At 34.0% G+C, this 67,717-nt stretch overlaps 5 protein-coding genes across 6 annotated transcripts; 2 read left to right on the top strand and 3 right to left on the bottom strand.

The window, feature by feature from the left end:
• Nucleotides 1-5,885: 5,885 nt before the first annotated feature.
• Nucleotides 5,886-6,251, bottom strand: LOC126965534 (40S ribosomal protein S24-like). The gene has a single exon (XM_050809199.1). The coding sequence runs from the start codon at nt 6,249-6,251 to the stop codon at nt 5,886-5,888; it is 366 nt and encodes a 121-aa protein (XP_050665156.1).
• A 1,137-nt stretch (nt 6,252-7,388) lies between these two features.
• Nucleotides 7,389-22,347, top strand: LOC126965523 (uncharacterized). Its single transcript, XM_050809186.1, has 2 exons — nt 7,389-7,496; nt 20,576-22,347. Exon 2 carries the CDS (start codon nt 20,585-20,587, stop codon nt 21,695-21,697), a length of 1,113 nt encoding a protein of 370 aa, XP_050665143.1. The 5' UTR covers nt 7,389-7,496; nt 20,576-20,584; the 3' UTR covers nt 21,698-22,347.
• A 7,504-nt stretch (nt 22,348-29,851) lies between these two features.
• Nucleotides 29,852-59,663, top strand: LOC126965530 (muscle-specific protein 20-like). The gene is made up of 4 exons (XM_050809195.1): nt 29,852-30,023; nt 55,632-55,843; nt 57,120-57,240; nt 58,964-59,663. Exons 1-4 carry the CDS (start codon nt 30,000-30,002, stop codon nt 59,153-59,155), a joined length of 549 nt encoding a protein of 182 aa, XP_050665152.1. The 5' UTR covers nt 29,852-29,999; the 3' UTR covers nt 59,156-59,663.
• On the bottom strand, nt 32,799-38,225 carry LOC126965527 (circadian clock-controlled protein daywake-like). Of its 2 annotated transcripts, XM_050809190.1 has the most exons (6): nt 38,106-38,225; nt 37,676-37,768; nt 37,004-37,151; nt 36,662-36,795; nt 36,438-36,587; nt 32,799-33,350 (listed from the first exon to the last, which is right to left on the bottom strand). In XM_050809190.1, exons 1-6 carry the CDS (start codon nt 38,173-38,175, stop codon nt 33,190-33,192), a joined length of 756 nt encoding a protein of 251 aa, XP_050665147.1. In that variant the 5' UTR covers nt 38,176-38,225; the 3' UTR covers nt 32,799-33,189. The 2 variants fall into 2 exon arrangements, with proteins under 2 accessions (XP_050665147.1, XP_050665148.1); XM_050809191.1 differs by lacking the exons at nt 37,676-37,768; nt 38,106-38,225 and having other exon boundaries at nt 36,919-37,128.
• Nucleotides 50,885-52,817, bottom strand: LOC126965531 (myophilin). Its single transcript, XM_050809197.1, has 4 exons — nt 52,652-52,817; nt 52,054-52,253; nt 51,630-51,750; nt 50,885-51,561 (listed from the first exon to the last, which is right to left on the bottom strand). Exons 1-4 carry the CDS (start codon nt 52,655-52,657, stop codon nt 51,379-51,381), a joined length of 510 nt encoding a protein of 169 aa, XP_050665154.1. The 5' UTR covers nt 52,658-52,817; the 3' UTR covers nt 50,885-51,378.
• Nucleotides 59,664-67,717: the final 8,054 nt, after the last annotated feature.

Here is a 67,717-nt window from a genome sequence, read left to right on the forward strand (position 1 = left end):
TGATAATCTAATACCCAAAAAATTATTTGCAAATAACATGGGTCAAATATATGCCTATAATGGAACAATATTCATTTGTACATTATTGTAAATAGTATGTTTCTTTTTAGATATCGTATTATTACGTGAATTTATAATGAATTTTCATGAGATTCAGCGTAATATGGCAACTTTGTTGATGAGGAAATTTATTCTTGAGAAAAAATATATAATATGACAACTAAAGACCGATGTTCAATGTTTGCTGTTTTCAATTAGATATATATTGGTTTTTGCCCGCGTGTTCTACTACGTAGACTTTGGATTTATTATACTGACAAAGTATTTGAAAAATTCGTGAAAAACAATAAGACGGTGCGGAGTTTAAAATTCTTGTCTGTGAATAATAATATTTGAAATGCAAGCATAAAAGCTTATTTCACCACAACCTTAAAATGATCAATTTAACACTAAAATTTAATAATAAATCTTTATTGATCTTCCTTAATGGTAGGCAACGCTCCTGTGATTCCTCTGGTGTTGCAAGAGGGTGGCGCTGATCACTTAACACCAGGTGACCCGTACGCTCGTTTGTCCTCCTTTTCCATAAAATAATTGATCTTGAATACAAGACCAAACATAAAACAAATATAAATTTGAAGGCATGTCCATGTTATTCTTACATCCCATATTTTTATACGGTTCGAGGTGTTTTTAAAAGGCATAGCATATCATTGGCTGATTAATGATTGTACAAAGCCTAAAAATATTATGCAATGTTTAAGAAAAATACAATTACATCATACTGTAGCTTTTCCACATAGGAAAATTATCAATAATAATTATCATAGAGCAATATTGTACCAGAATATGGTATAAATGGCAAATAATTTAAATATATAGACAAGACCATAATATTGGGATTGCTTTTAACTAATTCTAACATGTGTTATGTATACACTTTTATAATAAAGTCCTAGCCACTGTGCAGGCATTATCTATAAATAAATTTAAATGTTTTATTAAAAATGGCTCTGTCGTAAATAAGTGATCGGACACCCTGGGACTAGATTATGATTATTTTATAGCAATAGCAATGACAGTACAATATTGTATATCTTATTAAAAACAGCGCAAGAAAAGAATGCTGGGAGAGTTTCTTAGGCCGCTTCTTCTCTCTCAGAGCGCCAATTGTTTCCGAAGCGGTAGTAGTATATTAGAAATGACATCAAAAAGAATTCTAAAGGAATCAATTTAGAGAATAAATGCACTTATTTTTTTTTTTTGTGGTTCAACAACTGGGGCTCGCTGCTTTATTTACTTGTGTATCATCAGCCTAATAAATAATTTATTTAATTGTAATCTAAAGGATGCTATGTTGGGCTTACGTTGCACAAATTAAAATAACTTAATTCAATTAACATTCGAGTGCCTGTTTTGTATAAAATCCAAAAGTACGTGGTGCACACTACCAAAAGAATAAAATAGATTTGAAAAATAATTATTTTAACTAATATATTTATTTAAACTTTTGTTAAAAATAACACAATCCTGAAATGGAAGAGCGGAGACACCTGGTACAGGCATTATTTGAGTAAAAGGTGACTACGGCCACCAGCTGCTGTAAACCTATGTTTATAAGAGAAATAAATTATTATTATTGTTGTTACACCATAGGGTCAAACAATAACATAACATATTGCATTAACACTTGGTTAGCTTCATGAAGCTGTCCATTTCCTAAAGAGGCTTTTACATGGGAAGAAGAACAGATTAGATACTTTCAGCCCATCATTTAAATCATATAACAACTTAGCCTACTTAAAATAATATTATGCAATTTAAGAGGGCCTGCGCAGAACCAGACAAGAATCATGCATCATTATTCTCTATATAATCTACTATATTATAAGCAAGCCTTCCTTTTCAAAGAAGCTTTAATATATTACTTAAATTTGTACTGAGTGAGTCCTAGTATACTGCGATCATTATGCTTTACGTGATGATTTCGTGACGTTTATAAGCACTCCTCTTGTGACTAACATGTCCAATGTAACCCGAAGGGTCACCAATTCGAATCCTGTTGTGTAAATTCATTGAATTTGGCGTTATTTTGTGGCAATCAATTGTTATATAAGTTCTTCACTGAAATTTGTTTATATAAAAAAATTTAACAAAATAACAACCGACTTCAAATCACTATTTAAAAACAATAGATATAATAAACACTAAAAAGTATAAAAATAATTGCGTATTTTTATACAATATAATTAATTAATTTGATTCTAGTTACGATTATTGTCATTTTTGGAATCGGTGTCCTTCCGCCGCGACTCGCTACTACTACTACACTAACTAACAATTTGTCTAAATATGTGTAGATATACTAAATTTTTCAATGCAGCAATGAACGTAAGCACTTCGCAATTTGATTACAGACAGTAAGAAATTCTGCCACACATCGCACTCTTACTGAAAGTCGTTAAGGAGTCCCATTGATCATCATATTCGACTACGACAATTACTTGGCCATAACTATGTTATGGCAGATGACTTAAATATCTGGATACCATAGAAAAGATTCGGCCGAATTTCGGTAATTTGCTCCTAAGAATTGGAGTCATCATCAGGATTGTCATGGATTCCGTAATCAGAACCTAATCAAACTCTCACCAAACTATCTTTGCAGTATATCCTTTAAAATTAAAAAAGAACCATCGAAATCGGTTGGCGCGATATTGAGTTATTCGTAAATTTATAATACACTTTGCTGTACGTGCTTATGGCAAATTTAAGACTTTTATGGTTTTCTCGTGGATGCCATTGTTAGATCTGGAGCAAATTACAATGGGACCACACTGGGAAGCACTAGCTTTCAAATAAAAAAAGAATTATCAAAATTGGTTCACCCAGTCGAAAGTTTTGAGGTAACAAACATAAAAAAAAATACCAACGAAATGAGAACCTCTTCCTTTTTTGAAGTCGGTTAATAATAAGAAACGAGACGAGCAGGACGTTTAGCTGATGGTAATTGATACGCCTTGCCCATTTCAATGCAGTGCCGCTCAACATTCAACAACGATAAAAACCCAAAAATTCTGGGCGGCTCTACAATTGCGCTCGTCACCTTGAGACATAAGATGTTAAGTCTCATTTGCCCAGTAATTTCACTAGCTACGGAGCCCTTCAGACCGAAACACAGTAATATTTACACACTACTGCTTCACGGTAGAAATCGGCGCCGTAATAAGGCCGTAGTCCATTATCTAGCGGGTATCCTGTGCAAAGGAGCCTCCCACTGGTAAGCTAGTTAGCTAGCTACAATAAATTTTAAGTCTTCATTCAGAATACACCGGTCCACAGTCAAGGTTATATCCTCCACCGAAGAAACGACCTACGCTGAACCTCCGTCCGAACGACCGGGTTAATCGGCAACGTAAAACTGCTTCGATCAAATTGACACGAATTTCACCTCTACACGAGGCATCCTCCGGAGATGCTGAGTCGCCGAACTCTGGCTCGAGATTCAAGGACGCGTATAACCCTTAACTCTAAGCCGTGCGGTTGAACTGTAGGTGCATTCTGCATGTAGAGTAACTAATCTTAGGGGAATTATCAATTAAGATATAACATTTAGACGATTTACAGTGGCTCCGTTTTCGGTCCATCCAGCTGTCATTGGGCTGTATCACATAAACCGAAATGGTTAGCTGAAAATGAAAATTTTACAGATTGTGATACTAATGTTTTTCTATATACAATGTGTTTATGCTGAATTCGCATAGCAGAGGCCGTTTATTAGAATCGAATGGTGTATGATTTTTTTAATAATATTTTTGCCTTTCTTATATTTCATACAAAATGATTTAAATAATTGTCAAATATCAATGTGACACAGCTTTACGAGAAAATTGGCAACGCTGCATACTATGAGCTTCAAATTATGAATGATTGTTTTTACCTATCAATGAAAAATATGTCACTATCTTAATTTCATTGATTATTATGTTCTTTGATTAACTATGTACTTTTCTTTTTCTTTTTAGCTATATATCATAAACCCAAAGTAATGGGAATTAAATATAAACACGTTGTATAAGAGTGGGCAAACGTGAAAGAGGCTCACATGGTAGAAAGTAAGGCAACCGCCCATTGACATGCGCAACACCAGGATATAAAGGATGGGAGTATGCTTTAAACTTAGACGTCCGAAGACATATCGGTTTGAAAAAACTGCAGCCGGTAAAGTAGCTGTGCGAGGCAAGAAATTTTTCGCAAAACAGGACATTGTAGAACGACGTCAACATGATGCGAGTGGAATTTCGCGTTTTGACGTTATGTCCGGTGGATGAATTTGACGGAGGTATGAACCTGAACAATACCTCTGAGCACTCGCTGCGATAAATGCGGTAGATGATGGACAGAGAACCCACACGTAGTAACGCAACTCCAAAGAATAAAGCTGATCGAAGATGACTTGATTGTCGAATATTCGAGCCGCTATTCATTGAATGTGGTCAAATGGAGGATGCTGGTACTAAGGAGCGCTGTACAAGTAGAAAACAAGTGGTGACATCCAAAAACTCAAATTTAAACATTCTTATTCAAAATATGATATAAAAATCACTTATTGAATGTTGAAAACTAACAATTATTCGAAAAATTTTGCCTCAGACCTGAGAAGAACGCGCGCAAGTAAGCGGCAGCGGAATTCTTTTTCTTTATAAAATGTCCTTACAATAAAATTTATCATTTAAAAGCGTGAGGGCGGTCGCTCCATTCTTAATCTGTGGTATCTAAGAAAGGCAAGTAACCTTTACCACCCTACCGAACGTCTTTGAACAATTTTTTTGAGTTTCGTAAAATATTTGTTTCAAAACATTCCTGGGATGATGTTGTAAAAGATGCCCAACAAGACTTAGGTACTTACCTTAAACTCTAACCGAGTAGTAGGCATTATTAACAAGTTTATGTTTGTTCCTTAGGGTTCTCTTTTGTTTTTTGTACAAAATTATTTAAAAAGTATAAAGTGTTAGTGTTGTATAATGGTACGGTACCCGTTGTATGCAAGTCCAACTTTCACTAATCCGCTTTTTAGACCCATTGTTCCACCTTAAAAATACCATCCAAGATATTTCTATCCACTTTACTAACTAGAAGCTGCTGGTTCTACATCAGGTCTTGGCATGAAGAAAGATTATACTGTGCACCAAATTTTTTTTTATAGAAGGAGAACAAACGAGCGTATGGGTCACCTGTTAAGTGATCACCGTCGCCCATATTTTCCTGCAACACCAGAGAAATCACAGGAGCGTTGCCGGCCTATAAGGAAGGTGTACGTGCTTTTTTAAGGTTCCTATGTCGTATCGTCCCAGAAACAAGGAAGCTCATTCCACAGCTTTGTTGTACGTGGAAGAAAGTTCCTTGAAAACAGCACTGTGTAGAAACGCCACACATCCAGATGGTGGGGATGATATCCTAATTTGTGGAGTGTCGTGTGAAGGTGGAATTCAGCGGAATTCAGGAATCAGGTGAAACAGCTCCTCGAAACACTCCCCACGAAAAATGCGGTACAAGAATAGTATTTTGTTTTGAAATTGCCTGAAGTCTAGAAGTTTGTTGTGATAGTCACTGAACTTTATTGTTATGCGTCTAAACTGGAATCTAACTATTTCATGGCTTTCCATGTCAGCTATACTTGGATGTATCAGTAATAATGATGTTACTCTTCTGTTGTTAAGAAAAATTTATTTTTTATTATTCTCAATATCTACAATATCATCATTTTCATCAGCCGGAAGACGTCCACTGTTGGACAAAGGACTGCCCCAAAAATCTCCACGAGAATCGGTCCTGAGCTGCCCTCATCCAACGTTATATTTTTATCTTACTCCTATACCATCACATTACTTCTTGGCGGCAACACCTACTTCAGATTTCTTGGTACCACGCACCTTCTTCATCCTGTTCCAGCGTTCTTTGCACTGTTTACGTGTAGATCGTTTCTTTTCACACAATCCATGGCACGCTAACCTGTGCTTGGGCTCGAATTCTTGGCGTAGATTTTCGAATTCAGTCGATTTTCCATCTTTGAAATCTGTCTGAAAACCGAACACGAATATTACATCTGGTGTTACTTTGTACATTTTCGCCAGCTTTAAATGGATTTCTGTTTTGGTGACTGTCGGTTTGCCGGGATGAAAATCTTCGTTAACCATTTTCTTGCGGGTCATGAATTGACGAGTTCGAATAGTTGCTGTCTCTTCACTCATTTTGAATTATTTTAGAGTTTTCGGCTCACTAATGTTTCTCTAACAACTCCTTAAAGGAAAAATAATTGAAGTATTGACGACGATCTTGATCAAATGGAAAAGCTCGCAGGGAAATACAAAAATAATTATACAATATTATAAATTCATCGATATTGAAGTTATTTACTTATAATATACAACTATGACAACTCTGTCGTCAATCAATTGTCTAGTAAGTTGACTGGATCAATATGAGTTACCAGCTCATGAGTATTCGGGTATTAGCCGGCCAAGTTGAATGTGCCGTTTTTATTACGTTTTCTAGCATTCGCGTAACGTTTTAAACTCAGACGTGTTGCAGTTAATTTTCTCGCTTCAGTTTCTCAGACTAAGCGTTTTCGAGGATGTAGGCGTGTTTCAAACAAAACACGCCTACTGGGTAGGCGTGGCTTAAGAAATATAACATTTTATATAGCATAACCATATTTAATATGATAGTTTAATGAATTACCCAAATGTATTGAATTTAGTTTTACTACAACATTCAGAAAGTCTGAATTTATTTTTCATAAAATAATATGCATAAATAAAATCCTATTTACAGATTTTTTTTTATATAATTACGTGTAAATATTAATTCACTAATGGTTTGATTTATAAACCCTTTTGTGTCCAGTCCAGTGAATTGCCATAGAAGTATATTTTACAATGTAAAACAAAGCTTTCGTATATCATAAATAGTTACCTTAATGGCTTTACAATTTAATTCATTTTGATTAAAAGCGTCTAATTATTTCTTAAATTTAACCGTAAGTATCTTCTATCTACAATAACAATCACCAGTAGTTTTATTCTACAGCCACACGTATTTGTTTCTAGACATGTCCGTAGTTTTTCAATTATTTGTGTTTAAAGGCGGGACATAGTCTGAATCCACGCGAACTTTCCCGAACTTATACACTGAAAGGAAAAACATAATACCATTGTATTCAAAGATAGAATGAGAATCTGTGCGCACGCATTCTATCTCTATCGAACTTGCGATGTAGTTTATTGGAGTGAAAGAGAGCTCTGCAGAGCTCTGGTTTATAGCGGAAAATGTAATCGGAATGGATCAAGGAATATTGCAGGACCCGTTACGTAACACCAGTTGTGTTTCAGCACCAGTGACGGGCGCACGTCCTTAGTGTTTCAGAAGGCTTCAATAAACAACAACAACTTGTTTACGCGTAAACAAAGTTACGTCGAGTTAAGTTCAACTTGCAGGTTAGTGCCTTTAAGTTTTATTATTAATATAATAATTTTATTATGTTTGGGCGTTAATTATTTATAATGATAGTATATTTTTCTTGATTTAGATTTATTAGTAACAATATTTATTTACTAAATTTGTAATTATTCATACCACAATTTAATTATTATGTTTTGTATTAATTACCTAAATTTAATTAACGTTACAAAATATACAATAAATTATTCTTTGCTAATAATTCATTAAGGTGATTATTTATTACGCTGTATAAAGGAGACAATTAAATTATTTTATTTCATTTACATTAATTACCTTAATTGAAGTAACGTTATGAAATGTACAATCATTGATTCTTTGCTAATAATTCGTTAACATGATTATTTATAACACAATTTTTATTTACCACTCTGTAAGAAGGACACAAATAAATTATTTTATTTTATATTAATTACCTAAACTGGTGGTAATTATTTCTAAACAAACGTTCCGGAATTTACAATCAATATTCTACCTTTCAGCCTTTCTCATTTCCTTATGTTAGCGTTCTTAAACAACATATATACAGTTATGAACAAGACTAAAATTTTGTTTTTAAATACTAAAAATGTTTAACTATTGTTGACTTTTTGAAAACAAATTTAAATAAAATCATAAATGTAGTGTTTTGATAGATTTTAGCAGAATATTGTATTTAAACATATTTGTATAAACACTTTTTTATTATTTTTAACTTTTAGGTTGAAATATTTTGTTGCTAATTACATAAATAGAAACATATATTTATTGCTATATCTCTTCTATAGCAAACACCTTGCCGAATTTTTAAATGATTTAAATTAGCTTGATCTGTATGTATACAGAATGTAATCGTTTAGTGTGACCAGGCATATATTCAGTAAATATTACAGATATTAGAAAACTTTATAAAACTTACCTAATTAGTAAAATGACATCAATAACTTTATGAAAATCAAAAAAGAAGTATCCAAAATTTTAATATTCATAACACTGGGAGTGTTTAGTAAGAGATAAGTAGAAAGGTTTAAGTTGCCTTTTTTTAAAGGGTTATTTTATCATGATATTTAAGGTTACTGTAACAAAGTAATAAAGCTATCTTTTAACTGAATAATTTTATTTCTTAGCAAATATAAAATTTTGTATTCAAAGCAGATGTTCGAAGTGACGACCTTGTTGTGCGATACAATGACCTTTACTGATCACATACTACTGATCATAAACATTTTGATTGTAAAGTTCACAACTAAATGTACGGGAGTGTTTAATATGTATCTATTCATCTATGCAACGGAATCTTTCTACATAATTTTCATCACCTCATAGACGTTTTTCTTTTATTTACTTATAAATATCAACACATACACAAACACACAGACATCCTGTTCGTATGATAATTCTTATTTGTTATATTATTTTTTTATAGACTTAATTTGTGATCCCTAGTTTTTGGTACTGTTAATTTTAATTGATATGGAAGAACGTGGCCTTCTTGCACAGGTGTTCCTCACTTAATAGAAGGTCACATCCACTATTATGTTTATACCATTTTTATTACTGAAATAAATATTTTTTTTCATTACTTTGACCTGATACCCCAACCGGAATTACCAGGGTTGGTAAAAATATTGGTAGAAGTCAATGTTTATTTCTAAAAATAGAATACTTTCTAATAATTCATACTTACCTACTTAAACTAATTTAAATTTTTGAAATAGTTTGGGCGTTGTAAATCATTGTTAGCAATGTATAAACAAAAGTTTTAAAAGTTTATACGAAGACTATTTAGTATAATTTTAATAAAAGTAAGCCCGCACGCTTTTGACTACATAGCTATCTAGATACATTGTATTTCGTATTTTTCTTCTAGATGAAATAGTAACTGATACTTGTGCCCGTTCTTCTCAAATCTGAGACTATAAAATATTCTGATTGAGGAAACATTTTAACTTTTATTCCGTTACTATTACAGAAATAAAAAAACCTTTAAACTGATACCGAAATTACTTTATCTAATCAATAAAATGGCGTCAATAACTTTTTAAAAATCAAACGAGATGAGCACTCCTATACCTTAAGTATGTGATCGGGTGCTAGTTTTTGACTTTCAATAGGTGATATTATATCCTATTTTGATTTTAAATATTTAATTTAGATTTTATTATAGCCTGTATATTCAAATGGGTGGTAGATTTTGTCGTTCATTAAGTTTTGAATATAGAACAATAACATTCAAATAATTTTACTGTTCTAATACTCATAAAATAATAACATTCACTCATTTATTTGTAATATCAGCCGAGTGTCTAGTAAGTAAGTTGCTCACTAGTTTCATACGCACTTTTTTTACACACTAACGCGAGGAAAATACTTTACTACTGGAACATGATTATACAATACAAATATAAAAGAAATTCATGGGAAATGGCGCGCAAGTTTTTTTTTTTTGCACGCGCCAAATGTATGATTACATATATATATATACAGCCTAGTTTAAAAATATAATTTTAGTGATTAAATGCTGATATTTTATAACAAATTATTGTGAATTATAAATAATTTGAATCATTGATATTTCAAAATGCTTTGTTTTCTCTCATATAATTATTAGTTAGGTGCTAACTTGGTGCACTATTGTGTAATATTATTATGCACGTGTCTGTTATAGTTCGCTTTATGGCCCTAATAACGATGTTATAAGGCTCACTTTACGAGCAAGTGTGTTGAAAAATGTATTGTTTTCCACTATTCCATAAATACAAACAAAAAATACTAGATACTACTTGTTTACTTTATAATATAACTGTTACTGAAAATTTATATTCTTCATACATTGTATCGATTAAACTAATAATTGTTTATTGTACTGAAGAGGCACCCTTGTTTATTTCTCCCCTCTGTTTACAAATTTCTCCCCCTGTCTCCCCCTATCACCCCTGCATTGATGCAGCTCTAAATGTTACACTTACATCAAGATTGTATCTCGCAAAACACAATTTGTTGATGCCCAAATTAGTCGCATTCATAATATTACGCTAAAAATTCATAATATTATTATAAAATATCATTTATCTACAGTTAAGTACAATTAATGTAACAGAAAGGTAACTTTAGTTAAAATGCATTTGTAATTTTAGAAATATCCAAAAATAAATATTTTCTATTCCATTTTATGATTCAGAATAATTATATTTGCGTTTTTAACAAGTAATGATTACTCATGAAAGCAAATTTTTGAAACCATTGACAGAATTCCCTTTTCCCATATTTAAAAATTAGTGTGGACTTCTACTTAATATGGAATATTTTATTCCGTGGTTTATCAAATTCAAATTCCATTATTTTTATTCAAAATATGATTTAAAATCACTTATGGAACGTCAAAAACTACCACCCATTCGAAAAAGTATGACTCAGACCTGAGTTGAACGGACTGAGTGGAACGCAAGTAATTAAGCGGGCTTTTATTAAATAAATTATTATTACAATGTATCGCCGAACAACAGACTTACACTTTGACATATCGACATTGTGATTATCACAATTTCTAGCGAATTCGCCAATATGCTTATGGTATGCTTATTACATTATCAAGAATATATTTAGATGCAAATGTAAAATGTTTGTTTCTTTAAAATTTTCTTTAAATTCTTCAGGACCTAGATTATAAATAGCGCGAATAGCCCTTTTCTGTGCAGATGGTATTGAGATTGGCCGCACTGCCCCATAACAATGTACTATATGGAAATAATTAAAGAAAACTAGTTGCGCTAATCCAATTTTGAACTCGGATGGGTAGAAAATTTGCCATAAACTTTAATTAATTGCTTTAAATTGTATTGAATCGTGTCTTAATTAATTGAATGAAACTGAAAAAATTGTGAGCTACTTAAAACTTACTCAAACAGACTTATGAGTCGATATGCTAAGTGATCACCACCGCCCACAGTCTGGCAACACAGAATGAAACATAAGAACGTTGCTTCAAATAATAAAACAAGTATTAATATGAGCATCATCCTGTTTTGATGTTTTCGAGTCTCGAAAGCGGATTCTTTTTTTATGACAATATAGGACAAGACGAGCAGGACTTTTAGTTGATGGTAATTGATACACCCTGCCCATCACAATGCAGTGCCGCTCAGAATTTTTGAATACCTAAAAATTCTGAGCGGCACTATAATTGCACTCGTCATCTTGAGACATATGATGTTAAGTCTCGTTTGCACAGTAATTTCACTAGCTACAGCGCCCTTCAGACCGACAATAATGCTTCCACAAGACTGCTTCACGGTTGAAAAAGGGGCCGTTGTGTTACACACTGCTGTTATAAATGTTTACCAACATTAACGCTAAGGATGGGTTGCATCATATTAGCTGTTGTAGTTAAGGTTTAAGTTAAATTTAACTTTAACATTTACTATGACTATAACATAGACTGCGGAATGTGTTGCACCATCGTATTCCTTGCCATAGTTAAAGTTAAAAAGTTAAATATCATAGTACATGATCTCACTGCTCCATTCTGCAAGTATGTGTTTTTTTGATAAAACTAATCTTAAATGAATGTTCAGGGAGTATGCAAAGTATTAGCGATAGGTTGCCCATAAAATACGTATTAATTCCGCCAATATTTGTCTTTAAAGAAATCGACACGTGTTTCGCCTCTACACGAGGCATACTCAGGACGTGTTGTCTCGCTTTGAACAATTTATAATAACAATAGCTTTAACCGGTGAACGGCGATTAACAGTTAAAGTTATGACGTAATCTAAAAAATATCAAATGGATCAACACATCTTTTGGCTTAACCGGTACTGTTTGTATTTGTTAACCGACTTCTTAAAGTAGGAGGTTCTCAATTCGATTGGTATTTTTCTTTTTTGTTGATGATGTCCCATAAAAATTTGACATAGTTTGGCCCAGTAGTTTTCACATTATGAGAATTTTTGTTTACGTGGATGATGTTATTATACTTTGCGTACTGCTTTTTTAGGAGTTTTTATGTAGTTTTTTTTATATATTATTATTATTAACCCGTTTGCCGATACGTGGGTCTTAGGTTATAAAGTTATTTAATTATAATGAAATAACGGGTTTTATATAAGCACTATGTGTTCAGTCATAATTTTATGTACGCAGACGAAGTCGCGGGTAATCAGCTAGTATTAAATAAAACTTTTAGCAGTGGGTCTCACATGAGGACATATTGTTTTATTCGTCGAACTACATAAAGAGTTCATAAAAAAACCTGACTGACATTCATATCCCTATTTTTATGAATTATCCAAACTAGAAGATTTTTCAACGAGTGCACAAAACGAACCATTTTTATCCGAGACTTTTAGCATGATAGTAATGTCGAGGATAAGAAGGTTTTGTGGACGAGTTATAAACTCTGCTTTTCATTTGGATTGCGAGGAAATAAAACAGTAGTATAACATGACATTTTTAACAAGTTTAGCAAATTTGAAGAAATTAATAAACGCACGAAAAAACAAGATCTGTTTCCCGCCGCTTTATTTTTTAATCTTACGATATTGATATTAGGCTTGGGCTCCAGACCTATACAGCCTACTATTGAATTAATTTGGTAATATATATGTATAAATTTTTAATAAATTAAATAACCTACCGTATTTTAATTAAAATTTTAATATCTTTTGTCTTAAAAAACATATGAGACAAATAAATTAAAGTAAATATTAAAAAATAACAAATTCTATCTCTGAACTTTTTATTGTGTTTTGGCTGTATGGCTCACTTTCTTTGCCTTAATATAGATACATTTATGAGTAGGTCCTTTTGTGCACTTGTGCACAAAAATCGATTTTGTACAGCCTATATCGTGCACAAATAAGCAATTTCAGAGCATGAGAAGTGAATTTTTTTTTTAGTTTTTATAAAGCTCAGCAAGTGATTTTTTATATTTTAAGACCTATATGCCCAAGCGAACACACGCACTTCTGAAGTAATGGTGTTCCCACACTGCTGTTATTAAAATACTTACAAACATTTTCTAACCAACATTTGATCACAATGTTATAAAATGTTTTCATGTTAGGTAATGTTTAGTAAGAGAATCTAAGCAAAATCGTTAATTTACAACTTGTAACAAAGAAAACATTTGTTGGTAAACATGATATACGAGAGTGAGGGACCCGTTCTGACGTGCTGAACGCCGTGCGGTGTCATGATGGCATGTTTTCATTTGTTATTTATTTTTATTTATTTATTTATAGGACAACCAGTAGTTGTTACATTCTAATATGCTTAAAATATATCAAATATTAACAAATAATGAGTTGAATGTACAACAAATTAAGGTGTCACAACATGCACAGTCTTTGCTTCCGTGACACCAAGAAAACAATTATATTAAATAAAGCAAAAATTATAAAATCAAGATACGAATTTGAAAAGAAGAAAAAAAAGAAGAAGAAGAATATTAATCATATTTTGGCGCCTAACAATCTCGTAATGTTTTTTTTAAAAGCAGGTAAAGAATCTTTAAAAATATCTACTTCACCACAGATGGAGTTATAAGTTCTTGATAGACGTGGTATGGGAGAAAATTACTTAAGGTTAGTTTTGGTAAATGGCTGATGGAACAGGCCAGCTCCGACCTGCGCACGCCTTGGTACTCGGCGGGGAACTCGTAAGCTGATGGAGTGCACGAGTGATGGACTGTCGAGCTGATTTCTAATTATTTTGTATAAAAATAATAGATCTAGCATTTGTCGTCGAACAGAAAGACTTTTCAAGTTAAAGTGTCTCAACTTATCGCAGTACGATGGCAATTGCTTATGTACCCCACAAGAAAAAGCAAGGTGCCATAAGAACCGTTTTTGAATGCGTTCAACTCTTAATTGATGAATATTGTATTGAGGAGACCAAACAATACTACAGTATACTAGATTACTGCGCACATAAGCATTATACAGGGTTATTTTAGTTGTTGCATTGCGGAATTGTTTACAGTTACGGATGATGAAGCCTAGCATTTTTGAAGATTTATTAATAACATTATCAATATAAGGCAGAAACGTTAATTTGTTATCAAAAAAAAACCCTAAGTCTATAATCTAAATATTCATGATATAATATGTAGTTGCCGACATACTCCAGCGCTTTATTTTCATCTTAAACACATTAATAAAGACGCTTACAATATCACTTATTCTTTTTGGGCATGGAAATAGAATTACTGTGCGTTTTTCTGTCGTTTCATTGGGAATGATAATTTATTCGCCTGTATATATGGTTTAAGTGTAACATAGTTACGTAACGGCCAAAAAAACTTCTTTCAGATCTTTCTAACGTTTTGAGACTTCAAATTATTATTCCCAAGAGCTTGTCAGGCCTTATTCTTACATAATACTTCTAGAGTAAATTACACTACGTATTATTACATATATTAGAAAAGGAAAGTGAATTTATTGTTAATCTAACCGATATTTATTGGCAAGTCGTATACACTCAACCACGCTTGGAATTAGCTCCTTAGTATATCAAACATTACGTACCACAAGGGTCTATTCTTGGACCGTTCCTTTTCCTTATCTATATAAATGATCTTCCTAATCTTATAGAGAAAAAACATAAAGTAGTATTGTTTGCGGACGACACTTCACTGATTTTCAAAGTGAAAAGAAACCAAGCTATGTATGACGAAGTGAACGATATTCTATCTGACATCGTGTACTTGTTTAGCGCTTATAACCTATTGTTAAATACCAAGCAAACTAAATATATTAAGGGAGGATGGCGAGAATGGACCCACATAATTTTAAAATTAAGAAAGCATCGTACAAGTACAAGTTTACATTAATTATAAACAATAATACAAAAATAATTGAGGCGCTAAGATATGGGAGTCAAAAGTAAAAAAATAGTCATCTTGCACTAAGGGAAGGCGTTTTGCGCAATTGATTATTGACATCTACATTTTTTTGACATGACAGTCATTTATCTACGGATGTTCTGACACCATCAAACTATCTATACCTACTTAAATCAGTAATTCAGTAGTAATTCACGATAAGATTCAATAAGATTATTATCGATTTTTGATACTAAAATCAGTAGGTATAAGTATATTTAAAAGATTCGATAAGTACCTTCTTGAAAAAGAATGAATTGTGAATACTCAATTATTAGCTGCTGGCCAATCTTCCACATTAATATAATATTATCTTTAGCAGACAGTAATTAGGCATAGACATAAGATACAAATTATTGATTGAACAATAGATATTGATTAGTAATTTTAGGTTATATTTTACTTTTAGGTATATCTTTTTCTCCCACTTTTTTAGACTTACTTACGATTTACTTTTTTCTTAGTTCTGTAACGTTCTACAATTCTTTATAAGTTTCCATGATGTACGCCACTTCTTTCAGTGGGTCCTAAAATTTCTTCATTCTCGCCATCCTCCTTTACCGTACCAAATTTCTAAAATGCAAGTGTTTTGTTAAGCGGAGAGGTGATAAAACCGGTGGAATCAGCTATATTTCTTGACATAATTCTAGATTCCAAATGACAATGGGGCCCCCATATTGGAGGATTAGAAGAGAGGAGGAACAGACTTAGTTTTGCAGTATACGCCGTTAAAAAGATTAGAGAATTAACTGACATAGTTACGGCGCGACTGGTATACATCAGTTATTTCCATAGTATTTTGTCCTATGGTATGTTGCTATGGGGCAACGCTGCCGATATTAATACAATATTTGTGCTGCAGAAGAGGGCTATTCGCGCTATTTATAACCTAGGTCCTAAATAATCATTAAGAGCAAAATTCAAAGAAATTAACATCTTGACTGTTGCTTCTCAATATATTCTTGATAATGTAATGTATGTTCATAGGCACATAAGTGAATTTGCTACAAACTGTCATAACCATAATGTTAATACCAGGAACAGACATATACTTATAATGCCTATTACTCGGCTAAGTCGAGTTAGTAAGTCTTTTGCAGGGCGATGTATATGCTTTTACAACAAGATCCCAGAAAATGTTCAAAACATTACGTTATTCAAAAGAATTGTTAAAAAACGTTTGTGTGGTAAAGGTTTCTATAACATAAATGACTTTATTAATGATACCACAGATTGGGAATCTAGTGACCGCGATTGGGAATCTAGTGACCGCCCTCAGGCCATTGAATAATTAGTTTAATTGTACAATATTACTTTGCAAACATATTTTTTCGATGAAAAAAAAAGCCCGCTGAGTTTGTTGCACCCATTCGTCTCATGTCTGAGGTATTCGTTTTGAAATGGGTGTTAGTTTTTGACTTTCAATAAGTGATGTCACATCATATTTTGAATAGAAATATTTGAATTTGAATTAAACTAACTACTTAACTAACATAAGAATCATCCCTACAAAGCTAAGTTAGTACCTGGCAGCACATTATATCTGAGTAAACTAGCAATTTCTATTTAACCGAGTACATACAGTTTGTTTTTTGTAACAAAAAAGAGGTTTGAAGCCGCTGAAATTTCATTTACATTTTTGGAATAAATAAATGTATCTCTAATTAAGACGAAAAAACATTAAATATTATTATAAAACTATTTATAATTCACGATAATTTGTTATAAAAAAATATGGATTTAATCATTAAAATCATAATTTTGAAATATGCTGTATAGCTATATGAAATCAATCACCTTACATTTGGCGCGTGCAAAGAAAAACTTGCGCGCCCTTTTCCCATTATTTTCATAATTTGTTGGGACGATACATGTTTGTTTTTTCCTCGCAAGTGTTGAAAAAGTGTGTGTGTGTCGTATGAAACTCGTGACCAACGTACTCACAAGACACTTGTCTGATTTACGCCCTCGGCTACGGCTCGGGCTACAAGCCACAGCCTCGGGTATTATGAGCAACTTAGTTTATAATATAATATACTTATAAAGCATTTAATCATTTTAAATCTGCATGATTAATTCATTACACCTTAGTCAATGGTAATTATGAAATGAATATGAAATATAAAATATTCACCGTAAAACATAACTAATTAAAGAAAAGCTGATTTAAATATTTGATTGGCTCTGTCAGAGGGTAATAAGCTAACCGCGTCTCAGATTAATAATTCACAGATTTAAACAATTGAATCTGAACGCGATACCTGTATTAAACATGCAAATTAGTTATTTATTCAAGCCGCACTGTATCTTACAAAAGGGGACCTCTTTATGAAAGTTTTGAGTTCAGCTATTGATGTGATACTCTTGTCTCTCATATAATCATGAATTAACACTGATTGAATTATTAAATAGGGAAAATTCTATATCAATTAAATAAAAATAGAACAAAAAATTGGCATTTGTAGAGTGTATAAGTGAAAACTTAGAACTTTTAGAATTAATATTTGAAATTTCATAATGTTTAAAAACAATTAAGTTATATGTTTCAACTTTTCACTAAATCTATTAAAATTGAATGGATTTAGTGAAAAGTACATTTGTAGAGAGTATAAGTGAAAACTTAGAACTTTTAGAATTAATATTTGAAATTTCATAATGTTTAAAAACAATTAAGTTATATATTTCAACTTTTCACTAAATCTATTAAAATTGAATGGATTTAGTGAAAAGTTCTTCACTTATAAGATATAGCACTAATGTTCCACAATACGTCAGATATACTGCTATTTAAGCATTTCAGTGATAAACTGACGAGATTTCACCCATCCAAAAAGTGTCTATTTATAATTTATATATATTGTTTTTTGTCTTTATATATTATGTATATTTTTTTAATTATTTATTTATCGCGTGCGCCAGTCATGAAGTCGCCAGCGAACCAAGATCGAGAGAAGACCAAATTAACCCCTTAAAAGCTGGTGTACTCAGTTAGGCAAGTCAGTACTTCATTTAAAGCCACAAACCGCCGGCTGCAACTATATAAGGCGCAAATTCGGCCTCACATGGAGTACTGTTCTCAATTCGAGACAGTTACTCCCAAGTACCAACTTCTTTCATTCACTTGACTTGATTTTTTGGCGTTGCGTAGAGATGTGGGTTCTCTCTTCATGTTTTACTACATATATCACAAGGGGTGCTTACAGGAATTTTGCAGGTTGATACCAACAGCCGATTCTCATCACCGGAAATTCCATCCACATCACGTTGACGTCTGGCATTCTACGACCACCTTTTCTGACAAACTTCTTACCGCGCACAGCCACTTTGTGGAATCAATTATAGGCTACAGTTTTCCCGCATCGATATGACTGAGAGACCTTAAAGCCAGAAAACATTCAAAATCCTACCAACTTAAAGGCCGACAACGTATCTCGAGACCCCTGGTTGATGTCCATGGGCGTGAGCTTTTTGCCCCCTCTAACAAAATGTTACTATAGTAGACTTTTATTAAATTTAATAAAACTAAAGAAAAAATATTAATTAATTAAATAAGATTAGGTAGTCATTGAATTCTTCACTGCTACAAACACAATAACCGTAATTTTACGTAAGCAATTGGCGCTGTTCAGTCGATACTTCCTCAACTCATCAAAATTATTAATTGAAGAATATTTAAACAAAAGCAAGATACCAAGGAGGATCTCCCTAGAGGGACGTTTAATTTAGATTATTTATAATTTTGCGGCCGGCAGACAAGATTGCTACAAGCTAATTTCAAAAATAAATATTAGCTCAATCAAACCATTGCGAATGGCTTGTAATATTATAGTCATTGTTTTTACTCGCAGATAACTTATAATAAAACCCTCCCTCATGCCAATACATTTTATTCTGTACCAATTTAACTTAACCGCTGTTTATAAAGCCGTTACTTTTAATGAGTTAATAATCTAGAATTTAATGTTATGTTTATCTTACCGCCGGTTGAAAATAGTTTTAGCTTATACAAAATTAGGAATTATTTAAGGATTGAACATGATATTATAACAAAATAATGTTAATTCATGACAACTCTACAGAGAAAATTTAAGTATTTTACAATAATCAAGATATTTTTCTTTAACCTATATACATTTATAACAACCCAAAGAGTCTTTTTGTGATCTATCTATAATTGTTGATTTTTTTTAACTGACCAGTTTATAAGTAAGTAATTAAGAGAGGTTAATTAGACAAATTCCGATTGCTATACAAATTAATTCATATTTATGTAAGTATTAACGAAAACTATATACTTTAAGTCCTTAAAGTCAAAGAGAAAGGTGTTTCTCTCAAGAGTTAAGAGTATAAACAAAAATAGTTGACAATCAAGAATTTGACTATGATGTGTCAAGCGATTTCACCCGCTTAAAAAAATATGGTGATAAAAATCTATTGTGATTTTTGTATATTGTATAAGCAATAGTACTCTTACATATTTTCAATTGTAAGAGCAATATTTTTATATTTCATGAATATCTTTAAGATTTTTAATTCCAACTGAGAAGTGACTTGCGAAGACTAGTAGAAATCTGGCAAAAGTCTTGCCGGTGCTTGAGATCCTCTAGTTCAGGAAGTCTCTTAAAAGGGCGAAGAAGGCTTAAAATATATTATCTACGGATAGTGATAGAGCCGTGAATAGAGCTAGGGTAGAGTGTTTCAAAACAAGACGTATTGTTTTCAATAAATTAAGCGAAGTAGAAGGTCCAGCGCGGCGGTGTTCGCGCGCACAAACACCCGCCGGCCTCAGTCAACACAATTATTATACTCGGACAGCCACCCTTGTTTATAAACATACTCTAAATAAATTATCCCAGCTCTGATGTTCTTACTATCTATTTAGTTATGTTGAGTTGTTTTAGGAAGGTCATTTAAATACATCAATTATATACAATACTGGCTGTTGATTGGATGTAGTTCAATCATCTGTCTTCTTATTATTATATTCAATTTCGGATTATACTAGGCATAAAATCTTAATATAGCTATCATTTTCTTCATATTAGTATCAAACTTAATTATAATTGACTGCTTAACTACTTGATTCTTATATTAATAACTCCTATGCTTCATATATCTTGTAGTAGTCCTTGTATCTTTAGACTATAAGCATTAGAAAATATGTATATACTAAAAATATCATACCTTTCTTTTCAGATTATTAAAATGGGCACACCGCCGACACAAGTTGGCATTCGGCCAAAGAAACAGAATCATGCGAACATTCCATGTCCCATAGAAGATTGTGCAAGATTTACGTATGGTAAACTTCCAGACCACCTCACTAAAATTCACGGCCTCATCGGCGCTGAAAGAGACGCATTAAATGAACAACAGAGGAAGAGATTCTTCAACGGAGAACTGTGCCAAGTACGCTACTTGAAGGAATCTGCTATTAGAGACCTATGGGGAATAGATTACGATGATCCTCGTATCCGGGCCAAGATTCACCAAAGTTATGCACTCGTCAAAATAAGGATCATTCCTCTGGCAGCTACACAACGATGTCGACCACTCACAGAACAAGATGCTAACGTTCTCACTGCATACAATGCCAGGACTGCACCTCGACCTGCACGAGTTCAGCGGAATAGAACGAGAGCTAGACCTTACCCCATTCCAGAAACAAGTCCTGCAGAAAGAGTTTCAAGTGAGTCAAGCGAGGGTGAGGAAATTACTCGTAATTCTTTGCCACTTTCTCCACCACCATCCTCGCCCTCTTTGCCTCCGTCACCTGCTCCTTATGAGCTGCAACCAGTCGAAACCCGGCTCAGAGATATCTTCGATTCGAAAGTCGACGCAGGATACAAAGCTATCATCGACGATATGAAGAAATCAATGACGATGGGCCGAACGCTTGGTACCAGAAAACGCAAGGCATACAGAATGTATCGCCGCTATGCCAAACGGCTTATTGCTTTTCTGCATCGACAGCATTCTCCTCTCGCTTATGATGTGGATGTTTTATTATGCGGAGAAAGACAAGTGTGTGCATTTCTGGACCGGATTAGCAATGAGCATAAAACCAAAACATTAAGGAACTATATTGTAGCCGCGATAAAATTATTGGACTCCCGTTTAATGGCGATAGAAAGGGATAATTCTTGCAAAGAAAAAGTTGTATCAATGACCAGAGTATATGAAGTACTGTTGGGTAGACTCCATAATTGCGATGGATTACTTACTCAGAAGGATGTATTAAGCGAAAAAGACATTACATTTGATAGCGATGCCATGGAACAGGAATTTAACGAAAGTTTTCACGACGATCTTGAATAAAGTTTTACTTACCCTTTGGATAAATTAAGGTGTAAATATATTGAATTTTTATAATTTATTCCACAAACACATATTTATTTCAAATCTATTTAGTATAATCTAGTCTGTACAAGTCGTTTTCTAGTCATGTAATGTACAATAATCACAATGTACCTATTGTGTTAAATCGCTGTTTATAAAATTGCGTTGTATTTTTTTCTAATTATAGCACTATTTGTGTTGTTGTGTAATATAAATTGACTAATGATACGTGTTCCAAGCAATAATTTGTAATGTAACTAAAAACTATATAGATATAAATATTTAACTTAACGCTACTGTAAAAATGTCACGTTATTCGATAATAATTAAAAATAATTTAATTTTGATCTTGTGCGGCAGGAATATGTTAATCTGAAAAATATGTCGTTATTTCAAATGTGGTAAATAGTTTCTTTAAGACTTATTTTTTATACTTTAATTCAATTTGAAGTCATTGATGGTATGAGTTTATTTACCCCAATTTATCCTTCTTTATCCAAAGTAAGACAGAATTTATCTGCCACGTGGCTTTTAATCAAGCACTTTTCTTCTATAATTATGTAAATAATATTATTATAAATCCTCTTTTTTAAAGTTTCAAGCACTTTATAATACTAATTTTGTTTCGATTCGGTCTAGTCTTATAATATGTAAATTAATATTTTTATCTAGTTTTAACATTAGTATCAGTATTATTACAATGTCTTAGACACTCAAATATATTGTTTTATTTACCTTTACTTTTCCCAAGCCCACGCTCTTGGAAACTCTCTGCCGTTGCAAAACAACAGAATATTAACAAATTGATCAATAATTACATCCAAGATCATTTACTCGTCACGCCATAATTATAGTAGAACCTCTGTAAGACGAAATTCTAGAGAGAAGAAAATAAATTGTATTATAGTACTTAAACTTGTGAAGAGTTTTGACCTGAGCAGATTTTTAAGGTAAGTATTCGACATTCAGAAATTTTGATTAAATTTAATTATTTTGAGTGAGAGTCTAATAATATAATTTTTGAAGTTAAAACAAAATCGATATATTTTGTGGTGTGTAGTTTTTAAAATTCAGGAGGTTCTACTGTATACACTACAATTATTACTTATTATTGTATTAGGCTTTTTTGGAGAGGAGGAAAATTCATTTACGTATTCAAGACCCCGAAACGGGGGCCCTGTTATGTATATGTCGGACTCGGGTCCTACCGAATAAAAACCTCCCAGTATGCTGTCAGCCCTGAAGGCTTTTACAGCGGCATAGGACGTGGGCCGTGGAGGCTGCAAAGACTACGCAACAACAGTCGCGGGGCGTCTCCTAAGGAGACTCGAACCTCGGACCGGCTGTGTGCTTGTGGGAAGGAGAATTTATATTTTATCAGGCATTACTTATTTGTTTATGTTATGGGCGCATATGCTGATCTTATAAAAAAACAGTGCGTGCTTAAGTTAAGATTTAAAAATAATATTTCTTAGTCTAACACAGCCGAAACAATCAGTGCGATAACTTCAGCTCCGACTAAAATGTCTGAGTAAAAACTCAAATATCAAGCTTTCGTTCTAGTCAATTTGATGCTCCAAAACAAGCTGCACCATTCATAAAAAAGTCATTAAATTTAGGACACTGACTACAAACACCATTTAAAATCAAATAAATTTTTTCCAAATAAGATAATATCATATCACTTATTGAAAGTCAAAAACAACTACCAATTTGTAAATGATTATCTCAGGACCTGAGAAGAATGGTGAAACAAACTCAGTGGGCTTTTTTAAAGTAATTTTTAATTTTATTCTTCACGGCACCTGGTCAGGACCAGTGGAGACCTATGTACCAGATAAAAGAGAAAAGTTCCCAGGTCAAGTGCACCAGGAGATCAGCACTAACAGAACTTGTACGAAAAACTTGATGCTAATGGAAGAACCCTGGCAGTTACTTAGATACCACTGTTAGCGCCATAGAAAATAAAGGTCAGTTTGTCTACTGCTTGGATGAAAATTTTGTTGGTACAACTGACAACTAGTGGAAAATGTGAGTTTCATCAATTTAATGCTAGGGTCGTCTATCGAATACTATACTATTGCATTAACCAAGAACTAAAACATTATGCGTCTTATATCAATTCAACTGCATGAAATTACATTCTTTTTTATTTATTTATTTATTTATTTATTACAGCTTAAATAAAATAATGGTCCCATAAAACCATCTTGATGGTTTGTCTGTGGAATCTGAGCAAACGTAATTATAACATTTAGTTACTTAAATAGATGTAAAGTTATGGAGTTTTATTTATAAACGTGGAGGTGAAATTTTTTACACATTATTACTTAACATTACTAAGGACTCTTATTATTTAAATGTTGATATATAATGTTTAACTTTATTTTATTAGGTTCGTGTTTTATTCCTGCTGGTAAAGTATTTAATATAGATGGGATTCTCTTTTTTAATGTTCTATCTCCGTTATAATTATTAACTCTAGGTACTTCATATTTACCATCAGAGGTAGATCTTATCTGGTGCACATGACATTATCTATTACCTAGCTGTAAGTAGGTAATCCTAGCTGCAAGTATATATAGTGTTGAATACACTTGTAGGTATTATTTCAATTTGAAGGGCAAACACGACGCCTTAGATAATTTATACGTCTAGATAGAGTCTATTGCTGCTAGACAACCGATGAAAACAGGACAGGAATATTAGTTGTGTGCGTGACAAGTGTCTTACGTTTTCACAGCTGTCATAGTCTATACATATACATACCTAGGCGCGATATTCTATCTTTGATTCTCAGATAAAAGTGATTTAAGATGCATGTTATGTTACATATTCTATAGACAAATTAATGTGTATTCAAAAGGGTACTTAAACTTTTCATTACTAGTGTTACTAGTAAGCTCTATGAAATTATTGCAGAACAATGAAGAACTTGAAATGTTTAACAAATAAAGAATTAAGTGAACGTGGCTGTGGCGCAATCGGAGGTATTTATTGCAAAAGCGTAATCTATTGGAAGTAGCTAGAGTTAAATGAACCTCAGAAGAGATTTGAACAATGAAGCAAGGCCAATGTTGCATATTATAAGATATAACAGATCTTTTGCGAAAAAATGAACTAAACTAACAATCATAAAAATAAGTATATCAATCATAGACTTACAATTTATTCCAAGTATATATTATTATATTCAATCCTTCAAACAATCGCACGATACCCAGATCCAGATATTATTAGGTGTTTATTTTAATTAATCAATTATTTTTGCTTAAAAGAGCCATCTAGTGCGGCACTATAGAAATATAAAAGTGATAATTGATCTAGTTGCACTACTCGATACTAGATGGTAGTATTCAGCAAAATTATCCGCTGACGTATTTCGTAGCATCAGTCTTCAGAAAGGTTATGTTACCCTGGTACACGGCGATCGTATCTGACTGCTCTAGATTCCCCGCGAGTGGTCGCCAGCGTTCCGATCGTTCCAAACATGTTTGTTACGGAGCTACGGCACTACGCAATCTGCATTGCAACCAGGAAAGTCATGCAAGTCGAGAATTCGTATTTGTACTAGTGAACGAGAATAAATTATTATCAATTTGGATTCGTTCCGTTATGTATTTCTTCTAGTTAATGCCCAAAAATTTGCGCCCTCTGGTGGGTGATCTTATTCCCAATGTATCCTCCTTGCTTCTTTTTCATCGTTACCTTCGAACGATCGGTAGCGGTCCGGATTATGTTACAAACCTAACCTTTCGGGAAATGATAAGCAGAATTATTCAACGTAGGTCATAATTATTAATAATTTAGTTTTTCTGTGTTCAGCGTAGATTTCATGACTAGTATAGAAGACTGAAATTTAGTATTTAGACTACAAATCGAATTAATAAGAGAAAAATTAAAAGATTTCCCGGTTTTGGGATGCATAGATAATGTTACTAGCTTTAAACATCTAACGGCAAAGCCATTTTTTAGTTTTTTGAGTTTATAGGGACAGTGCTATTTCAAGACAGGGTGATTATTTGCTTAGTGTCGTTATAAATAAGAACATATTATGATTATGCCATTCAAATTAGACTTCAAGGGTTGTCACTACGAAAATCCTCATAACTTATCATGAAATTAATATGGAGTTTTTTGCATCAACTTTACATGAAATGTTTATGGTGAGATTTTAGTTCTATTGAGCACGTGTCCAAGACTTTTATATTTTTCTTTTTTAGCAGTTATTTGTTTGTAACTGACTACATTTCACTCTATTTTTTCGCCAATAAACGATTAAACAGTGATTCTGAGTTGATTAATCAATTATATTTATACAAATAGCATTCAACACGTTATATCAGCGAAACAAAGACGTAAAGGTAAATCTATTTACAGAGTTACAATCACTATTCTATTCCAGGTCTGCGAATATTATTGAATGTGGAAACAAAGCACTTTCGAAACAAGAATACTCGCTAATAACTCATCGTTGGCAGATTTACTACATTAGCTCGTGATTCATTGAACTTTATTTTTTGTGTACAAGATAATCGGCATGCGTCAATTTGAAAACCTATTTATAACTATTGTTTTGTCAATGTGCTAATGAGTGTATCGCTTTATTATTACCAAGTTAATATTAATAATGTTTTCATCGCTGTTAAATTTAAATAATAAACAATAGTAACCACCAAATATTAAAATACGTTCCCCCCCGAATGTAATTTGATAAGAATAGCTTGTATTTAAAAAATTTCAAAGAGCTAGCTTGATACCTATTTCGGGTATAAAATGAAAAATAAATCAGAGATAAAAATTATTACCTCGCAGATATGATTCCAGCTTTCGTTCATTATCTGTTCCATTGCTAGACCAATTAATAGGGTAGGTACATGGTTTTTCGATGTGGTGGTAAGTTACAGAACATAAAGAGATACATAAGTATAATTTTTATACAATAGTGCGTGATCCATTTTGATTTATCGATGTGTGTGTTAGCTAGTTTTATATTCTAATGACCTAATGTAAAGTGTGGCTGAGTTTTCAATCAATATCGTTCACAGTAAAAATAGATTCGCTAACCTTTTCTATAGTAATATGTAATTCGCAGGTAGTGTAATTTTAATCTAGAAGTATCCTCCAGGAATTAGGCCTGACAGGCTCTTGGGAATAATAGTTTGAAATCTCAAAATGTTAGAATGATTATTTTGGCCAATACGAGATTATACCTTTTTTATCAGATTTTATTTTTGGTCGTTATGAAACTATGCTATGCCTAATCCAATTAATATACAGGCAAATAAATTTCGTTTCCCTATAAAACGTTATCAAATCGCACAATAATACTATGTGATTCTGTGAGTGATGTTCAGACACAAACAATAAGAGATAGAGCGGACATGATAAAAATTTTGTATGAATAACTTTCCAATGACGGCTCTATGTATTTATATCACATTGTCCAAGCGCATTTCAAACTTATGCGCATATAAATATGTATCAGTGAATATTATAATTAATTTGATGATAATAATTTGAGAAATCTTTTTATTTGAACTTATTATTTAAACACAATAAAAGCTTGTCTAAGGTGTGTCTGACGGATAGATCATATTTATGTGGAAGACTAAGATAATGTATTATGTGATAGATGACAGCTGTCAAAAATTGCGTTCTGTTCCTTTCATCCGTGGTGCTTAAACGCTGTTGTAGCTAAACACTGTTTTGTAATAGAACTAGATATAGTTAGGTCACTATCTAAAGAAACACGTGTCGAAGCCATGTTTTAATACTATTTTAATAATAAATAACACCGATGGTGTTTACAAAATTGTGAAGCTAAGAAGTTTTCACTTGTGATGTGTAGTCCTACGACTGACACATTTGTATTTGTACCTACGCATTGTACTATTTCAAGAGATCGTTTCGTTCCAGAAAGCTCTTCGAAACCTATTTTTAATAACGGAATCCGCTATAACGGCCGTTACCACGCCGTAGCGTGCCAAAGCAACGGCGAGATTTTCTTACAACTAAAATACATTATTATTCATTCTTTACAAATGTTTTAGTTATTCTTGTGAAGTTGTGAGAGAGCACTTACCAAATAACACTAGATTTCGATTTCTACTCCCATAACCATGTATGTTATCTCATATGTCATCTTATCTTGATATATGGGAATAGATAAAAATTAATTTCGTTCATAGAAATACATTTATATAGCTAGATAGCTATATAAATGAATATATTGTATATTATTTTATATCTTACTCACCTCTGAAACATTTTAATAACTCACGATGTATGCTTATTGCGTACAGACGATTTTCTCTACCTAGTTTCGTGTCTATAATAATTCACAATAAGTATTAATAGTAAAACCTAATACTTCATAATCTTTAGAAAGTATTAGTTAAAGAATATTGTTTTAGGAGGATATACAACATAATATTGTGTACCTTCAAAAAAAGTGCGTTTACAACGTAAAAGGTCGGCAGCGATCCTGTGATTCCTATGATGTGGCAGGATCAGATTCCCTTACGCTTGTTTGTTCTTCCCTTCCATAAATAAATAATAATTAAGTTAAGAAAATAATAATATAAAACAGAATGTTATCAAAGTAATTTTAAATGATATTACAGACAGCACTGTACGAGACGAATAAAACGAATCGAATGACGCGTGCATAATATTGAAGTGCACAATAAACAATGTAATGCGAACTGGCGTTGAATGACATTCGGAGCAAAGTGCATAATATGTGAACAACAATCTCCTCGCTCTTATAAGGTCCTGGTAAAGATTCCTTTTGTGAGTGAAACTTAAGGGGTATAGGGCCTCTCGTCAGCACCCTTTTCTCGGTCACTGACCGTCACTTGTTTCGATGATATCAACATAATTATTGCAATCGCATTCCGTGACCTTGTTGACCGTTTCTTATGTTAGTATGCTTCGTGTCTTCCATTTATTCGATAGTACGATTATCTTGGTTATATTCAAAATAATATGTCATAATATGTGATCGTATATTTAAATTAAGAAGCTAGAAATGTACATGACCTTGAAATTTTTCTTACAGTGATCGACAAAATGATTTTATTTTGTAACATTAAAATATACATTTAATTTTGTACGTTCCATAAGTGCTTTCTGCTTTTTAATAATATCTCTCCTAAACACAAACCTTTTACTATATATATATATATTAAATTACCTGCTCATCATTCACATTAATTCGTTTTGTCAAAAGTTTCGGGAGGCTCATAATGTTTCTTATTTCATGTAATTAATTGTTAAAATATCTATGTATGTCTAACACACAGGTATTTTATTTAATGCAATTAGGTATGTAATAACGTACAATGTTGAAGACGTGCAAGACAAGAATTAAAGGAATTCGCGTTCCTCAAAATCTACCTTACCAGGAACTTGTTTTATGCGGAGGCCAGAAAACGAAGGAGTATTCATACAGTGCATTATGAATAAATAATGCAGTTCGTAAAAAAATGTAAAATCACCTTGTGAAACTTAGCAACCGCGCAAATACGAATTGATCAGACGACAGACGAATCATTTATTACAAAAATTATGCTTTTTAAAAAATGATATGAGATCAATCAGATGTTAATATTGCCTCAAAGAAAATCATCACACGTTCCATATATAACGAATATTCCTTATTTATTTATTATAGAATTGTAAAAGTGCTTAGGTAAATAAGGCCTCATTTAATTATTTATTTTTAGGCCTACGATTACGTACGTACTGAGTACTCATCTGTTAGGTATAGAAACTGAAATCTATTTATGTTAATTGTGAATACTTATCTACCTATTGTATTCAAAACTTTTTATAGGTTTCTAAAAAGCTATTACGGCATATACGTTGGTGTCCAATTTGATATTGCTAAGAACTACGAAGTACGAATAGTCGAATAATGCTTAAACCCACTAACAATAATTATTAACAAGTAGGTAAGTACACTTGACTGTTTTTTTTTATTTGAATCAGGACTGGTGCATCCCTGTTATAAGTCGTAAGTCGTAATGAATAATGGCAAAACAGTAGGTTGTGAACTTTCCACATAAGAAAGATATTTTTGGATTCGTTTACGCGTTTCTGTATAATGTCTGTTCACGCTGGTATTTACATCGATAGCATTTACGGCCCCATATAAAACAGGTCAGATGAATCAGTAGCTTATTTAGTTTCTCACTTTAGCGAGAGAGCCATCTAGTGGCAGACGTGCATAATACTTCTTGTGAATAGTGAGTGAGAGTGTTTTTAAAAAATCAAAATGCCTGGACGTCCTATTTGGCAGGTAAATTTTAAATTAATAATTACAATTATTTGCATTTGTTCAGTCCGAGTCTTGGAATAATTTTTTGAAAACTGTAATAATATTTGAAGCTCTATTTACTTACTAGAATTACCATTCCAAAAGAATTTCCATACCTAATTATTAAATAAATAAGAAACTAATTTAAACGACGACGATAATATAATAATTATTATAAGATCCAATGAGCTAGCCCTTTAACTGTTGAATAGTTAATTCTGGCAAATATATTACAATTTCTTCGTTATAAAAATGTTGCATACGTATAGTTAAATTTCGTCAATGTTTAAGAAAACTGTATTGTAACGAATTCTATTTCGATCGTTCACAAAATATCCCGCTGACTAATATCCGTGGCCTCGACATGTTTACCTGAGAGTTTCAGGTACCCAAATAAATAGCACGCGTGAACGAATGTAAATCTGAGTTTAATTTTCCGTGAACCAATACAATACATAAAGGACACAATTCGACCGAATTTCTTCTAATTCAAATATTATATTATATCGATAATTCAATCGAATGACGGATCAATCAAAATTATATTTATTCAACAAGGTTAATAGATGACTGTTTTGGAATGTTAAAATTTTACCATTAACCACTATTTCGGAAAAAGTTGAGTTTTAACGAGATAAAATGGTAAGAAATTCATTGTCAATCTTTTAAATAATATTTACAGCTTCATCATCAAATCTATGGTATGATGGAAGAAAAATACTCTAATAATAGGGGCTAAAGTATGGACAATTTTCTACGTTATAAAAAGTTTTCTTCTCAGGAGGCAATACAAAATGCTTTCACACAGATTGTCGATATTAGATCACCACAGTTCTATTGTAAAAGCATAAATGACCTTCCTTTTGGATGGCAGTAGTTTATAGATGGTAATGGTAATTAATTTGATCAAATAAATATGTTAAATAAATAAATAAAAAACAATTTTTCAATACAAATCGGTAATTTCAAACTTTAACCCATAAATATATATAGACTTAAGCTGAAAGACTTACATAAAAAATAAAAGAATGTAAATTTATTATTAATAAAAACTCCAACAGTATTTAAGTTGAGTAGACACCTCAACCAACACTGATATTGTTTATAAATAAAGGTATTCTGAGAGTATTTTAATATCAACATTATCAAAATAATACAGCATGAAGTAGAGTTGACACCACCCAAGTTATTCTTGGGTGGTTTTAATTTAAATAAGTACTTACCAAGACTATTTTATAGCTGGTTCTTTTTGTTATTTGGCCAAAAGGAATCCGAGAACACTAAATGAAATCAACTTTGCATATTTACTAGAAATAACTAATAAATTGAGTTATTAGTCATTTATTTATTATCCTTCAAATAATCCTATCTACCAGATACGTTTATTCGATGCTTTATAAGATCGGTAGCGATCTTGTGATTTTATGAAAATAAAGGACGAGACAAACAGGACGTTCAGCTGATGGTAATTAATATGCCATGCCCATTACAATGCAGTGCCGCTCAGGATTCTTGAAGAACCCACTAGTTCTGAGTGGCACTACAATTGCGTTCGTCACCATCAGACAAAAGATGTAAAGTCCTATTTACTAATTTCTCTAGCTACCCTTCAGACCGAAACACAATAATGCTTGCACATTACTGCTTCACGGTAGAAAAAGACGCCGTTGTGGTTCCTATTATCTAGCCGGCATTCTGTGCAAAGGAGCCTCCCACTGGTAAAGACTCAAATCCTTCTCGTCTTTAACAAAGAAAAATAGCATCTGGATGTGTGGCGTCCCTCCAAAGTGTGCATTTCAAGAGCTTTCACTGTGATTCCATAATATCACATCATAAGTAATATGATATTGGAACAACGCTTTTATGATACTACTAATGTTAAAGAACAGTCCATCTTTCGCTGTGATTCTATAATATTACCACATCATAAAATAATATTGAGACAATACCTACTATTGTGATATGTACCTACATAGAGAAAACATTAGAAGTAGTAGAAGAATCACACTTTACCCTGAGTGGTACATACAGTGCTTTATAATACCCACGACTCGATGAATAACTTGAACGCAGAGATCTATTTGAAGACTTTTTGACAGCCTTTTTAAGAGAATATTTATAAAGCTGTTTTATATTTCGTATACTGTAGCAAGGAGATCTTTTTCGTATATCAGCTCTCATTGTTACAGTGTTAAGTGCATATGTATAAAATAATTTCAATTTGTAGCTTGTAAATGACAGCATAAAAATATATATTCTGGAGATCATCGTATTTTCTTTGATTAACGCGTGTGTTACACATTTAAATAAAACACTTTTGAAAAGGATAAATCGCATGTAACTAATAAATGTAAAAACACATTTACAAACTGTTTAAATCTAGAGATCAAATAGTTTTGAATTGAAGATTAAATGTTCTGCCTACCGCCTAGTATAATATAGTAATTTAAGAATTGTTCAAATAACGAAATGTTTAAAAATATAACCAATAACCATGTATGTATTCTATGATCCCAGTCTGATTAGAGAACCCACACATCACCTTACCATTTTCGTCAATATATCAAGTCAATACCCAAACAAAAAACAAATGAATAATAATAAAATTATTTTTAAGAGATTTGCTTTCACCATTTTTAATTACCTTCTTCACCTCAAGCACCAATTTCGTCTTTTAGTAAAAAATCAAATTCTAATTTCATTTGTTACAAATATTTATTTATAATCTAATAATTATTAGTACAAATTGCTTATCTCATCAATTATATTCAACAACACAGTTTTATATTTTAAATATCTCTATATTTTTATTTACACAATTATGAAATAACTATGGAGTACATACTAAAACATACATACTACTTAAAACACCAATATTTAATACATAAAGGATTTTGTCTGAAATATAACACATTTGTTTTACCAAATTTGATAACAAAAAACATTACAACATTTTAATACATGAAAGTTAAAACATAATGTTAAAATGTTAATGTTTGTTAGGCAATTTTTCGAATTTAAGTTTGGTACCCAGATGTTTTTAACCAGATCGAGACAGTTTCTTTACGTCAGGGTATCCATTTTCCGCGGTTAAAATCTATTCTAGAATAATTTAAGTAAAATAATACTAGAATGTACATCAGTTGTTTTATTTTTTTAAATCTTCTATCATGAAGCTTGCGGGCAAGTTGTGGAATATCTGTTGCATGAACTCGATCAAAATGTTTTCAATGGTTTTGGTCAAGATAGGTCGCAGGGAATCCGACACGGGTCGCCAGTTTGCATTCAGGTATGCATTCGTGCTTTCCTCTGAAAAAAGGGTAGCATATTAAAATATTGTCAAATAAATAGAGGTCTTATCTTCTTTCTTTGGTTGACAAATAAAACTTAGAATGATTATAACGTGAATAATACAAATGGACCAAACAAAACTGTATGTGTCTTTTACCGCATTTATCAAGGGGAATGTTGCAAAGAGCTGTTTGACCTAATTCCTGCCGCCAAATTAGGACGAAGAAGACACGCCACAAATTAGGATATAATCCCTACCATCTGGTTGTGTGGCGGTTTTCCACAGTGCGGTTTTCAAAGGAATTTTCTTCCATGTACAACCAAGCTGTAGAATGAGCTTCCTTGTGCGGTGTTTCCAGGACGAACGACATGGGTACCTTTAAAAATAGCGCGTACCTTTTTTTAAAGGACTGGCAATGCTCCTGTGATCCCTCTAGTATTGCAGGAGAATGTGAGCGGCGGTGATGACTTAATATCAGATGACCTTTATCCTCTCTTCAATAAAAAATAATCGTCATCACTTTTCGTTGCCAACCAAGTTAAAAACCATTATGAAGTAACCTTAGGGAGCTTTTCTTACAAACGTTATTGACTCTTTTCTCCTTCATTTAGACAACCCTAGATCAAAAATATTTACAAGTAACATGAATATCCGTGTCTCTGTTTCGCAATATAGTTTTTGTAAGTGCTAGAATACTTCAAATTGCTTATAACACCATAATAATATAGGCCCTAAAGAAAGGCCTACTAAGCTAATCCGAAAACAATGAGCAAAAAACTCAAAACAGTTGGACACAAAACATTTTATTCATTCACATTCCAAAACTTCGTTAAGATTACTTAATTTTTGGAGGAGGTAACTAGTTGATGAGAAAGAAACCCTGACTTTTGAGTTTTTATTCACAATTTTTAGTCGGAGTGGCTGTCGTTGCCTTATCGAACTGATGATTGTCTCGCTCAAATTAGCGCGATGGTATGTTGTTTTAGAATTAAATTGAGAATGGCAATAACTCGTACATAGAATAATCTAAATTCTTAACAGATTCAGCATTTTTATTATTAACACCTATGAATACGTATCGGAACTCCAAACAATAAATAACAATCACTCAACACTAATTATTACTAAAATTGCGTTTAATTAAAGATTCTATCCTATTTTTATCATTTAAACCAATACTTTAATTTAACCAACACTTTAATGATGATAATGACTGGAATATACGAGAATATCCATATTATAAGCAGTCATGGCTCAACTCCATACTACTTAACCTCAGTTTAACTGGAACAAGGTGTTCATCTGTGACGTAAAATATTTAGTATAAATTATATTTATTATTAAGTAAGTACCACAATCGAATAGGAACAAGAATAGGAATAAACTTACAAGTATAGTTACGTTACGCACTCGATCAAAGTACGTACGCAGCCACTAGCCACAGTACGAAAAATAAAAAAAAAACAAAGATGAAGTAAATCGTATTAGGTACGATTAAGATTTAAAGTATCTAAATTTTCTAAGATTCTACAAATGCTGGACAAAACTTTAAATAGTATTCAACAATGGAAAACTAAAATGGTATCAATAAAATTAATTGGATTGGAACCCCTTTTGCAACCGTAACACAGAATACGCTCTCAACGTTGCAATTTGTAACACGTTAGTACTAGGCTCCGATGAACGCTGAGAGCTTCATCGGTTGTTCGAACCATTCGGAATTATTGCTTAAGTGCTCTCTGTTAGTGAGTGGAAGAACTACGTATTTGACCTTCGTCCCACATTCGCTTAGTATTGCAAATGCACACTAGATGGCGCTGTATCACAAACTTGAATAACTCATAAAATTCTTACCGAGCGACGAAATACCACAAAAAAAAATTATGCATGTACAGTTTTAAACGACCAATATTATTTTTGAATTTTAATTCACAATTTAAAAGTTGTATTCGTTACTGTGGTCCGTATCGCACTGATGATTATCTCGCTCACATTAGGACGATGGTTATGTTGTTTTAGAATTAATTTGATAATGGCAAAGACGTCTCCACTAATGGCCATAGAATAGGACATAGAATCATCTAATTTCCTAACCAAATCAGCATTTTTATAATTAACACCTATAAATATGTATCGGAACTTTAAACTTAATATAATAACAACCACTCAACACTAATTATTATTAAAATTGCGTTTAATTAAAGATTCAATCCTATTTTTCTCATTTAATACTTTTACATAATATTGTTATTCTTTGCCCAAACTCACGATTTTCAATCGTAAAATCGTCATAATATATCTCTGTCAGTTTGTACCTGATCGACTGGCACCCTCTAGACAAAATCTCGCTAGCAAGTGACTTTTATTACTTTTACTATTACCACAGCTTACGACATATCCTGTGTGGCAGATTTTTATTGGCATAACTTTATGTTGCAAAGTAACATTAAGACTCTAATGATAACAACTGGAATATGCGAGAATATCCATATTATAAACTCAAACAGTCATAACTCAACTCCATAATACCTTAGTTTAACTGGAACAAGGTGCTCATCAGTAATGTAAAATATTAAGTATAAATTATATTTATTTTTTAAGTAAGTACCACAATCGAATAGGAACAAGAATAGGATTAAAATTACTTTTCTAGTTACGTTACGAACTCGATCAAAGTAAAGTAGCTGAATAGCACAGTACGAGAAATAAAAAAAATACAAAGATAAAGTAGACCGTACTAGGTACGATTAAGATTTATATCTAAATTTTCTATGACTACAAACGCTGGACAAAATTTAAAATAGTAATCAACGAAGGAACCCTAAAGTTATCAATAAAATTAATTGGATTGCCCTTTTGCAACCGTACGTAACACAGAATACGCTCTCAACGTTGCAATTTGTAACACGCTAGTACTAGGCTACCATGAACGCTAAGAGCTTTATCGGTTGTTCGAAGCATTCGGAATTATTGCTTAAGCGCCCTCTGTTAGTGAGCGGAATAACTATGTTGTATTTGACCTTCGTCGCCACATTTGCTTAGTATTGCAAATGCACACTAGATGGCGCAGTATTAGAAACTTGAATAACTCATAAAATTCTTACCGAGCGACGAAATACCATCAAATAAATTATGCATGTACAGTTTTAATCCACCAATATTATATTTAACATGAACATTGGTTACGTTAAAGAAGGTAAAGCCATCCTTTTTATATAACTTCACATCGCTTACTATGTCGATTGTCATATTACCTAAAAAAAACAAGTATTGTTATGTGAACAATCAAATTGTAATTATATTCTTATACAATAATAACTATACTTGCTTGGTTCAAACCAGCACCTTCCTCTACCGACCAATGGAATAAGCAATATTTTTCCTTTTAAGTCATAAGTGCCCTCAATTCTCATTTTTGGAACTCGCACTTTTGTGTAAAAATCATACGATTTACTGTCCACCCTGAAATTTAATGATAATAATAAGTACTGTTTATTATTATAAAGAAGCATTTATCTAATCATGAAACTAGACTTGAAACCACATGAAATAAACCTGTGACCCGATTATTATTGACGACATTACATTGCGTCCAGTAGATGTCGGGACAGCAGATCAAACAGTTGCCTCAACTACTAGGAGCACATAAGCTAAAAGAGATCGTACGTACTGGCTGAGCAATACTTCAGTTTTACCGAACCCAGAGACAATAACATCATCCAAGGCAGCATTGACATTTACAGGACCGTCCCCTTGTAATATGCGTATTTTCGGTATATTCAATGGATCCAAAGGCGGCAAATCAATCTCTGGCAAGCCTAAAATGTCAAATATTAACAAAAGTTGTAAGTTATCAATACAAATAAAATATATAACAAAAAGAAATATGTACGTCATTTATATGATTTTAATGTTCATACAAATAATTTGGTGACACTAGTCTATAGTTATTGTAGTATTTAAAAAAAACTTTCTTGAGGTAATTCCATATTTAAAACAAACACGCATAATTCCTTATTCATTGTTTTTATCAATATTCTATGTTAACATAGAATGTCTATTTCTGTAGCTGACGTAAAGAACCACTAAGTCCAAATGACGTTCACATTTTATAGGTAAATAAAAAATATATATAACTAAAACTAACATTTATAAGAATAGGAAAACAGCAATCGTGAAGAGTTAGTAGAACAAACACGACTTGTGCAACAGTGTATGTGGCGAACGGCTTGTTATGTTACTTACGCAGTCGGCGCGGCGGTTGTTAGCTGTTAGTCACTTAATCACACATTAAATTACCGCAACAGTGCTGTAATGTTGTGTTATAATAATGTCAACTTACCGGGGCCTAAAGCGTTGAACAACAACTGCACAGCTTCTTTGGAACAATCATCAAAATCAGGATCACTTATTTGACATGTTTTGACGAAGTTAGCTAAAATTAACACAATCTTGTTTATAAATAATATGGCCAAATGATATACTGATACAATAAGATTGTTGCAATCAATAATAGGATTACATAAACACTCATTACTTTAGATTCCTCTTGTTTATCATAACTCACTTTTTACTACACTGAACACGATATGTAACTTCTACTACTTGACCAGATAGTGAAGTTTATTTTATGTCAATAATAATAATTTTAACGCTATTTTAATAATCAATGTGCATTTATAGAAATGCAAGTAATTTTAATTATAATACATTCAGTATGACAGGTAGAGTCGTACGTAATATTGTATGTACATATGAAATAGACTACTTACGTTTCGTTTTGTAGTGATCGGCTGTTGTTAGGTGCAGACTTATTATGGTAACTATGAATATACACTGCATATTGTTATTGTGTCTGTCGGTTCGGCAGCCGACCGGGGTGGTTACTAGAGACTAAGTCCTCGTCGACCACTTGGTTGCTGCAATATTGTCGGTAGTGGGGAAATGCAATTCTTGGGTAAGTAAATAAATCTGTGCTCCTAATCCGAAATTTATTACGATTTGTTATCAACTAGAGTATATTGTGAGCACGCAAAGGATTTACCACTAACATTGCCTCGACCTTTTATGTGGAGTTGGTTTAGTTATGTAGAGCTAAAGTAAATTGATAACAATATGATAAAGATCAAACCAGACATACCATCAGAGGTGTACAGAAAAAGAAAACAAAAGACCTTCTATTAAAGGTGAGACTGAGAGGATACCAATAAAGTATATCAGTACTGTGATAGCAAATGTGGAGGTCTTATTTGCCTAAGACGCTAGAAGACAGGTGTCTCGTGTCCGGCAAAGATTTTGTCGTTCCTAGGTAGTCAAATGCACATTATTGTATCTATTTTAATGAAAAAAAAAAACATAACTCTACAATGGTAACGCTCATGAAGTTTTGTGAATGAAATATTAGAATCATGTGCTCTGTAAGTTGTAGAAACATTTAAAACAGACACATCGTGTTATATGATAAAGTTAAATAATTCCGTCATTGTTTACGCTTTATTTAACAATGTCAAACAAGGGTAACAATGTTAATAATATCAGATAAATCGCAGATGAAAAAATTCACAACTAAATGATCAAAAGTAATTTTTCTCCGATAGTATTTGTGTAAATATATCTCGATTATCGTTTACGTTCACATAATATGGACATATTATAATTTTTATGAACAATCAGCGACATAACTAGGATGACATAATATAGAATATAATTCTAGAAATACTGCCTATTCACTCTTTCATTATTTAATTAATTAATGATAAACTTGGCTCTCAACTTCAGTCTCTCTAAGCAAAGATATTGATAATAAATATAGATACGATTATAGAGATTCTTTAAAAGGAAATGAAATGAAATGAAATTATTTATTTTGCTATGGAATAGGGTATGTCCAGATCTTAAATATTACAATGTGTCCTCTATCCAACTTAAATTAAAAGCATGCAAAAACTTAACACTTATTTAAATATTCATATAAATGAAAATGGAATTGGAAGTTAAATTATAGTTTTAAATTTGTAATTGTGTTCCATAAATGAGGATGAATTGTTTTCATCAAAATTTCTTAGAGAATTTGATTTTACAAACAACAAAACACAATGAAAAGGTCGTCGATCATTAATATACATAATACAGCAGTGAAAACGTCGAAAAAAATAGACTTTAGAACTAACCTCTATTTTGAGCAATTCACGCACACTAACACAAAGTATCATACAAATCGCGAGTGTAAGTAGTATCACGTAGCTTGTCACGCACACTAAACTAATATGTCTGGCCTGTTTTTATCGGTTGTCGAGCAAGAGATTATTTATACTTATAAATTATTTAAGGAAAAGGACATACAACTTTTTTATGAAAAAGCAATAGTCCCGAATGTGCAGCCAATGCTGGTCATACCTTCGTGTAAATCAAGTCGAACAGGTTCGTCTAAGTCGTGCAATCGTAATGTAAGCCTGCATAGCGTAATAAATTGTTACGTTCGTTCCGTGTCATCAGTTCCCTGAACGGGGATATAATGTCGCAAATTCATATGTAAAGCAGATTATGTTTATGATTTCCGGGTTGTGCAAATTGATATTATATTAATTGAAATATTTTGTTTTATGGATGAGAGGACAAACGAGCGTATCGGTCATCTGATTTAAGTGACAACCGCCGCTTACATCCTCTTGCAACACCAGAGGATTGGCGAATCACAAGAGCGTAGCCGGTTTTTTAGAAAAGTGTTCGTGCTTATTTAGAAGTCACCCAGGAAACATTGTACAAGGAAGCTCATTCCACAGCTTGGTCGAACATGGAAGGAATGATGGTGGGGATGATATCCTTATTTGTGGCGTGTCCAGCGAAGGTGGAATTCGGTGGCAGGAATCAAGTCAAACAGCTCTTCGGAACACTCCCCATGATTCATGCGGTAGAAGACACACAATAAAGGGACGCCAAATTAAATAGCCGTTCACTGAGCACTGGGTCCCCGACAATTCAAGCAGCTCTGCGTTGCACGCGGTCAAGCTGATACTGGGATGCGCCAGACCGGCGATGACAGCAATACTCCATATGTGCTGTACCTGCTCTTTGTAGAGCGCTAGAATGTGGGCCGGTTTGAAATATTGCCGTGCTCTATTTATTCATTTCTTCGAAGCCAGTTTGACTTTGCGTTCCAGATGACCGCGGAATAGGCAATCAGTCGAGATTTTGGGACCCAGAATTCCGATACTAGGCGAGGCTTTTGAGGTTGAATTGAACAAGGATCATTGAGACCAAGATTTTGTCCAAGAAAAGTTTGCCTCAACCCAAAATTCAGTGCGACAAGATGTTAAGTCTCATTACGCCAGTAATTTACAAACCTTCCTTGTGCGTTGTTGTGATCCGGGACGATACGACATGGGTTCAAGGCCGGCAACGCTCCTGTGATTCCTCTGGTGTTACAAGATAATGTGGGCGGCGGTGGTCACTTAACACCAGGTGACCCGTACTCTCATTTCTCCTTCTTTTTCCATAAAAAGATTCACTAACTTCTGTTTTGGGTTCAATTAAGAATCTTGAGCGGCTCAGCATTGTAATGGGCAGGGCGTTATACCTGCTATCGTGTCGCGCACGTTTTGTAACTAAATAATAAAAAAAACTTCAGCTTAATGTAATTATTATGGGTTCGAATCCCGCAACGTCCGTAAATCTTGATACAAATAAAATTAAATAAATACAAATAAAATAATTATGTTTAGATATGGGACTAGTATAATATGGTAATCTACCGTCTGAAGGCGATCGACTCAAACACATACTAAATTATATCTTCACAATCGTACATTACCCTGCCTGTATCTATATCTTAGAAACTAGTAAAGTTCGCTTATATCGTGATTTTTACACAAAACGATTAGATGTTCCCACTAAATACTCAGACATCACAACAAGGTAATGATCCCAATCTCCCGACTTAAAATGCATGCAGATGGTCCACTGGATATGTCCATAGAGATTTTCAATAAGTTACGAGAGACTATAACAAATAATAGAAAATTCATGAACCTGTTAAAACTGATATTGCATCAATTATTGCGCTCGCCTCCATGAGACATACGATGTTAAGTCTCGTTTGCCCAGTAATTTCACTAGCCATGGCGCCCTTCCTGTGCAAAGGATCCTCCCACTTTACATTGTATGTCTAATGTCATCTAAAAATCTTTGCTTTAACAACTAATTATTAAATATTAACGAATATGGCTATATTGAAACCTTTGCCTGTCCTAATGGACGAAGAAACCAAAAAAACTAATGAATGTCGCAAACGTCAGAAAGTAAATAATAAAGAAAACTTTTATTTATTATTAATTACAAAACTAGTATTAAGGAAACAAATACACTCGGAGATTTTGCCAAAAATATTACCGAGAAATTTTAAATAATTTTCTTAAAACCATTTAGTAAATTATTACCCTTAAAAATAGTTTCAAATGATTTTTTCTGACGGAAGTATCGCTTTACGTAACAGAGCGGTTTACCCTCCCGAAGTTATCACTTCAAAAGTATTGTTGTCTCATATTAATAACAATGATTATATGACTGCACTATTTTCCTAAGTAGGAGAGAATGTGTACAGGCGCAAGTACGGCCTTGAGTGTGGAGTGAATGCTGTTGGCGAGACTTGCATAACGCGAAGTCGGGCAAAGGGTAAAGGACAAGACAAGACACATCTCGCAATGTGTACCGTAGAGACAAAACATTGTCAATATTATGATTTCACAGCACATGTTTCTATCGGCCGCTTTATATATCCTACTACCACCCATTCGAAAAAATATGCCTCAGACCTGGAGGTCTACTCGCAAAATCGACAACGATACATTCGGAACGATACGATAATACTCCGAATATATCGGAACTAACCTACTCTAACAAATGTTCGAATTCCTTATCGTTTATCGTTACCATAGACTAATATTTTGATTTTTTTACGATGTTAGTGTGAATGTAATATGTTCAAACCTAAACATTATCTGTGCTTTTTCGCTGTGAAGTGTCAAAAGTCAAAACATAGTTTAGGCGCTAAGGACCATGCCAGACTCTGCACCACCAATTTGGTATTATTTACACATAATGTAAATGTTAAAAAAATATGTAATGAATATGATATGACCATTTAAAATTGAATAAATAATACAAAACTCGCGGATAATAAAATGTAAAAAAAGTAACTCAACCCTTCTCGTCAACTTCCTATTTCTCAGGCGGCGATTTGCATTATTTCTACGCATAAACGATCAACAAAATGACTTAAATAACTTAGTAGTAAAAAAATCCTCTTGAATAGTAAACCACATAAATTTATTTTAATAATATTTATTAACTATGTATATTGTATGGCAAATATATCTATACAACTTGAAACGATAATAGCAACGACAGCCTAGATGGTGTCGTTGAGATTATCGTAAAAGAGACGTTTGATTATTTGTGAAATTCGAATATTCGTCTCTGACATTTTCAACTAAGAATAGGGTTAGGACCGATAATATTGAATAATGTTTCGTTCGTTCAATCATCGTTTCGACATTGAATACGACGTAACTAAGAGTAGGATTCGACACGACTAATGCCACGATTTATCGAATATCAATTTTAGGAGTAGGCCTACTGAGAAAACGGGCGCAAGAAACTCAGCGGGCTTTCTTTTCTTATTATAAAAATATGGTATAATATTTTAAATTTAAGGGCCTTTTTTTAACTCTGTTTCCATCTATCGAAGGGTTGATATTTTGGTATCCTCGACCGCCACATTACAATGTGTTTTCGGTTTTCGAATTGATATTATGTATTTGAAGATGTATGAGGTCAGAAACATTCTCACTATCACGGAGAGTGTTCCAAAGAGCTGTTTGACGTCATTCCTGCCGCCGAGTTCCACATTTGCATCAGAAATTACAATATCATTCCCACCACCTGGATATGCGGCGTTCCTCAACAGTGCGGTTTTTAAAGAACTTTCTTCCATGTACAACCAATCTGTGGAATGAGCTTCCTTGTGATGTACTCCTGTGATTCCTCTGGTGTTGCAAGAGAATGTAGGTGGCGATGTGTCACTTGTAACATCAGATATTTTTTTTTATGAAAATAAGGGACCACACGAGCAGGACGTTTATCTGATGGTAATTGATACGCCCTACCCATTACAATGCAGTGTCGCTCAGGATTCTTGAAAAACCCATAAATTTTGAGCGGCACTACAATTGCGTTCGTCACCTTGAGACATAAGATGTTAAGTTTCATTTGCCCAGTAATTTCTCTAGCTACGGTGCCCTTCAGACCGAAACGATAATGTTTACACATTCCTGCTTCACAGCAGAAATAGGTGCCGCGCCGTTGTGGTACTCATAATCTAGCCCGCTTCCTGTGCAAAGGAGGAGCCTCCCACTGGTAAAAACAACAAAAAAAAACTGCTAGGTGACCCAAGTGCTCGTTTGTCCTCCTCTTTAATAAAAACAAAACAGTTAGCGGTTTGAGACTTAAAATAAAAATTTGTCATCGAATATAATATTATCTGGAATGTCCAACCGTACGGTATTTACCACGCTTTTGGCAAACCCTTCATAAGACCTTGGTAATTATTCAGGGCGATGAATGTATTACAAGTGGACTAATGTAGTTATGTCATGCTTAAGAAAATCTCATCACTGAATAGTGAGTTATTAATTGGCACCGGTTCAAAATAAACATTTATTGTTGAGCGATCTTTTGAAAATAATATGATCATTTAGTGAAATATTATTGAGACAAACTGACGAATATTCGGCTTTCTATGTATTCTATTCATAGTATGTCTTATGGTATATTGATATGGGGCAATGCCAATCATATCAATGATATCAACACCATCATTATGCTGCAGAAGAGGGATATTCGCGCTATTTATAACCTGGGTCCTAAAGAGTCATTGAGAGCAAAATTTAAAGAAATAAACATCTTAACTATTGCCTCTCAATATTTTCTTTATATGTTATGTATGTACGTATGTATAAGGGAATTTGCTAAAAACTGTCATAACCATTCACACCAGGCACTAACATAAACATAGAAGGCCTACTACTCTGCTAAGTCGAGCTAGTAAGTCTTTTGTTGGGCGATGTACTACCTACTTTTACAACAAGATCCCAGAAAATATTAAAAACAAATGTATTTCGAAATTCAAAAGAATTATTATTAAAAAACGTTTGTGTGGTAGTAGTTTCTATAACATAGATGACTGTCTTAATTTAACCAGATATTAGGAATAAAGCGACCACCGTCAGGCTTTTAAATAAATACCTTCTTTTAGTGTTCTTCGTTTTGTTTGTGTGGGAAAGTTTAATATAGCATAAACGAATGAAGAGAACACCCTCAGGCTCTTAAATTATAAATGTTTACTGTCCGATATCACATTGTAATCCATATTTTTATATATAAAAAAAGCCCGCTGAGTTTCTTGCGTCCGTTCTTCTCATGTTTGAGGCAGTCTATTTTGAATTGGTGGTAGTTTTTTACGTTCAATAAGTGATTTTGAATCCTATTTTGAATAAAAATATTTGAATTTGAATTTGTGAACTTTCACTACGTACAAAATTATAGCACGGGTCAATAAGTTATATAAAAAGTAAACATAGCGGCCAATACGTGTATGTAAAACTTTGCTGCTACAAAAAAGCAAGGCGTTATATTTATTAATTCGAATTTGTATCATCAAATTCAGCCGGTGCAAAGTCCTGACAAGAGTCTTGCAAATAAATCAAAACATTATGTGAATAATTAATTTATTATGTATTTTTTTATAATCGCCTATAAAATGCTCACAGAATACCTTGGTTTATTTACTGTGTGTGTGGATGATGCAGCTACTGTACTCAATAGCTTTTGTTTTGTATTAAATTACATTTACTTTTTTGACTTACTCGTGTAGGACATTGACTTTTTGACGTTTGAGTAGTTTTGTTGCATCACTTTACATATTATATTGTAATTTAAATGATTTGTAAAACGATGAAAATGTAAATCTTGATTTAAACGAGTAGCAATGAGTTTATTGCTACTTTTTCTCATTAGCTCAACCCTTTACGAAGTAGCAGTAGATTCAACAAGAAAAAAAAAGTTCTTTTGACATTCATAAGTTCTTTTCAGTGACATACATGAATAGAGTGAAAAAAAATTACGTTAATAAATGTGCAATAACCACCGCTGTGTTTATTTTATCATATCTATCTATATGTTACAAATTATGCAGCGTGGCTACAATGAACACACTGTTAGAACTACTTAACCGTTATCATAAAAAAAAATAAAAAATACATCATTCGCTTAAATAAATGAATTTTTCATAATATCATTTCGGAACAACATGTAAGTAATCTAGTATCCGTGCGCTAGGTTACACATACAAGTTTCGTTTACAAATAAATAAAAGAGTGTGTGTACTTATGTACACGCGTTAGAATTTATACTTCTTTGGCGTATGGAAAAATAAATCAAATTTTAACAATAAGTTAAGATCAAAGATAGTATAAACACTCAGAATTTAGGTTTAATATGAACAAGTATAGAAAATTAATTAATTTTAATGCACTCAAAACAGTTTATTCAAATCATTTTTATCACTAATATTCAATATATATAGATATACTAATAAATTATTGGTAAATACTATCACCGTCGTATATGAAATTGATTTCATAAAAACACCAAAATAATATTTATTTATTCACACTGTTTAATTGTACTGTTACGAAACACGTGTTCTAAATATAAAAATACTAGAATATACAACTTGAACATAGTTATCGATTTTCATGCCACCTAGAACTAACTTCACAATGTAGAATTCAGGTGGCAATCGCGCCAAAGGAAGTATAACTTCAAAAAAATTTTGAAGTAGGCGTTACTTTGCAGAAGTCCATAATAATTATCCAAATGTTTTAGGTTTTCTTTGATGTTAATTCCGCCAATATTTGTCTCCAAACAAGAACAATATCAAACAACCGACTACAGGAAAATATATAAAAATATAATAACAAATAGTGGAACCAGTGAATGTCATTTTAAATATACAACATGATTTATGAAGCGAAGTTGAATGGCCGCTTTTAAAACATTTATAATATTACTGTGTAGATTGACGATTGTATCTGACACCCACAATAGACTACAATATAGTAGCGTATAGACAAACGAAGTCCACCACCTAGGAAAGACTCTTTTAGTTTTCATATTATTATATACTAGCTGACCCGGCAAACGTTGTTTTGCCATATAAAGTATAATTCACGCGATAGTTTTATAAGTAATAAAATATTGCCTATATTATAGCCTGTACATCATTTTGTTCTATTGTCAATAGTTTTTGCAGCGCACGCAAAAATAGGTTTTCGATTTTACACCTTGTGTAACAAAATAGCAATTTTATTACGGATCCCTAATTTTGAAAAAAAAAACATAGCCTATAGCCTTCCTCGATAAATGGACTACCCAACACTGAAAGAATCATTCAAATCGGACCAGTAGTACCAGAGATTAGCGCGTTCAAACAAACAAACAAACACTGCAGCTTTATAATATTAGTATAGATTACATATTGTTTTATTTTGTTTTTATTCTCAGATTGAAATATTTTTTAATTCAAATTGTATTTCAATTATTCATTACATTTTAGTTGTTTTAATTTTAGTGTTTTTTGTAACGTTTTTATTAATATAAATTTAAAAAAAAATATATATATTGTTTTGCAGTTCATCCTCAAAGTGAGGTACATAATTTCTATCATATATATTTAAGAGTTTGCTTAAGAAATAAGGATTAATCTAATATATAAAATTCTCGTGTCATGGTGTTAAACATTGAACTCCTCCGAAACGGTTTGACCGATTCTCGTGAAATTTTGAGTGCATATTGGGTAGGTCTGAGAATCGGACAACATCTATTTTTCATCCCCCTAAATGTTAAGGTTGGTACACACGATTTTTTTTTTTAATTTTATTATTTTTTTTTTTAGTTTGTTTGATTATGAGTCAGGTTTAACAAATACATACAACTTCAAATTTCCACCCATCTACGATCAACAGTTACTTTTGTATCGCGATTTTAATACCGGCAATACAACGTTTGCTGGGTCAGCTAGTATTGTAAAATATTATACAACATTGGCTTTCTATTTAATAAATAAATAAATAAAGCGTGCAGGAGAAAAGAATATCTCTAACGGAGATAAAGCAAAATAGAAAGAAAAGACAATCTATCTCTAAAAGATAATCTAGTTACTGTAAACAACTTTGATTGACAAGTCGTAAACAGTCAGCCACGCTTGACAATTAGCTCGGCAGTATTTTGAATACCAAACCACTAGCTTGACTGTCAGGTCGTTTATACGCTAGTATATCGTGAGTTTTTTGTTTATGATAATAAGGGACTAGACGACCAGGACGTTCAGCTGATAGTAACTGATACGCCCTACACATTACTATCCATGCCACTCAGGATTCTTGAAAAAAATCAAAAATTCTGAGCGTCACTACAACTGCGCTCGTCACCTTGAGACATAAGATGCTAAGTCTCATTTGCCCAGTAATGTCACTAGCTACGACGCCCTTCAGATCTAAACATAGTAATGTTTACACATTACTGCTTCACGGTAGAAATAGGCACCGTTGTGGTACGCATAATCTAGCCGGCATCCTGTGCAAAGGATGGTCCCCTCCCACTGGTAGGTGTATGTATCTAACACCCACAACAATATAGTTTCCATGCTCAAAGTATAAACTATAAATACTCATACGATATTAATTACAGCACGTGTCATTTCACGACTAATTAAGAACCTTGCTGTCGACGATAAGTTGTGTAATCTTTTATATTTAAAGCCAGTTTAAACCGGTTTATGAATAGTATGTTGTTACGAAAAATCGTTCACTATTGATTTAAGAATAATTTTTAAGTTTAGTTCTAAACTTATTGAAGTCCAGAAGTCATCGTGAATCATCCACACCATCTTGGATGGTTAAACGTGGAATTTTTAGTCCACGTTTAACCAAGCTGTGGAGTGAGCTTCCTTGTGCGGTATTTCCTGGATGATACAACCTTCAAATTCAAATATTTTATTAAAAAAAAAAAAACTACAACCCGTTCAAAAAAGATTGTCTCAGACCTGAGAAGAACGGGCTTTTTTTTAAATAAAAATATGGATTGTAATATCGCACAATAAACATTTATAATGAAAGAGCCTGAAGGTGTTCGCTTTATTCGCAGTCTATGGTATCATTAAGAAATTCGTTTGTGCTATAGTAACCTTTCCAACACAAACTTTTTTCATCATTTTGTAGAAGCATATACATCACCCAATAAAAGAATTACTAACTCGACTTAATCGAGTAGTAGGCATAACAAGTTTATGTTTATACATTTCTAAAAGGCCAATAACCTAACATCAGGTGACCCGTACACTCGTTTTTCCTCGTCTTCCATTAAAAAAGTCAATGAAAATTTCTCAGTTTTACTCTTATCCTATAGGTCTGGGAGGAAAATAATCCGCAGTAACTTTTCAACTCGTTCGTGCTCACTCTTAACTCGGAATTTATATTATGTACAGGTTTGTTTTATCTCACTGGGTGCGGAAAAAGGTGTCCATTATTACCTCGATTATTCGCAAACTACTACAACACGAAAAATCGTTTCGTTATAAAAGCCCCAAAAACCTTCTTAATTCAAAATCCTTCACAGTTCAAAAACTCTATATTCTGAATAATAAGAACTTTTCCGAAGTGACCGTGTTTTCCTTGAAATTCGACTTACAGATGTTTTACTGTATATTCAAAGGTTTATGATCATCGTTACTTACATATTTAACTTTATTTATAGGTCCGCCAAATTACAATCTATTTTCGTTCGATCCATTACGCGTACCAGATTATAATTAGGCCAAGATGCTCCTCAGAACACTTCAAAATTAATAAATAATAAAGTTTTGGCAACTTTTACGATTTCTTCATCGCTGTGTTATATTTTTAAATATTGCATGAACATTTGAATATGCATTCATATTGCCTTTTGCACACCATTATAACATTATATTTTTAGAAGTATAGCGTGGGTTCATTTTATGCTAGGTTATCACCCTGATGATGTCAATATAGAGTGATCGATTGAATTATCTATGAGATTATTATTAGTATTATAACAATTTAGGATGTTAACAGGTTTCTCAGTCTTCCTTGCTTATTATATAACTTAATAAGTAATAATCTAAAAGTTATACGCCCGTTTGTCTTGAATGGAGAAAGGATTTATAAACTTTTTCCTAGTTCTCTATCCGACTTGAAGGTTAGCCTAAACAAACAAACAGAGAGACAGAGAATGACACACTAAAAATATTAAAATTAGTATTCTGGTATTAGTGCCGTGTAAACTGGCGTAAAGATCTACATTTTGTAAAAAGTTGTTTAAGTTTAAGAGATAAGTGGTCTAAAATTAGAGTTTGTCTGAAAAAACTTGAATGATTTAATACTCATATTATAATTTGTTGCATTGTTATTTTAGGATTACGTCATTTCATTTCATATCGTGTTGTTTGTGTTTTAATGTGAGTTTTTATTACGGACAATAAGTTCCCACGAACCTATTTATATAATCGATACATGGTAACCAGTACGTTATGTATTATTATGTAATTACAGTTACAAAGTGTTAACTTTGCTAATAAAAGTTTGTATTATGGCGTTAGTACTGCGTATATATTTTGCTACACTTATACAGGATGTTTCTTTGAGAATGGCGGTTATGGTCAAGTCGGAAAAAATATACATATCTTTCCAAAGTTTGATCCTTATCAGCAAGACAGTCCATTGGTTCAATAATACTGGATGTAATTTTTTTAAAAAATCATTCTGGATGATTTTCGTGAAAAGTTCAAGAAATTTTAAAAACTAATCAGGAAGTTATTGGTTTCTTATAAATCGAGAGCATGACTCCTTTCACGACTGTAGTGTGTGTATCATCATGTATAACATCCTGGCAGGGTCGACATGCGATGTTGGAGGTTCGGGTATTGAAATGATTATAGTCTGACTGCGATAATAAGCCCCTTTATTATGCAATGCAACTACTTATATATTAGTTGGAGAGATGAGTGTGTGCATATGTGTATAAAGATGATACACACACTACACGACTTTCCTCTAAGTCTCGTAGTTTCCGGCTTGGCCATCACCGCCCTTCTCAAAAAGCCACCCTGTAGTTATTAATACAAAGGGACATCCAATGTACAGTTGTACAAGTTTTGATGCAACTAAATATTATGTTGAAGAGTAGAACAAATTTTCCCTGAAAATCTACTTTGATATGAAAACTTTCATATACCTATAGTTTAGCAATGCACTAAAATCCTTCATACAGAAACATGAATTCCGTGCACTTTTTAATTGACAATTCGATAATAATATAGCTTTTTATTTCGACAGATTTTTAAGTTATCCGCCTAATTATTAAGAAACTTTATTTTACTTAAGTTATAATAAGGAATTTTAAGAAATAAATAATATCATTAACATTTTAAAAACCATTATGTTTATTGTAAAAATATGTACAAAATATAATCAAAACTTACATCAATAAACGTTAGATATAATACTTAAATAAAAATAAATATTATAGTTAAATCGCGAAGTTGGTAAAAAGCTATTACATACATTCATTGCCGCAAGCAAGTAAAAAAAATATTGAAACATAATAATAGAACTTACACATTAAACGAAAATACTGATTAATCACTTTATCGAATAAAATATTTGAACACAATAATCTTAGACAAATTATACGCCTAGATAGAGTCTCTTGCTGCTAGCCAACCGATGGAAACAGGCCCGGTTTATTAGTTCAGTGTGGGTGACAAGCTGCGTCTTACACTCGCGATTTGTATGTCACTTTGTGTTAGTGTGCGTGCATTGCTCAAAATAGAGGTTCACTGTCAACCCCATTTTTTTTCTACAATTTCACAGCTATCACAATCTATCTAGACGTATAAATAATATAAGACAATTACATATGGCGTGTATTTCCAAAGGATCCAAGGCCGGCTTGAGAAGCACCTTTATTGAAGCCCATCTGAAGATTCAGTTCTGCATTGTGAGCTCTCAGCTGTTCCTCAGTAAACGTACGTTCATTTTTATCTGCCATTTTGGGGCCGAGTTGGGGACCGGTCCATTCTGGATGTTTCTGAGTCTAGAAAGAATAAAATGTTAGGTTGAGTCGATAATTTATTGTTATTAATTGATAAATGATAGACTTACAATTCTTCCTAACGCGTAGAGACATAAGGTCACTTGGGGAATGTTGCGTCTTTCAAACAAGTCGGCTGTTTGGAAAATTTCTTCCTCGGGTACGCCGTACTTTTTGATGGCCGCCTGGAATCTGTCAAATATATTTATATTATTATTTCAGAATATGTTCTAAGATTACTACCTTCATTAAGGTACTTCCCTTCTGGGATTTGCAACGTCCATGTAATTCTGGTATCACTTACAAGTAGAAGAGCAATATGTGGATAGAATAGATGGAATAGAAGAGCAATAGGAGCCGTATATTATATCGGTCCTGTCAACTTTCCTAACTTGTACGATTTGCATCAATACTTAATCCACATGAACTTTATAAATAGAACTATCAATCACTATAAGAAATTCTTTACTACAACTAATTCTTTACTTTTATTACCTTTGAATATTCTCCATAAGTTGGAAGTTCGTGCCTCGCTCTTGTATCTTCTTAACAGATCCAGGAGACAATTTGTTTATAAGCTTACACAAAACAACACCGTCTTTCAGTACATCTTCATAAGCTCCATTGGGCAAGGGCTCTCCAGTAACAGCTGTGATCCAGTTGAGAACCTCCTGTTCTTGTTCCTTGTTTCTAGGCTGTAAACGTTGTATTTATTTAATACGTAAATAAAACAGTTTTGAACGCCGGCCATAAAACATTCGCTCCAGTGCCAAGTCGTTAAAACGGGGAGATTCCAGAAAGATGTCCAAAAATAACATGCAAGTTAAACATACGTCTGATCTCATTTGATGGATAGAAGGAAAGTTTTGGCTGGCTTCGTTACTTTGTAATTATGTTGGCAGTCACTAGTAAAACAAGTAACAAAACAAAAAAATATATAAACTATTGCAAACAAGCTGGAAAATAATGTTAAATATGATTTTAAAAAGTTAACACGAATACATTAGTTGTTATTGAATTTTAAAGCAATATTTAATCAAAGGAATGAGCAAAACATTTTAAAAGTAAAGGTTGTAGTAATTAAGTGTCTTACAGGCATTTTGTAAGGTCACAGAACTTTTGGAATACACTTAAAAGACGAGTTTTCTGCTTGATATCAGCAAATGTACTGGCGTCTGCGATCCGCCCGCCCAAACCACTCTGTATCTGAAAGCGGACGTCACTCCGCCCAAGCTCAAACGCACACATAATTTTAGTCATTACAACATTGTTTTTCAGTTACGTTTGCATGTCTATACGGATGTAATAACTCATTGCTAACGAGATGTACGAAAATACATTCATTTTATATAATGTAAACACAGCTTAACGGTCTAGTAACAGTTATTAGGTATAATAACCGATCAACAAGTAAATTATAAAATAAACAATAGTGGCGATATTAAATTTAAGATATTAAATGATGTATGCAATTCATTGTATATTGCAAGTGAAATAAACTCACCATTTACCTATCAAATATAAAATACAAAGTAATAACTTTATTTCCATCCCCAAAATACTAAGGGGTCGTCTCCTTCCCTCAAATATGTGCGAAGGATATGATACCTGGTCTATGCGTCAACTCTTGAACGGGTACTTCTTGTAGTGCCAGGTCGATCTGTTATAGTTAATAAATCATTGAATTTGTTGGATAATCGCATCCATTCAAACTAATAATGACAGAAGCATGACTATCATGTTCACTAAGCCTCCTTCACATACAATGAATTCAAGCTCTAAAGGTTGATGAATCTTTAATACTTTTTATGAAATATTTAACATTATTTAGACACGATTCATGTATAGGATGCAGCACCTTACAAACTAGTTTTAATGTATATTACAGCCATTGAAAAATACTCTATTTGATTAAAAAGAGTTGTCGTTGAGTTTCTTGTATGTTCTTCTCACGAGCTCTACTTTTTCCGAGCATAATATGGAAGATACTAATTTTAATTAGTAGAGCACAGTAAGAGTAATTTATAAAAAATATTTATAGTGGCGATTCAAAGGTGCTTAGTTTTAGCTTAATTTAATAAGGTTTATTTGACTTTGACTTTTAAAGCCAAGTTTTTTTTCGAAATAGATTCGAAATACTTTCGAATAAGAAGCAGCGCAACAAACTCTCCCAGTATTATTTTTTTGATTCGGTAAAAAAATTACAATTTATGCAATACTAGCTCACCCGGCAGTAATTAACAACTGTAGGAAAATCTACCTACTATAGTTAATCAAAAATACGTTTATCTTTTACCTGCTGAGAAAGTTAGAAAGATAATATAAAAATTCTAATACGTTATTCATTTTAAACGATTATCTTAATTTGATTTTTGAACGTCGGGGGACACATCAAAGGAAAATCTAAAATCGTTGTTTTTGTTTAATTCCGAGCATTTTCATATTTATTCACATTCTAAACCTTCTCTGGACTTCTACAATTAATTTAACAACAAAAAAGCCAAATCAGTGCAGTCGTTCTCGAGTTTTAGTGAGACTAACGAACATCAATTCATTTTTATATATATAGATAGATTATCATACAGTGTCAAAAATAGCGATAGATATTAGAGATTAGTATACGATACTAACTGACCCAGCAAACGTTATATTACCATAATATAAAGTAATTAAAAAACAATTTGTATAAAAAAACTACGTTCAAAAAAACCGACTTCAAAAACTGAAAGTATCAAATAACTAAAAATGTAATATAATACACCTCTTATGCAAACCTTTACCTTTGATAGGTATTATACCTTACTATTAATAGGTTTTAAGTCAGTGCCAAGCCAAATGACATATATATCACCATAGATAGATAAAAATGGCTTTTAAATCCTTACAAAAATTTCATACCTATAGCTATATAAAAGTACTGACCAATAAGTAATATTAATAAATACAATCCGCTGGAAAACATCTCAATTCTCGTTCTACTTTGCTTGGCCTAATTTGATAAAATACCGCTTCGAATCCACGACGCAATATCCGGCTTTTAACTTCGTTCAGTTACAAAACAACTCATCTCAAGATTTCTTTTAGTGTACCGTTCAAAAGTCGGTACACGTTCATCCGTCCGCACAATAATTTTAAAAAAGGGTATTTAGATTTCTCTTTACGTTACGTTCATAATTAATATATAGATTTTCATATAGGCACGTCAAATGTCAATGTTTTCTGTTATTTACCTACATAAGTAGGTGTCCATGTGAAAATAACTAATGTGATTGGGTACGTGTGATTGCGACGATACGATATAATATTAGAAGATGTAAGTGCATCGTATATCACTTGTATTTGAGAGTAATGCATCTTTGTGTGGGAGTAATAGCCTCGGTGAGAGATGTCAATGTCATATAAACAATATTTGATTGATGCAAGTCGCCTGTCGCTACGCAGTGCTATCTTAGATATAATATATCTTTTGTGCGTCTGTTGTAACTGAACTCCTCCTTAACGGCGGAACCGATTTTAATGAAACTTTCTGTGTGTCTTGAGGTGGATTCGAGAACGGTTTAGATTCACAATTGAACTACCTCCTAAACGGCTGGACCAATTTTGATGATTTTTTTGTGTGTTCCAGTGAATTTGACATTGGTTTTGATTCTCAATTCCGTCCATATAATATAATTCTCCTGATTCTTCAGTGAAATCTTCCTAACGGCTGGACAAATTTTTCAAATTTAAGACGTGTGTACAGGACAACTTCTGTCGGGTCCACTAGTTTTATATAAACTTCTGGGTGTTTCCGGGTTATGTTGCAAGAGAATGTGGGCGGTGGTGATTACTTAACTTAACTAGGTGAGCGGTACGCTCGTTCAAATTAAATAAAAGAAATTTACAAAACAGTTAAGTTTTATCATATTCAAATTTATATTTCCAACAATTTTATATTGAAAACAGGATTTTAAGTCACTTATTGAACGTTAAAAATATCCACACATTTCAAGATATGAGCAGAACTCGTGCAAGAAATTCAACGGGTTTCTATTTTTATCCAGTTAGCCTAAATTTCTATTGTTAATTTACAGTGTGCTGGAAAGCGTGAACCCGAGAAGGAGTTAGAAGCACAGAGATGGATCGAAGCCGTAATTGGGGAGAAGTTCCCATCCAACCTTCCGTACGAGCTAGCACTGCGTGATGGTATCATACTCTGCAAACTCATGAACAGGCTGCAGCCCGGAATTGTACCCAAGGTCAACATTTCTGGTGGAGACTATAAGTTCATGGACAACATTAGTCAGTAAGTATATCTTAACTTCCGTCCTCCAGTCTTCCGGAAGATGGACCGATGATCTGGTCAAGATCGCCGGAATAGGTTGGAGGAGGATATGTCTTCCGACTGATAATATCTCAGTTCATGTCATATATGTAAACAATGCAGGGCCACCTTGCCAAAGAGCCACAAATCTATTGATTGGGTCGCTACTAAACTTCAGAGGATTATTGATTAGGCTATGAATAATGCCTGAGAATTTCATGAGAAACAGTACAGTATTTTTCTTATTTTCTTACTGACAATAATTTCCCGCTAGGTGTAAAACCAGAGATTTTGCCACAGACTAAAATATAATTTGACAAAATTCAATACGCGTACCTACTATTAGTTCTCTCTAAATTAATTGAACTATGGCACGATCTTTTTATTTCTTTATATCAAATAAATTATGCCCTCTTTTCAACAGACTGGAAACATAGGAGAATATTCGAAATTTTTATTTGTTTTTTTTTTCTTCATATCTCCATCGGTGGCACAAAGGCTAGTGTCGTTGCCATTCATACGTGCCGTATATTCGGTATTTCGAATTTAAATGTAAGGTTATTCAACGCTTTTAAGATTTACGGATAAACAGCGAGTAAGTCCTAGACATTCCTACGAAGAATTTCGCTATCAAATTTGTTTTTAAAGTTGACCTAGTCGCGCTAGTCTTACAAGGACTTGAACCCAAAGTTCATTTCACGCTAAATAATCACACGTAGATTGAAGTTTCCGAAAATGCCCGTAAAATGGGAAAAATAGACCCTTACCTCATATTATACCTTTTTGATATTTTTTTTGATTTGAAAAAAAAAAACGTTTAAAGGGTATCCGATGCCGAATTGGTGTAGGTTGCAATTAAACGTACATTGTAAAAAAAAATGATATTATGTTTTTTTTTGCAACAGCAAAAAAAAGGATTTGCATATAGAAAGTATCATTTGATGAAGTGGATCTTGTGATGAGACCACCGGAACTTTGTAAAGTTAAATATTGTACGTATTATGACAAGATACTTAAGTCACTGTAACCAAACAAATTAATAGGAAATGAAAATATTATACCTTCGAACTATGGTGATAAAGCCGGCAGTTGGGAATAGGAACTCCTCGATAATACTGTGACTCCAAGCCGTGTTTGGGATTGTTAGAATTGTCAGGAGACGTAGTACTCTTTTTACCTAGACGACTGCAGCTTTCTCTAACTGGTAGTTTTACTGTTCATCATGTATTCTGTGTACAAAATTAAAATTATGTTCCAGGTTCCAAAAAGCGTGTATTAAATACGGTGTACCGGATGTGGACTTGTTCCAAACTACTGATCTATGGGACCAGAAGAACATCGCCCTTGTTACCACAACCATCTTCGCGATCGGACGAACGGTAAGTACCTGCTTAGTATTGGCTTTCATTAGGGATAGGCTCATACAAATAATTGTTTACTCTTCGACATAATATCTTCTACGCCTAACAAATTGGAGTATAAATTAAATCTAAGGTCAAAAGTTTTCGTAAGGCGTTAAGTAAGGGCATCGCCGCCGCCATATTTTCGGGGTGGCACCATTTATCTTGTATATTTTCAATAAATTAATATGTATAGAAAAATCATAAATTCTCTTGACCCTCCTTGAGAGATATAATTAGCTATTAGCTACTCTACGTCACCAAAATTATTCTTCTTTCCTGCTCTCCGTCAACAACGGCTAAATTGATTTATTCTCTTGCTACTCTAGCGACATTCTGGAGGTTTTTGGAACATTTATACCTCCAGCATCCACACCTGTAACAGTGTAACTATCGACTTGCAACTATCGCCTCTAATATTGAGAATTTGTTAGTAGTCAAGTTTGTTATGAAATATCTTTATTCTTGAACACTTGGAATTCTAATTATAATGCTTTATGAGTCCAAATAAGGCACACCATATGCCTAAACCTTTTGTTGGGTGGTAGTCAATCGCCCCAGTCGCCTACGCAAGAATTTCGCAACACACATAATATTATGTCTTTAAACTATCGCACCCATTCATCTACAGAAATCTTAGGAAATATTTTTAGTGCTAAGGGATTAGCAGCGATGTTATTCACGTAAATTCTAAATCGTTGATGTTATGTTCCCATCCAATCCATGTTTTGCTCTAGATTCGTTTTCTCCTATCATTTTTCCAGATCGTTAACTGCCGCGCGTTAAAGACATTTTAACAACAAACTCGTACGATGTTCCCACTATTGTTCTACCAAATCTTAAATATTTTTATATTTATGAAAATAAGGGACGAGACGAGCAGGACGTTCAGCTGATGGTAATTGATACGCCCTACCCATTACAATGCAATGCCGCTCAGGATTCTTGAAAACCCAAAAATTCTGAGCGGCACTACAATTGCGCTCGTAACCTTGAGACATAAGATGTTAAGTCTCATTTGCCCAGTAATTTCATAGCTACGGCGCCCTTCAGACCGAAACACAGTAATGTTTACACATTACTGCTTCATGCAGAAATAGGTGCCGTTGTGGTGCCCATAATCTAGCTGGCTTCCTGTGCAAAACCAGTGGGATGCCCACTGGTTTTCTATTTCTACTACTAATTAAAAGTTTATCTCATATGTATGCCTTATGTTAAGAATAGGTCTCCACTGCGCTCTTACTAGACACCGCACTAACTAAGAAAAGTAGCTTTTTTTATTACGGCAGCTTTATATTGTAGTGTGTATTGGCTATTTGTAAAGATGTTTGTGTGTGTGATATCTTGACATTGAATGGTATCTTTCTTTCGTAACTTATATTCCTTTGTGTTATTTTACATTGAAATAATTAATAAAATACAAAAGAGTTACTGATGATACGAGTTCTCAGTTATTTTAACAAAGTTTTACTACGCAACATTGTTCAAGACTGGAGCGAGTACGCCCACTTGGGCATAGTATTAGTTGCCGGACTTTACGACTACGCCTGCAGTATCTAGTTGGTGCGCAGCGGTGACTATGCTACATTATATGATGTTTTAAGTTGTTCACTCAACCAAATGTCTATATTTTGCAGAATACGCATCTCCCAACAATGCTCTATAATTGGAAAATTACCTGAATCTCCCTCATTTATTACAGGCTTACAGACATCCTGAATGGCGTGGACCTTGCCTAGGCCCCAGACCAGCTGAAGAAAACCGCCGCGAGTTCAGCGAAGATGTGTTACGCGCTGGTGAAGCCGTCATAGGACTTCAGGCAGGAACCAATAAATTGGCGTCACAGTCGGGACAAAACTTTGGAGCATCCCGGAAAATTATCCTTGGAAAGTAATGATCATTACTTCAACGATTTAGATATTTTAGATCAGATATTTTATTAAACAGCAAATTATTGTCTATTTAATTATTTTACTGTAGTAAAAATTATTTTGTTTTAGGTTATGTTTAAAAAAAGTTTTCCATTTATATAATTAAAAAATATGCGAATATTCAGCTAACGGCATGTACCTATATTTTATATCCTTTTTCCTATATTTCTTAAAATTATCGTAACTAGGTAATAAATTTTTAAGCGGTTTTTTTTCTCTGTATCAACTGCGTTATCTATAGTAGGTATTCATAATACGTACATAAATTTATTTTTTTATAATAAATAAGACACGAGGCAAAATATCTTAGTTTATACCTTGCATTGTCAATTCTTTCTAAATTCTCATTATCAGTATAAATACACTAAACTCTTCTCTATATCACAAGTTATGTATTACTAATATTTAAATGTTGTATTTGTATATCTCATTTAATATGGAAATAAATGTTTATAAATAAATGTTAAAAAACTGTTTTACTCGAATTTAAGTGAGTTAAAATTTAACAATAACATAAGTAGTTAGTCTATTGCGAGTAGGTACTAACTTACTTCCTAGAGCAAGTAAAAGTCTTAAATATCGCCCGACGTTAGTATGCGATAGCATAAAGTGTATGTGAATTTATATTGCAATGTCGATATTCATACAGATCTTCGTAAAAATTCAAGTAAGCTACTCACCTCCTTGCTGTATTTACTTTTCGGATACCATACGAAATTCGTCCAATTCGTTACACTACTATAATCATTTTTTTAATGTCAGAGAAAGTAAATTGGCAAGCAGATCACTTAGCAAGCCTCCCTATAGATGCGGTTGACGACAAGGAAACAATCCTTTGTACAATACAGAGATTGTGAGTTGTTTTGATGACATAACTCACAATGCCATTACCAAAGCCCATGTGATATCCAAAAATCTTAACAGGGGCGCGAGTGTAACTGCCAAGTGGATGTTGTGGTTACTAAAGGAGCAATCAGGCAACCCACAAGAGAAACACCTCAATGTTGGGTTATTCTCATTCTGCACAGCGATTGCTGATAGGCTATTGCATGCCCTCCGCGTCCAAAGTTTAACAATTAACGGCTATGACGATTACGTTGAAAATTCTAGCGAACTATTGCAGAGTGTCTTCTGAATTGTTCTGGTGCAAAGGAAAAAGAATTTAAACTTGATTTGAACACTTCGTTCGTCTATGGCACAGTATACGTCATAGACCTGATTTTTATTGTATTAAAAACAATGAGGTTCTATAGTGATTAAAAAAATAAAACATTCTCAAAAATTTTAATACTTTTGATTAAGTAGGTACTGTAACAAGGAGTTCTTATTCGCATATAATAATAATAATCATTTATTTCGGATTCATTCATACATGAGATTATATCCATATTTGTTAGTACAATTTGTTAACTTACAAAATAGTGTTAGTAATAACGTATTAAATCAGATTTTTAGAAAAATAAATAAAATAAAATAACAGGCTTTTCCGGGTGGACTTCCCGATGATGACGTCAAATTACTATACGACTGCGAGCAGCCGTATCCAACGAGCCTGCATCGGGGAGTTCCACCGGTCCGCCAGCGTGCGCAGTAGGGTGTTGGGACTGTCGTGCATGCGGCGCATGGTAGAAGTATAAGCGCACCGCTTGCGCATGATGGCAAGCAAAGCCATCTGTGTGAGCTGCCGCGAACATAGCGGAGGCGTTGCAGTGGGGCGGCAGTCCCATCAGCACCGGAACACGTTATTGTAATGAACACCCAGATCGCTGTATGTCCGTAGTGTATAGTTAACCCATAGGCTGCAGGTGTAAAAATACTGACAGAACGCTTTGAATAGCGCAACTTTAACAGTCTCCGTGCATCGTGAAAACCTGCGGGCCAACATGTTGCATCGGACAGACAGCGCTCTGCTCTCTCTTTCAATATGGATATTGTCATTTAGGTCCTCGGTAACCCAGTGACCCAAATACTTCACTTGCATAACTTTATTTGGAGCTGTACCACATAAGCTAAATGTCGGAACGAATGTGTATCGCTTTTTATCCGGCCAGAAAATGATTATTTCACTCTTTTTCGCGTTGTAGTTGAGCCCATGCGCCACCGCATAGGACTCACAAATTTTCAGTAGCCTTCGTAAAGCACCAATCGATGGGCTCAGCAGCACCATATCGTCTGCGTAGCTGATATTGTTCACGCACACTCCATCAATATGACACGCCGGAGGTGCTGAGCTCATCGACCAGTCGCTTGACATACAGGTTTAAGAGCTTGGGAGAGGTCAGCCCCCCCTGCCTCACCCCGCATTCCAGCCCGTACTCCTCCGAGGCAGTCCCTGCCCATCTTACGTAGTTCTTTTGCTTATTATACCAATGCATAAATAATAGCACGATATTTCTAGGTATAGAAGTTTCGTCCCTTAATTTACCCCACAGAATGTCGTACGATACAAGATCGAAAGCTTTCGATAATTCAAGGTAGCATGCGTATACTGGGGTCTTTCTACTAGTGTAATACCGTACAGTCTGCTTGAGGGCCAGGATAGCACTCTCGTCGGAAAGCCCGGGCCTCAAACCGTACTGCGCGTCATTTAGCGAGACGTATTTATCCAGATGCATACCGAGCAGACTGTCCAGCACTTTAGCAACCACTGTGGTCAAAGAGATCGGTCTATAGTTGTTTACATCCGATGCATCACCAGTTCTATTTTTGATTATTGGTACAACTATAGTGCGCATCAGATTTTCAGGCAGATGGGAGTGACCTAAACATAGGGTAAACAACATAGAAAGCACTCTGGGTAGGTGTACACCCGTGTACTACAGGTGTTCGATGCTAAGGCTGTCGTGACCCGTGGATTTACACCTCACCATGCCATTGATCACCGCACACACTTCCCCCGCAGTAAAATGAACACTACGCTCACTACCATCCTCAGCATCAGGCTCCTGCCGCGCTGGTCCCAGAGGAGAGTGCACCCTGCACTGGTGGGAGAACATAGTGGCAATGTCCGTAGGCTCGTGCACTCCCGCTACGCTAATGTGGAGACCCGGCTTAATATTCATTTTATTTATGTTTTTCCAGAACTGACCGAACTTCTTGTGTGAGTTAAGGTCAGCTATAATATCCATTTTTACTTGTTGTTTATTATTCTGTTAAAAACGCGCCTTGTTTCACACATATCATTATAAAGACGGCCGGCCCCAGGCCTACCCCCATACAACCTGAAAACAAAGCCGAGCCCTCCCATGAGCGCCGCGGACATGCCTATTCCGCCCGGTACTGTATTTACCTCTACGCTTTTGGGTAACATTATAACTACATATAGCGGCCTCTGACAGTATACAAATCATTATTTAAATTATATTTCGTCATACATGCTATCTAATAGGATTTTATGATTTTTATATACATATAAGAACTTTTTGTTATACGGTTGACCGCACATTGGAGAATTTATTTAAAAATGACTTAAATGACGCGAATTGAAAACAACAGAGACAGATCATGAAGTAAAATAAGAACTACCAGCCTTCAGGGCTTATATGAGTATTTTTAACCGACTTCAAAAAAGGAGGAGGTTCTCAATTCGTCGGTATCTTTATTTTTATGTTTGTTACCTCAAAACTTTCGACTGGGTGAACCGATTTTGATAATTCTTTTTTTTTGTTGCTTCCCGTGTGGTCACATTGTAGTTTGGTCCAGATCTGACAATAGCATCCATGAGAAAACCGTAAAATTCTTAAATTTGCTATACATACGTGTAGCAAAGTGGATGATAAATTTACGAATAACTCAATATCGCGCCAACGGATTTCGATGATTCTTTTTTTATTGGAAAGGACATACTTCAAAGATAGTTTGGTAAGCTCTCACCTTCGGTTAGGTTCTGATTACGGAATCCATGCCAAAGTAACGGAACTCTTCAATTAAGAGCTTACGTTGATTTCATTGAAAAATTTAGTATATATCTACACATATTTAGACAAATTCTTAGTAAGTGTACGTCAAATTCACTAAAAATCAAAAAATATTTTTATTTCAAAAAAACAACCGACTTCAAAAACACTTTTCCAAAACAATAGATATAATATTATGCACTAAAAAGTATTAAAATAATTGTGTATATTTATACAATCTAATTAATAAATCTAATTCTAGTTACGATTATTGTTATTTTTGGAGTCGGTGTCAGCAAGTGCAAGAAAATGCAGCAGAACAGTATTTATTACGTTCAAGACAACAGGAGCCCTATTACGAAAATCGAAATACGAAGTTTCGGTTGACGGATCGTACATTTTCCTATTACGAAAGTGCTTCGGATCCGAACATCGATACAAATTTCGCGATTAGACATTTTGTGTGTCGTTTTAATTATTCCCAAATTCACTTGACATTTACTTTTTCGTTGTTTGACATTATTATGATCGTAACTACAACTTCACTTTTTATGGTTATATCTATGGTTCCAATACGAAATGGAAGTACTTTGGTAATGGGATTTATTTCGAAGTTCGTCGTTCTTTCGTGTCAGACCGAAGCTTCGGATTTCGATTTTGGTAATAGCCCTCCAGTATTTATTTGTCGAGCGGTATGGTAGACAGGGCGGACTTGTTCTATCGTAGAACGCGAACTACGAAAGCCAAACTGGTGATATGGCACAACATTATGTTGATCCACGATTGGTTTTAGCCTCCTGATAAAGGTTTTTTCACACAGCTTTGATAACACAGCAGACGGACTTATAGGTCGATAGGAAGTAACCTCTTGTTTCTGTTTACTCGGTTAAGATATCATGACCACCTGAGAGCTTCCAAAGGTTTGGGTTATGATATAGTTGTTCTTAAGATATCATTGAACAAGCATGCTAAAAATGTAACATATTTATTTGGCACGGTTTTAGGAATTTAGGTGTAATCAAGTCAAATCCTGGTAGCTTTTTAGGGTCCAGGAGTCTAATTTTTCTAGCTATTGTCTGTGTGCAAGTGTTGTCAAGTCTCAACATATTAAAATTGCTCTGGGAAAGGGTAACCCCGCCCGTGCGTTAGATTTGGCAACTCTATCTTACTACAAACAGAGTGCATTAAATATCTAAGAATCAATCTTGACAGGCGCCTTACTTGGAAAAATCATATAAAAAAAAAGCAGGGTTACCTTTAAATACCGGAATTTTAAATGGCTCATAGGACGAAACTTTGTGTTATCCGATGATAACAAATTATTATTATTATATAATTCAATATTGAAACCGATGTGGTCTTTTGGCATTCTACTTTAGAGTGTCACCAGCAACAGCAACATAATCTGTCTTCAACGAACTCAAAACGGCATACTGCGGGCAATAAACATGCGTATCGAACTTGGGTTGTGGCGCTGTTCTGAAGAGGAAGTATAACCGTCCCTCCAGATTTTTTAAGCGGCAAGTCGCCCGTGCGAAATCGAAGCACGTCGTCAAAATCGGCGAGTAGCTTTCCAGTTACCCGACCGGAACACGCAAGTTCTGGTCGTTGTCGAAAGCTGCTCTTGGTAACTTCAACCAGCCGTCCATGCCGCCGTTACACATGAGGAATGACACCCTGGCCTATACGGCAAAAGAGAAAGCCGATCTCTTGTGCACTCTTTTTGCCTCCAACTCGGCTCTTGACGACAACAGAAAAACACCGCCGACCATCCCGTGGTTTTCAGTTCAGTCAAAAAACTGTTCGGCGAGCTCTGTTTTCGTTGGACGTCAGGAAGTCGAGCAGGCCGAATGGCATTTCTCCAATCGTGCTTAGAACGTGTGCCCCTGAGTTGACGCCGGTGCTAACGCGTTTATTCCGACACTCTTATTCAAAAGGCGTAGTCCCTGACTCATCGAAGTCAGCCCTTGTCCATCCGATCCAAAAAAAGGAGACATTTTGGATCCGGTAAAATACAGGCCTATTGCTATTACCTCGCATGGAGAGCATAATTACCGCCAGCTCTTGGTATACCTTGAGGATCACTTGTTGATTAACGACCGGCAGGTCGGCAGGCGATCTTCTGGTATACCTAACACATAGGTGGACGGCGGCTATTGAAAGCAAGGGCGAAGGCCTGGTAGTTAGCCTGGGTATAGCGAAGGCATTTGATCGTGTATGGCACAAGGCGCTCCTCTCAAAACTTCCATCATCCTCACTGGGCGCAGCATACAGATCCTTGTTGGCGGTTTTTGTTCGAATCCCAAGCCCGTGAACGCTGGAGTGCTCCAAGGCTGTGTGCTATCTCCCACGCTGTTTCTTTTGCATATCAATGATATGTTGGACACCTCCAACATACATTGCTATGCAGACGACAGCACTGGTGATGCCGTATACACGGGCCATGCAGGTCTCTCTCGGGAAAACGTCGACCAGTGCCGGGAGAAACTTGTGTCTTCTATCGAGTCCTCTCTTGAGAAGGTCGCGGAATGGGGTAAATTGAACCTTGTCCAATTTAATCCCCAGAAGACTCAAGTTTACGCATTTACCACTAAAAAAAAACCCCCGTTTGTCGTATCACCGCTCTTCGACAACACTTCCCTTAAAGCCTCGCCTAGTATCAGAATACTGGGTCTCGAAATCTCGAGCGATTGCCAATTCCGTGGCCATCTGGAGGGAAAAGCCAAATTGGCGTCGAAGAAGCTGGGCGTCATTAATAGAGCACGGCAATACTTCAAGCCGACCCACATTCTAGCACTTTACAAAGCGCAGGTCCGGCCACACATGGATTATTGCTGTCATCTCTGGTCTGGAGCACCTCAGTATCAGCTCGATCCATTTGACCGCATGCAACGCAGAGCAGCTGGAATTGTCAGGGTCCCAGGTCTCTGTGAACGGCTGGATCACCTGTTGCGTAGAAACTTAGTTTGGTCAATGAGAGTCCCGGAGGCCAACTCCCTTTACCTCCGTCACAGTTCCGTAGGGCTACCCACTTTTCCCAGCGGCGCCCAGGTTGATGACGCCCAGGTGACCGTGTAATTGGCAATCGTTCGAGATTTCAAAACCCAGTATTGCGATAGCGACGCCGCCCTTAAAGCGAGGCTTTAAGGGAGGTGTTGTCAAAGAGGGGTGATACGACAAATGGTTTTTTTTTAGTTGAAAATGCGCAAACTTGATTCTTCTGTCACAGTGTCAGAAGAAACTGTATAGGAGATAGCACACAGCCTTAGGGCACTCCAGCGTTTACAGTCTTCGGGTTTGAGCAATAACTATCGACAAAGAACCCGTATGCTGCGGGAGTTAGCTGGAGGTCCACTTGCATAAATTCTAGATAAGCCCAAATGATCGAAAATTTGAGAGATGCACCATGTGCCGTACACGATCAAGGGCCTTCGCTATATCCAGGCGAACTGTCATACTTTCTCCCTTCCTTTCGATTGCCACCATCTATAGTTCCATCTATTTCTCTACTTTTCTGTTTGGTTTAGCTATCTTACAACATAACTAGGGGCGGCTGAAATATTTTAAGCCAACGGTATTAAAAATGGTGTTAAAAATGTTTAAAAATATATAATAATTTTTCTATGGAGTCCCTTAAAAATATTTCTTACATTTTCCATTAAGTGCTGTTAGCCCAGTGAAAAAATATTCGCCGTCTTTACCTTGAAAATGCTCGTCAACTGCCACCTTCATCTCTTTGTCACTCGGAAATCTTCACCTTCGGAAGTTTTCCTTTCCATTATAAAATAAAAAAAAAATACTTTGGGCTAGGTGGGTGGTTAATTTCTTCAAGTCCTGTTTAATCTAGGACACTCATTTCAACTCGCGCTGAATTAACAGATGCATGAAAAACAGGACACCGCTTCACGCACTTTTGTCAGCAATGCGGCATAAAAATCCCCATTCATCGTAGTTTTTTTAGGAATGTAATGGATAAGCAAAATCCCTTCACAATACCAAAAAACAGTAGCCATGAGCTTGGATACCGATTTTTTGACATTGAACATTCGTGGCGGTTTTTACCCCTTTTCTATCCACTGGAATGATGCCTGTTTTGAGTCCGGATCATATTGTCGGAACATTCATTAACTGTGACAATACGAGTAAAAATATCTAGAAATTCCTGCGAAGTTGTGCTCGACGCTGTTTGTACAGTGGCATAAGCATTTTTGGCATGTAGCGCGCGCACACTTTTTGAATGTGCAAATGATTATGCAAAATTCCGCCAAATTGGTCCATATCAGCTACAGCTTTCTGCCAAAACTTAATTGACTGATTAATTCATTTAGTTTCTTTAAATTAATTGACCGACTACAGAGTGAGTCAGCCGGTTGAGGCAGCCCCCCCGCGCTTTATCCCCGTTGCACTTATCCCACCCCCCGTTTCATTCCTGAGCTATTACACCAATATTTTTCATATTTTGGTTTCAAGATAACAAAATTCGCTAAATAATAATAGAGGGATAATAATTTAAATTATAAAGTACTCACTGATTTAGTCTTTATAAGTAATATGTCTTAATATAACATTATTGTTTTTAATAAGTAATTAAGCAAAGGTAATGAATTTTAACCAAGTTTCATTCTAAAG

The sequence above is a fragment of the Leptidea sinapis genome, chromosome 7 (assembly GCF_905404315.1).
Source record: "Leptidea sinapis chromosome 7, ilLepSina1.1, whole genome shotgun sequence".
Taxonomy (NCBI): domain Eukaryota; kingdom Metazoa; phylum Arthropoda; class Insecta; order Lepidoptera; family Pieridae; genus Leptidea; species Leptidea sinapis.

Bases quoted from the DNA above. Each gene is read 5' to 3' on its own strand.
- LOC126965534 (XM_050809199.1), bottom strand. From the start codon at position 6,251: ATGAGTGAAGAGACAGCAACTATTCGAACTCGTCAATTCATGACCCGC.
- LOC126965523 (XM_050809186.1), top strand. From the start codon at position 20,585: ATGGGCACACCGCCGACACAAGTTGGCATTCGGCCAAAGAAACAGAAT.
- LOC126965530 (XM_050809195.1), top strand. From the start codon at position 30,000: ATGCCTGGACGTCCTATTTGGCAG. The intron at 30,024-55,631 runs GTAAATTTTAAA...GTTAATTTACAG, and splicing joins CTGGACGTCCTATTTGGCAG to TGTGCTGGAAAGCGTGAACC. The intron at 57,241-58,963 runs GTAAGTACCTGC...CATTTATTACAG, and splicing joins TCTTCGCGATCGGACGAACG to GCTTACAGACATCCTGAATG.
- LOC126965527 (XM_050809190.1), bottom strand. From the start codon at position 38,175: ATGCAGTGTATATTCATAGTTACCATAATAAGTCTGCACCTAACAACA. The intron at 37,769-38,105 runs GTAAGTAGTCTA...TGTTAATTTTAG, and splicing joins CGATCACTACAAAACGAAAC to CTAACTTCGTCAAAACATGT. The intron at 33,351-36,437 runs GTAAGAATTTTA...CCCTTTTTTCAG, and splicing joins TGATGGTATTTCGTCGCTCG to AGGAAAGCACGAATGCATAC.
- LOC126965531 (XM_050809197.1), bottom strand. The intron at 51,751-52,053 runs GTAATAAAAGTA...TATATTTGACAG, and splicing joins CTTATGGAGAATATTCAAAG to ATTCCAGGCGGCCATCAAAA. The intron at 51,562-51,629 runs GTAAGTCTATCA...TATTCTTTCTAG, and splicing joins TCTACGCGTTAGGAAGAATT to ACTCAGAAACATCCAGAATG.